This window comes from Bufo bufo, chromosome 5 (assembly GCF_905171765.1).
Source record: "Bufo bufo chromosome 5, aBufBuf1.1, whole genome shotgun sequence".
Classification (NCBI taxonomy): domain Eukaryota; kingdom Metazoa; phylum Chordata; class Amphibia; order Anura; family Bufonidae; genus Bufo; species Bufo bufo.
In genome coordinates this window covers 491,623,621-491,695,709 of record NC_053393.1, presented here as the reverse complement: position 1 = coordinate 491,695,709, position 72,089 = coordinate 491,623,621, and positions in this window count along the sequence as shown.

The following is a 72,089-nucleotide window of genomic DNA, read 5'->3' as shown; positions in this document are numbered from 1 at the left end:
ATGCAAGGGTCTCGATGGTAGACGATTGCATGCCCTCGTACCTAAGCCTGTGTGACACCTGAAAACCCTATAATAGTGAGGGGACACGACTACCGGCTCCCTGCACTTAATACAGACGGAGTCAGGGTCACCTAGAATCAAGCCAGCAAGGAAACACAATGAAGTAAAGGACTTATCTGAGCAAACAGCAGACGCAGCCTCCAGCAGTGAACACTTCAACCAGGAAGTAGTATAAACCGCAAAGTGAAGCAGTATGGGAGGGAATATAAAGGAAGACGATTAGTCTAAATAAGTGACACCTGGCAGAAGGAAAAGAGATGAGAAAGTGAAACCAAAACAAAGAACATCATACAAGAGGTGGAGAAAACGTCTGCCAGACCTTCTCACAGAACTGGCAGTGACATTAAGACATAATGGTGTATGTGTTGGCCTAGCAGGCCTACTTACAAGTAGGTGTCCTTTCCGCCCTGGTCATCGTGGATGGTGAACCCAGGCTCTGCTCTTTATTGTGGCCAGTAATTCGGGTCATATATAGGATCAATCCACAAAACTGTACTTGCAGGTAGTAAAACTGGAAAGGGGCCTACCCAGTGTGCTGGCTCTACAGGTTTTGGTGCAGATATCTTCTGCGTACAGGCCCGGGAGGCGGCATATGAAAGGTCCTTCATAGATGCAGCGATCTTGGGAACAGCGCTGGTAGATACTGGGACCACAGGAATAGTAGCAGTAGGCTCTGATATAGCAGAGTTAGTGGATGGGTCGCTTGTGTCTTGACAGTCTTCCTCTTTTTGTTGCGTCTCTTTGGTGGAGTCTGGGTGACAGCCATAGTGCTGGGGCTGAGTTGCTCAGAGTGCAGCGACCTGGCACAGGCCCTCCATCAGAGCAGGCCACAAAGAACTAGGCCTAGGAAAACTTCCACCCGGCTGCAGGCAGGGGTAGGGAAGCCTCTTTGATTCCGGAGAATAGGCAGGTGGCTCACCCATCTCTCGTCCTGTCCCGGGCTGTGGCTCTCTAAGCGCGGGAGTCTCTCTGGTTGCTCCGCTCCGCTGACATCTTCAGTAGCGCAGTCCCTTACAACATGTCCAAAGGCAGAAGATCGCATAGCAGGCCTTCCCGTTTGTTTGGGCAGGCTCCACCTTGTCTCTTGCACGCCCCCTAGGTACTCCAGTATAGGGGAGGCGGCTCACATATTGTAATCCATACAAATGAGGTTATGGCGCAGCAGAAATACTATTCCCGCTTTTCAACAAAATGACGCCAATATTTTCCCGCTTTGAGAGGGGGTGTGACTTAATTTTTCCCGCCAGGCTGCTCTGTGATGGCTCAGCAGACAAGTCCTTTAGGTGGCCATTTTAAGTGCAAAACAGTCCATTTAAACAGAGCAAGCAGCGCTATTTACTTTTTAAAAAAATCCACAATTTTGCCGTTTTAAAAATGCGGTTTTGTAGTAGAAGTGTAGCGCAATACATGCAGACAGTCTCTAAGCAGCCTAAGCAGACCTTTGGCCCAATAAAAGCAATAAAACAGTTGGGGCTCATTCACAATAGGCAGTCTATAGGCAGGGGCTTGCAAATCCTGTTCGTGACAGCAAGATTTATTTATGCAGTGAGCGAGACCGACAGGGGAATTATATGTGAGGTCACGGGGTGAGCATTAGGTGGGCCGAGGTAAATACAGTTCTGGTTACTCACGGTTATGTCGTCCCTGGGCAGGCCTGCACAAGTGATGAGGAGAACGGCACAGGAATTCTCTGGGGCACACTCTGATGTAAGGGACACAGGCCAGGTGGTGGTTCGAGGTGCCCTTTATGGTCTGTATTAATGTGCCTATGGCAAGGTCTCTTGTAGTCGTGACGCCAGTACCTTTTATGGTGGTACAACCATTTACTGTAGTGTTAACTGAGGAATTGGAGACTGAAACAATGATGGTGCAATCCAGCTTATAACTTTTACTGAACGTTGCTCCTGACAACGGTTATATAAAAGTATAAAACAGTCTCTAGTACATCCAGATATGAAATACAGTCTCTCATGCATACAAGGGTAGGATATTGTAAGTCCTCAGGTAAAACAGGCTCTTTGTCTTTTATATATATGAAAGCTACTGCTTCAGACTAGGCTTTTGAAGTATAAAAAGGCTGGTATTAACTCTCGCCTTATTCTAACCTAGATTAAAGGTGGTTTTCAGAATCCTTGAACCTCTATTTCCAGTGCTTTTCTGACAGTTGGCCTAACTGTCCTCAGGATTTAAACTGGAGGTGTGGATGCCGGAAGCTTTGTCCTACACCTAATTGCAAAGGTGCCTGGGAAGACTTTGACTTGAATAAAATATACTAGTCCCCTTGAATACTTGCTGTTTGCAGCTTATCACTGGTCACCCCTGAGGAGCGAGCTATAGCAGTAGATTTCTCACCTCTAGGCTGAATCTTGTAGGCTTTAACCCTGGACTGTGGAGCCAACAGGGAGAGAGCAGAGAGGCAGGAGTCCTCTCTCCAGCAGGCAGCTACAACATGGCTGCTCACTGACTAGACTTCAATGGGTCAATGGGTCCGCAGAAAATCACGGAAAACGGAACAATGGCCACGGATGCACACAACGGTCGTGTGCATGAGGCCTTACTGTGAGACATATAGGAGGCAATTTATTATCAGGGGAAAATTTTAAGTCAGTTTATAAACCTAAGTAAATACTGAACTGGTAGTTGTATGTAAGTAATCTGTCACAGAGGCCAACTACCTAAAATATAACTTTTAATCAAAAATAGCTTAACAATTTAACACATATTATCCCTCACATGGGGATTGATGGACAAACAGAAGACATACACAGACAATTAGAGCCAATTCAAGGACCAGGTCAGGGAGGGCCAATGTAGTGGTGAGACAGGCCAGACACAAATGGGTCACTAGATGTATCCCTGTGATGTCCCTGTGTTTCTCTTAGCCCGGAGATGAACCCTGATGGTGGGAACACTCCGTCCCCGTACCTAACCTACCTGTCCTTAAAAAGCCCTTATCTCAAAGCAAAACCCATATAGATGTCCGGGTCCTGAGATAACTCCTATACAAAAAATAGTGTCCTATAAGACAATCCAGGAAGATACCTGGATAAATGAAGACAGAGTCACAATTTATACCAATGGTTACAAAATGGTGCTCTGAAGACGGGTCTCGACGCGTTTCCCCTCAACAATATGGTTCATCAGGAGACCAATGACTATATACACAATGTATAGATGAAAAAGTTGCCTTGACGATTAAACGACAACATATCAATGGTTCTTCAAACAAGTGACCGCATCAGGATAAAACCGCAATCGCAGTCAAACAAGCAAAAACAAAGAAAAACCAAAATAACTGGAGCACCACCATGCAGCACCGCACTGTCTGAATTGAAGCGAAAAAGCTAACATCACATAGAATGAACACTGATAGTGATAGAGTACTTATCCGTTCTAGTAGATCTTCAGCAGGCAGTAGATAGCAGCATGGGGTGCTCCCTTGAATTGGCTCTAATTGTCTGTGTATGTCTTCTGTTTGTCCATCAATCCCCATGTGAGGGATAATATGTGTTAAATTTTTAAGCTATTTTTGATTAAAAGTTATATTTTAGGTAGTTGGCCTCTGTGACAGTTTAAGTCAGTTTAGCCTGAGTCTGAGTTGGAGTACTTTATGCCATATTTATCAAATGTCTCAAGTTACCTGATAAATTTGTCTTATCCTTAAATCTAACACTTTTGTGTAGAGAAACTACTCCAGTTTTCCTACTCCACCCTCTTCCTGGAGTGAGATTGTGATTTAAAAAAAAAAAAGTTTCAAAGATAAATCTGGAGTGAAACTCATTAACATAGCTAACCACCCACATTACAAAACTGGAGTGAGTGGTGTAAAAATACAAAAATTCGCAAAATGTTGCCCAAGCGAGTGCAAAAAGTCACAAAATGTGGCGCAATCGCTTAAATCTTGCACAAGTGAGTGAAAAAAGTCACGAAAGCCTTATTTTTGTAACTTTTTTCACCAGAATTCTGGAGTGAAGGTCTGATAAATCAGGGCCATAGTGTCATAAGTACTTAGTTCTTCACATTAACCTGCTCAGGACCGCCGTACGCAGGATTGCGTCTTTGCGGCGGTCCTGTTACTCTGGGTGGACGCGCCGGTGCGTCCTCTCGCGAGACGCGAGATTTCGGGCAAAGCGGGCCGGCAAAATTTAAAAGCCAAGTTCGTCATCAACCTGCCAGCCAATGATCGTCGCTGGCAGGTTGATGATTTTCAAAAAATCGAATCAGAAGCCATCTAACACATTATATTTATAAATATAATGTGTTAAATGGCTTCTGTGCTCCTCTGCTGGTCCTTTTCGTCGGTTGGTTCCAGCAGAGGAGCAGACATCACTGTGAGTACCCACCAACACCCAACTTAGCCCCCAGATCACCCTCCATCACCCTCCATCACCCCAATTAACCCCTTGATCGCCCCTGTCAATCACCTAGTGAAAGGGAAAAAAGTGATCAGTGTAAGGCTACTTTCACACTAGCGTTCGGAGCGGGTCCATCTGATGAAACATCAGACGGATCCGCTCCTATAACGCAGACGTTTGCATCCGTTCAGAACGGATCCGTCTGCATTATAACTTAGAAAAATTTCTAAGTGTGAAAGTAGCCTGAGCGGATCCGTTCAGACTTTACATTGAAAGTCAATGGGGGACGGATCCGCTTGAAGATTGAGCCATATGGTGTCATCTTCAAGCGGATCCGTCCCCATTGACTTCCATTATAAGTCTGGACGGATCCGCTCGCCTCCGCACGGCCAGGCGGACACCCGAACGCTGCAAGCAGCGTTCAGGTGTCCGCTCACTGAGCGGAGCGGAGGCGGAGCGCTGGCAGGCGGATGCATTCTCAGTGGATCCGCCTCCACTGAGAATGCATTAGGGCCGGACGGCTGCGTTCAGGGCCGCTCGTGAGGCCCTTCAAACGGAGCTCACGAGCGGACACCTGAACGCTAGTGTGAAAGTAGCCTAAACTGTCACTTTTTTTTTTTCACTGGTATTGATTTATAGTTTTAGGATAGTTTAGGTCCCTTGGTTAGGTAGTTAGCGTCGGTTAGCGCCCAGCCCACTGCACCGCAGTCACTGATTCGCTGATTAGCGTATCGCTAATCAGCATTTGTACTTTTATAGTACCTGTAAGTGATCAAAACTAATCACAGTCAGATCTATAATTGTATTAGTGTCACCTTAGCTCGCCCTCCACCCAAAACGCAGTGTTTGCCTGATCAGGCCTGATCGATCGCCCACACGTGCGTTCACCTACGCCCGCCCCGCCGCAGTGACAACATTTTTTTTGTTTTCTGATCACTGCACAATCACTTTACAAGCGCTGCGGTGATAAAAAATTCAGTTTTGATATTTTTTATCAACCGCAGCGGCCTCCGGTACTTCGCTAGCCTCCCCTTTGTAAGACAGGCTTGCTTTTTTTCTTGGGTAGTCTCAGGGAATACCCCTAAATTTAGTAGTCCAAATGGCAAACAGGGGGTATTCTTCTGAAGAGGCCTACAGGCTTCTGACCCAGTCGGATGAGGAATGGGAACCCTCATCTGACGAATCTAGCGGGTCAGAATATGAACCTGTAGAAAGCAGTGGCAGTCTGACCCAAAGTTCGGACGAGAAGGTTGAGGTCCCTGATAGCAGCAGGCGTACCCGGCCCCTTGTTGCTAGACCACAGGTTGCGCAGGATCCGTTTCAAGGGCAGCGGAGTGGGGCTGGCGCTGTCGGATTACGTGGTGAGGCATACACCAGCAGCGCAGCCCTCCCTGGACCTAGTATCAGCACTGCCGTACAACATGGTGACGTGGCGAGCACCAGAAGGGCAGTTGAAGCTGGTACGGTGGCACTTGCAGTAGTTACCCCGTCGCAGCCACCGCACAGACAGGCCCGTAAAGCCCCTAGAATCCCTGAGGTGCTGGCAAACCCTGATTGGCAGTCACCAACTTCAGCCACACCATTAGTTCCCCCTTTCACCACCCAGTCTGGAGTTCGGGTTGAGACAGCTCAGATCGGTTCGGCCCTGGGATTTTTTGAGCTGTTATTGACTGCAGAGCTCTTGGACTTAGTCGTGGCAGAAACAAATCGGTATGCCACTCAATTTATAGCCGCCAACCCGGGAAGCTCTTATGCCCAGTCTTTCCGGTGGAAACCAGTCCAAGTTTCCGAATTTAAAATTTTTCTGGGCCTTCTCCTGAACATGGGTCTAACCAAAAAGCATGAATTGCGGTCATATTGGTCCACGAACCCGATTCATCACATGCCCATGTTCTCTGCTGCTATGTCCAGGACACGTTTTGAGACCATCCTGCGTTTCCTGCACTTTAGCGACAACACAACCTCCCGTCCCAGATGCCACCCAGCTTTTGACCGGCTCGACAAAATTCGGCCCCTCATAGACCACTTCAACCAGAAATTTGCAGATTTGTATACCCCTGAGCAAAACATCTGCGTAGACGAGTCCCTAATACATTTTACCGGGCGCCTTGGCTTCAAACAATACATCCCAAGCAAGCGCGCCCGGTATGGGGTCAAATTGTATAAGCTCTGTGAAAGGGCGACAGGCTATACCCACAAATTTCAGATCTATGAGGGAAAAGATCAGACCCTGGAGCCGGTCGGTTGCCCTGACTACCTGGGGAGCAGTGGGAAGACAGTCTGGGACTTGGTGTCACCCTTATTTGGCAAGGGGTACCATCTTTATGCGGACAATTTCTACACAAGTGTGCCCCTCTTCAGGCATTTGTTCCTAGAACAGATTGGCTGCTGTGGCACCGTGCGACCTAGTCGCCGGGGCTTCCCCCAACGGCTCGTAAACCACCCGTCTTGCAAGGGGGGAGAGGGCTGCCTTGTGTAACGAAGAACTGCTCGCGCAGACACGACAATCCAAATTGAACGGGCAACCCGTGTCATTGAAAAGCCCCTCTGTGTCCACGACTATAATGCGCTCATGGGAGGGGTGGACTTCAATGACCAGATGTTGGCTCCCTATTTAGTTTCCCGACGCACCAGACGCTGGTATAAGAAGGTGTCTGTATATTTAATTCAATTGGCTGCATATAATAGTTTTGTTCTCTACAGTAAGGCTGGGAGAACAGGATCCTTCCTCAAATTTCAGGAAGAGATCATCGCGAGCCTCCTGTATCCAGGAGGTTCCGTGGCCCCAACCACCAGTGTAGTGAGCCGTCTACACGAGCGACATTTCCCCAGTGTCGTTGCTGGTACCTCAAACCGACCGCCACCCCGAAAAAAATGTCGTGTCTGTAGCAGGAGTGGAATAAGGCATGACACCCGCTATTTCTGTCCTGACTGCCCTGACCACCCTGCCCTATGCTTTGGAGAGTGATTCCGGAAGTACCACACACAGGTACACTTAGCATAGGGATTGCATCTCACAGGACAGGCACACAGGGCTATTAGGGCCCTTTTACTCACAGCTGCTGCAAACCTCTCCTTTCACCTGGGATAAAGTGCATAATGTACTTCGCCACATCTTTGGGCGATTTGCGCTTTGCACATTGTCCCATGGGGAAGGAGAGGTTTGTCCTATAAAGGTAAAAAAAAAACAAAAAAAAAAACACCAGTAAGCAAAAAAGTTAACTTTCAGTTCAAAAAGTTAAAAAAAAGTTCTGTTCAAAAGTTATTATAAAGTTAATAAAATTTATTGCGTTGCGGCCTGTTTTTTTCTTTTTTGTTTTGTTTTTTTTACCTTCCAGGTGGACCAACCGATAGAATGCACATCAGTGCTGCAGCTAGTCGGACAGAAGCATTGCGCTGCTGTCAGATTACACACAAGTCGGTGTATGCGACGCTGCAAGACGAGATTTCTCCTCTGCAGTAAAAGATACGTTTGCCGAGGCATATGAGCTGAGGAGGCGGCGGTGTTCATATGCTTTGGCAAACACTTTGTATATATAAAAAAATAAATAATAATCCAGGCAATGATTTATTCATCCACATCGATTGATGTGAATGGAGAAATCTGGTTTGCCAGGGCATACGGGCTAAGTGGGTATGGATGTTGGGCGGAGCTCCTATGTCCTGGCAGACGCCTTTCCCCTCCTTTTTTTTTTGGCAGAGATTTTTTCATCCACATTGATCGATGCGAATGAAGAAATCTGTGCCGTTCATTTTTTCTTTCAGCCCAGAGGCTGAACGGAAAAAAAATATATCTCATTACCCGTATGCTCAATATAAGGAGAATAGCAGAAACTCCTAATGCTGGCCATACATGTAATGATTGCGGAGACCCTCAAATGCCAGGGCAGTACAAACACCCCACAAATGACCCCATTTTGGAAAGAAGACACCCCAAGGTATTCACTGAGGGGCATATTGAGTCCATGAAAGATTGAAATTTTTGTCCGAAGTTAGCGGAAAGGGAGACTTTGTGCGAAAAAAATAAATAAAATAATTTCCGCTAACTTGTGCCAAAAAAAAAAAATATTCTATGAACTCGCCATTCCCCTCATTGAATACCTTGGGGTGTCTTCTTTCCAAAATGGGGTCACATGTGGGGTATTTATACTGCCCTGGCATTTTAGGGGCCCCAAAGCGTGAGAAGAAGTCTGGTATCCAAATGGGTATATGTAAAATGACACCCCAAAACACATTGCCCAACTTCTCCTGAGTACGGCAATACCAGATGTGTGACACTTTTTTGCAGCCTAAGTGGGCAAAGGGGCCCACATTCCAAAGAGCACCTTTCGGATTTCACCGGCCATTTTTTACAGATTTTGATTTCAAACTACTTACCACACATTAGGGCCCCTAGAATGCCAAGGCAGTATAACTACCCCACAAGTGACCCCATTTTGGAAAGAAAACACCCCAAGGTATTTCGTGATGGGCATAGTGAGTTCATGGAAGTTTTTATTTTTTGTCACAAGTTAGTGGAATATGAGACTTTGTAAGAAAAAAAAAAAATCATTTTCCGCTAACTTGTGACAAAAAATAAAAAGTTCTATGAACTCACTATGCCCATCAGCGAATGCCTTAGGGTGTCTACTTTCCGAAATGGGGTCATTTGTGGGGTGTTTGTACTGTCTGGCTATTGTAGAACCTTAGGAAACATGACAGGTTTTCAGAAAGTCAGAGCTGCTTCAAAAAGCGGAAATTCACATTTTTGTACCATAGTTTGTAAACGCTCTAACTTTTACCCAAACCATTTTTTTTTACCCAAACATTTTCTTTTTTATCAAAGACATGTAGAACAATAAATTTAGAGAAAAATTTATATATGGATGTTGTTTTTTTTTGCAAAATTTTACAACTGAAAGTGAAAAATGTCATTTTTTTGCAAATAAATTTGTTAAATTTCGATTAATAACAAAAAAAGTAAAAATGTCAGCAGCAATGAAATACCACCAAATGAAAGCTCTATTAGTGAGAAGAAAAGGAGGTAAAATTCATTTGGGTGGTAAGTTGCATGACCGAGCAATAAATGGGGAAAGTAGTGTAGGTCAGAAGTGTAAAAAGTGGCCTGGTCATTAAGAGGGTTTAACACTGGAGGCACAGTGACTCAGAGAGAGCAGCGTCTCCATCTCCTGCTGCTGCCTCGGCTGGCGGCTCCTCCGGCTCCGCCCCCTCCTCACACAGGATGGAATATCACACTGCAGAGAGGAGTGGGGAGCTGTCTGCTCATGTCGGGTCGGTGAAGTTTACTTTGGAGAAAGGAACAAGCGCTGCAAAGTATTGTGCTGTCCCTTTCACTAAAGTAAAATGATATGTGTGCCAGTGCTGCAGTCCAGCACCTGATAACAGCCAGGCGCCTGAAAGAATAGTAACTGCCCCTGCTGGTGGCTCTGGCTGTAGTATAAGCAGACAGGCAAGGGCCCACCGAGCCAGTCCGAGCCTGGTAGTTGTACTCACAGTTCTGAAGCTCCCTGGGCGCGTGTGCAGTGATTGGAAGGGCACACGTTTTCTTCTCCTCTGGACACCATCCGGTTCTGGGATCCTTGTGCCTGATGACAGTTGAAGTGCCATGATGGTGAATATTATTAGGTGCAAGGCAGGGTCCCAGCTGTCCTGACGCCACCACTTTTCAGTGCAATAGCAGAGGAGGAAGCAATCAGGAGACAGTTATGTAGTGTACGGGGACTGTAATGCCCGTCACTACAAAAGTGTCACTTGGTGTGCTGTCGTTCCCCCTTATTTATGGGGAAGTTGGTATATGTCATCTTTAAAAATTGTCATGTAATGTAAGGTTATGTATTTCCCTGTTACTGTGAAACTTGCATGTACAGGCCTGCTAGGGGTGTCATTCCAGCTTCTAGTCACTAGAGGGAGCTAGAGAGCCCTAGTTTATATAAGGCCCAGACAGGGAAGCAAAAGTTAGTCAGAAGTTTCTAGAGTGTGCTGAAGTTTCTAGAGGCTGAGGAAACTGAGGGAGAGACAGAGGCAAAAGCGCAGAAAAGCAAGAGGTACTCAAGATAACAGAGGAGGTACTTTATAAAGCTAAAACCAAGGATATACGCCAGAGTTAAGGTATTGGGCCTTGGAGAAGATTTGCTATGTTCCAGGATCAGTCAGAGATAGAGTGCAAGCTCCTGTACTGCAAGTCCTGTGTGTTTAACACTCTGTAGTCACCTTGCTCAATCTGTATTGCCTGCATCAACCGTATTGAAAAATCGACTGTATGCAAAGGAACTGCGCTTCCGTGAATGTCTCTATATTTAAAACTACTAAAGTTGGAGTTCTGTTTTAACATCACGGTGTTCCTCATTTATTCCTGCTATCAGCAAACGGCGTGCCACCGTTTAATTGGCACTGGCGTCACGAACATTTTCCTACCATCACCTGCCTATGCAGAGAGTCAGCCGTCTCAGGTTAGTGTCTATTGCACTACTACACCCAGGAACACATTTCTACACACAACTTGAGTACGCTGCACCTCTCTTTTGGCGTCACGAACAGGATACGCACGCTTTCTAGTGCAAGAAGCGTGAACTTTGTGCCTTATACAGTTGCCCTGTGACCAAAGTGACAAATTGCCTGTTTATTTAAAGTGGACTTTGTGAACTGAAAATCATACCAAAAGTGTTCCTAAAACCTCCAAAAAGCGCTGTGCAGTGTTGCGCTATCAAGAGGAAGGAAATCGCCACATCGGAGTGTGGTTTTGTGGACTTTTTACAATCCTGCTTGCTGTCAGTGAATAGACAGCGTTTCTTGCTAAAGATGGCCGCTGAGCTTGCTGAATTTACTGCTGCGTCATCTTCATCCCGAAATGGCGGGAAAAATTGGCGCCTTTCTGAGGAAATAGCGGGAAGGAGTTCAAGGTCAGGCGCCACTGCTTATCTGGACATTTGCATGTCTGCCAGCATGGACACCGCCTTCCATATACTGGAATACCTGGGGGGCGGCCTCCCAGTGCAAGGGGAGGAGCTGGCTGAGTTAATTGACGCGACCCTATCGCTCTCCAGAGAAGGATCGAGCATGTTGGAAAGTGAACAGAGCGTTGCTGCAACGTCCGCACCTGAGATTGCGAAGATGTCTGAGATTGGTGTAGAGCCAGAGGAGGCTCCACCGGCCTACTCTCCGGGACCGGAGAAACCCGCCTGCCGCCCAAGGGAGAAAGAACCAGAACCCTACTATGGCTCGTGGAGGGACTTCTTTCAGCCCTCTTTCAAATGGTCCTCACTAATGGCGGAGATCCGGGAGGCCGCTATAAAGCGGAATACCAAGACCAAAATCGTTTATGAAGAATTGACTAAAACAATCCATGAAAAGCACACTAACACCCAACCCCTCCTGGAAAGGAGAAAGGGAGTGGTGGTGTCCTTCGACAAAATCCGTGGCTACGGGTTCATCCAAGACTATCTGACTGGCAGAGACCTATATGTGAATAGAAGGTCTGTCAAGAGAGACTACCTCCCTTCTTATCAGCACAGCCTCCGTGAGGGAGAGGAAGTGGAGTACACCCCTGCCGAGAGCCTGCGAGGCCCTTATGCGACTGCTGTGACCCGTCCCAAGCGAGAACCTGAGGACTGGGAGGCAGAAGAAGGAGAAGACTACTCTGGCTGCGAGCGGGAACCTGAACGCTCTCCAGAGCCGGCCCATCACGCCTTTCAGGAGCGGAGCTCCTTCATTAGGCCTAACGTCTTCTGGCAGCCAACCGTGTTGGAGAAATGGGTGAGCCCCTATCCTTCCCCCGGGCTGCCTCGTCGGGAGAAGACCATGCAGGAGATGGAGAATTTAAAAGGACTTCAAAATACCTTTAAGGACATCCGGAGGGGTCGGAGACCAGACGCATCGCCAGAACCTGCAGAGGCCGAGTCCGCACCATCGGTGACTGTACCTGCGCCGGCGGTGCCAGCAGATGCCAGCGACTCCGACACAGAGAGCATCAGTGAGCAGATTATCCGGCTGGAGGAGAAGTTGCGGGAGCTGCGCAAGATCGCGACCGCCAGGATCCAGACGCCGCCAAAGAAGGACGAGGTAAGGGTGCCTGTCACCACCCGTAGACCACCTTCTGCTGCCACCGCTCCGTCAGTGCCCCAAAGGAGACCCCCGGTTGCTGTGAATAGCTGCGCAGAGCCCACCGGACCGCTTGCGGCGGCGGTAACCGCTCCAATCCATCCCACCATTATCATGCCGGGACCGGTACGGTCCACCCAAGGGTTTACCCCTAGGCCCATGGGGCCAATACCTATTAGGGGCCCCTTCACCTTGCAGCTGCCCCCTAATACAGTTATGTGGGCCCAACCTCCTGTAGAGGACTACTACAGGCCGTACTTGCCAGCAGAGCCAAGTGGTTATGATATGCCACTGTGAATCAGCCTGCTAGGCCTTTGATTTATTTCACCGAAGAAGTATGGTGTTAACCCTTTCAGGACAGGAGTCCTATGTTTTCCTGGTCCTTTGTTGCTGCTGCCAGTTTATCTACGGCTCAGTGGTGGGTGTTGACCACTGAAGTATTAAAGTCAACAAAGCCACGTTTGTTTCCAGGACCTCCTGCCTGCTTTTGCTACCCCACGCCAAGTTGTGCCTGTTCCTTAGTTGCACCTTTTACCCTTCACCCCCCTTTTCAGGTTGATCAGGGGTATTACAGCACTTGCCTTTGCTGTCCTTTTATTGTGCAACTTCATACTAAGGAACCGTGCCCGGAGACAGACTCAAAAGAACCTGAGCCTCTGAGATTTTTGCTCTTTTAAAAGGAAATGTGCCCAGAGATGGACTCCACCGCACGAGAGCCTCTGTGATTTATAGGAAAGTAACCTGGGTACGGACTCATGTTTGTTCTTTGAGCCTCCAAGAACTTTTATACTGTTTTATCTATTTTGCTGTTCTATTATGGACTTATTCATTGTCATGGACTATCCTGGTTATAATGTTACGCTGTGCCAGGTCAGCGCCCCAGTTCCATTCACTATCCTGAGAGAAGAGAACGACGCCCCTTGTCACCACACTTCATCTTTGCCAATTGGACCTGATATGAATGTAAATGCAGATGTATTACATGTATGTATGCCTGCATGTCTCTTTTTTCTGTTTCAGGTAGAGATTCCAGTTGGGCGAGCCCTGATGGAGTACGAGGTCGTACTCAGCTTAAAGCAGTGGGGTATGTAGTGTACGGGGACTGTAATGCCCGTCACTACAAAAGTGTCACTTGGTGTGCTGTCGTCCCCCCTTATTTATGGGGAAGTTGGTATATGTCATCTTTATAAATTGTCATGTAATGTAATGTTATGTATTTCCCTGTTACTGTGAAACTTGCATGTACAGGCCTGCTAGGGGTGTCATTCCAGCTTCTAGTCACTAGAGGGAGCTAGAGAGCCCTAGTTTATATAAGGCCCAGACAGGGAAGCAAAAGTTAGTCAGAAGTTTCTAGAGTGTGCTGAAGTTTCTAGAGGCTGAGGAAACTGAGGGAGAGACAGAGGCAAAAGCACAGAAAAGCAAGAGGTACTCAAGATAACAGAGGAGGTACTTTATAAAGCTAAAACCAAGGATATACGCCAGAGTTAAGGTATTGGGCCTTGGAGAAGATTTGCTATGTTCCAGGATCAGTCAGAGATAGAGTGCAAGCTCCTGTACTGCAAGTCCTGTGTGTTTAACACTCTGTAGTCACCTTGCTCAATCTGTATTGCCTGCATCAACCGTATTGAAAAATCGACTGTATGCAAAGGAACTGCGCTTCCGTGAATGTCTCTATATTTAAAACTACTAAAGTTGGAGTTCTGTTTTAACATCACGGTGTTCCTCATTTATTCCTGCTATCAGCAAACGGCGTGCCACCGTTTAATTGGCACTGGCGTCACGAACATTTTCCTACCATCACCTGCCTATGCAGAGAGTCAGCCGTCTCAGGTTAGTGTCTATTGCACTACTACACCCAGGAACACATTTCTACACACAACTTGAGTACGCTGCAGTTGTGCAGCAGAACAATTCTTTACTCAAATGCAAACAGATCAGAACAGCTCTTATCTAACTATGGACCAGCAGATGATACACAGAATGTGCTTTCATGGATGTTACAGGTTTCACAGCTGCACAAGTAATAACAGGCCAAAAGGTAGCTCTTTTAGGTCGCCTTTCTTACTCTACAAATCACTAACTGACTCTGACATAAGCATCCAGATGTGGGGTGTATATTTCAGACAATACGATGCAATCAGAGGGTGGTCCCCTCAATGGCAGGCAAACTCTTCTGTACAGGTTGCTGTACTTACAGGACACTTCCACAATCTCCGCCTTGGCATGTGGATTTTCTCTCAGGTGATCAAGCTGCTTAAATGTGTATCCAGGCATTGGGGGCTTATTCTGGACACACGTGCCATAGAGCTTATAAGTCCTTTTTAGACAGTTATTTACACCTTTTTTTCATTTTTTTTTGTTGTTGTTCAGGTTCTGTCATAGGTGGTACCGGGTCCAGGATGAGGTTGAGTGTCAGCATTACACATGTGCTTCCTTTTCCTTAGCCCTAACTAGGCTAGACTGCTAGACTAGACTGAACTGGAATGTTCAAACTCCTCTATTTATATAGAGGGTGACACCAGCCCCATCTACTGGTGGCTATACATATGGCTGGGAATTACCTTGTGCAAATACATATATAATATGTACTACAAGTATGTACCTACATTGTTAACCCATTATTTTGTGCTTTGCAGTGTACTGTGACACCGGAGCAGGATTCTACACATTGCATAAAATGAAATGGTTTTGAAGGACATTTTGGGCAGAAATAGCTTGATAACTTAAAATGTTGTTATTGCGTATGGTTCAGATAGATTTAAGGTGCATTATGCATTTTCCAATTGTTAGAAAGTATGTTGCTGACACATACACTGTAAGACTGTATGTGAAAAGCAGTGTCAAATATGTAGTTGACACTTTTGAGAGAGCATATGGCTTGCACTTTTTGGTGGGGCATATGGTTAGCAGTTTTGAGGGGTGTATGGAATACACTTTCGTGCGCGCATGTGGTTGGCAACAATGGATGAAAGGGTTATCGATTCATGGTGATGATGGGCCTTTCCACTGGTGAAATACAGCACCTTATATTGATCTCCTGGAAAGTGAGACCAAGACACAGGTCCTCCAGGCCCAACATGCAACAGAAGTTGTGGATTTGCCAGGTTGGAATACAGGGTTCTGTAGTGGCCTTTCCTGGACCACTGGGAGACAATGGGGTGAACCCAGTGCCTCCTCCTCCTCCGTTCTTCACCAAGCATAGCAGACTGCTGTCCATGGCGCTGAGAAGGAAGCCAGTACAGGAGGGCGACATAGAAACATAAACATAGAAACATAGAATGTGTCGGCAGATAAGAACCATTTGGCCCATCTAGTCTGCCCAATATACTGAATACTATGGATAGCCCCTGGCCCTATCTTATATGAAGGATAGCCTTATGCCTATCCCATGCATGCTTAAACTCCTTCACTGTATTTGCAGCTACCACTTCTGCAGGAAGGCTATTCCATGCGTCCACTACTCTCTCAGTAAAGTAATACTTCCTGATATTACTTTTAAACCTTTGTCCCTCTAATTTAAAACTATGTCCTCTTGTAGAAGTTTTTCTTCTTTTAAATATTCTCTCCATCAGCAGGGTTTTTCACCATGGTGATCAGCCAGAAACCAATGCCAGCCAAGCAGACAAATCTAACAGAGCTCTCTAATAACAGAGCTCTCTGTGCTGTGAAAGCAGTAATAAATGGCGTTGGAGCGATCGTGTAAGGCCCCTTTCACACGGGCGAGTATTCCGCGCGGGTGCAATGCGTGATGTGAACGCATTTCACCCGCACTGAATCCTGACCCATTAATTTCTATGGTGCTGTGCACACGAGTGTTTTTTTTTTCACGCATCACTTGTGCGTTGCGTGAAAATCGCAGCATGCTCTATATTGTGTGTTTTCCACGCAACGCAGGCCCCATAGAGGTGAATGGGGCTGCGTGAAAATCGCAAGCATCCGCAAGCAAGTGCGGATGCGGTGCGATTTTCACGCACGGTTGCTAGAAGACGATCGAGATGGAGACCCGATCATTATTATTTTCCCTTATAACATGGTTATAAGGGAAAATAATAGTATTCTGAATACAGAATGCATAGTACAATAGCGCTGGAGGGGTTAAAAAATAAAAATAAAAAATTTAACTCACCTTAATCCACTTGATCGCGCAGCCCGGCTTCTCTTCTGTCTTCTTCTTTGCTGTGTGCAGGAAAAGGACCTGTGGTGACGTCACTCCGGTCATCACATGGTCCGTCACATGATCTTTTACCATGGTGATGGATCATGTGATGACCGGAGTTACGTCACCACAGGTCCTTTTCCTGCACACAGCAAAGAAGAAGACAGAAGAGAAGCCGGGCTGCGCGATCAAGTGGATTAAGATGAGTTACATTTATTTTTAATTTTTTTTACCCCTCCAGCGCTATTGTACTATGCATTCTGTTTTCAGAATGCTATTATTTTCCCTTATAACCATGTTATAAGGGAAAATAATACAATCTACAGAACACCGATCCCAAGCACGAACTTCTGTGAAGAAGTTCGGGTTTGGGTACCAAACATGCCGATTTTTCTCACGCGCGTGCAAAACGCATTACAATGTTTTGCACTTGCGTGGAAAAATCGTGCATGTTCCCGCAACACACCCGCACCTTTTCCCGCAACGCCCCGTGTGAAAGAGGCCTAACCTTCCTATGGGTGTATTCATGGGGTTGGGGCTAAAATAGTGACAATTTTCTTCTCTGCCAAAAAAAATGGAAGACAAATGGAAACAACAAGGCTGTAATTTGCGGAATGGATGTAGGAGCACAATTGAAGCACAATGGACAAAAATGCACATTCACGGATCCGTGCTTTGTGGACTGCAAAATGGCAACAGTGGTGTGTATGTAGCCTTGGATTTTATATATGACTATGTAACACCCCAGAGTTCTGTTACGAAACTCTTTTACCCCACTACAACCTGTTAAGGGCATTAACATTGTCATCTTGTGTAATTTCATGTAATTTCCTCACAAATGTGCATTCTAAGCCTTGTAAATGTAAATTGCTGTAATTTCCATGTTCACCAGCAGGTAGCAGCAATGTGTTCAGCAAGGACTTAGCTATAGTTTAGTGTCTCTGAACTGGAATAGTTCATTCCAGTTCAGCTCCCCCTTCTATGAGCAGAAGTGGGCTGGCCCATGTCCTGCCTCATGGGAGGGAAGGAAGTTAGTGTTAGAGCTCTCAGATATAGGGAACCAAAGCCAGGATCTTGTCTCGGCTGAGACATTGATCATCATCCCCAGCCTGAGCCTTGCAGCCTCAGCTGGTACAAGCAAGCAGCCACCTCCAGTATTCCAGGAAGAAGCATACCCTGAGACAATAACTGTGAGTGACGTCCAGAAACCCAGGAGAAGCCAAATTCCTCCTCAGCTAGTCAGTCCCCAAGACAGCAGAAGATAGTCAGTGCAGAAGATAAATTCCTGCCACATTACAGAGCTACAAAGCAGACATCCTTTTCCTGCAAAAAGCTCCAGGCACATGATAGAGCAGAAGATAATTTCCTGCCACACATTGCCAATACCTGCTGGGACCAAAGACTAATGCTGTATCTCACTTGGATGAAAGCTGCATCTAGTAAAGACGAGTTTGAACTTTACTCAAAGTCTGGATCTCAATTACTGCTGCAAGTTCCTCAACTACTCCTACTAGCACCACACTCATTTTATTGCAAGTGAGCCAGGATCCATAAGTCTTGCCGTACCCAGGTAAGAGACACTGTTGACACCATACAGAGACATTACACCACTCTCGCATTCCTAACCTGGTACGTGAGTTACAACTGTTAGAGATGTGTGAATTTTATTCTATATTTTTTGTATCTCTAGGACTGTAACTGGTTAATCTTAAGTTGTTACAAACTTCTTATCTCAGGAGCCTCCCCCCTCCCCTTTCTGCTGTTAGTCGAGCTCTGTCTATGCAATGCTATGAGGAGAAGAAGGGGGGGCAGAGAACTGTGCTGTGGGCAGTGTGAAAGGATGCCAAATCCAATCCCTTGGGTGGATGAATATGATATACACATATTACTCACTGCCTATAGAACAACGCCTCTTTGAAGTGTCATATATGACGTGTGCAGTATTATTGTTAGGATAGACGCCATTACAATATGGCGACGATAACCAGATGTTTACATTAGTTCACATTCCAAAGTAGTGCACAGTGCGCAGATGCTAGAGTGTTATCTCCTCTTCTCTTATCTCTTCTCCCTTTTGAGCCAATGAAATAATGCCTGGGCCTCAGAAAGTACTGCCCTTTTCTGAAGATGTATATACCGCTTACTTTCTGTAATAAAGTAGAGATTGCATTGACCATCTATGTGTCAGCGTCTAGTCTCTCAGCCACGCGTGGATATTAACTCCTGGGGGTACTTTGATTCGGAGCACAAGAGTGTATCTTAAAGGCTTTAATTAAAAGCCGCTTTATCACAACACCTGTCACGGCCTATGGTGCATGCCGTGACACTTTTGCCACGCTTGCTGTTGCTATTTTGGCATATTGTGGCAGTGTCACGGTTTTGCTGTGTGCGGCGTGAATTGCTGGCCACGCATGCTGTTGTCTGCGGCAACCTGTTGCCTTTTGCTGGTGTGTGCTATTCCCCTTTAAGTAGTGTCTCCCTGCTGTGTGGTGTGTGTGTGGGGTTAATACTCTGGCTGGAGAGTGAGATCAGTTTGGTTTGTCTGCCTTGCATGTGAGATGCTTGATCTGTACTTGGAAGAGATCTGAGGGTCATCCAAGTTTGACATCAAGTTTAGTAGCGATGTCATCCTGAGTGTTTCCTCCTTGTCTTCCTTCCCCTCCTGGTGTGTCATTTACGGTGTGGGTTAAAGTTGGAGATTTGGTGTACGTCTTGTTTGTGGTTGCATGTCTGGGATGTTGTTGGTGTTTGTCCCTGCATGTGTGCAAGGCGTCTCCCTTGTGTGCGTTACCTCTGAAAGGGGGTCCCATTGGTTTCCCGGAGGGGTGAACCTAAAGACATTAGCAGCCTTACCTGGATCCACCTTGCTTCGGTGTCCGCATGGAGGTCCAGGTTGTTTTGGTGTGGTTATTCCATCTTTGCTGCGGCAGGTAAGTGTATGATGTTCCGTTGTTACATTGTGTTCTTACCTGCCGTGCAGTTGCTGCATTGTCTTTCTCCCTGTCAGCTACTGGGCCGCTGGAGACACCTTTCATCTGTGGTGATGGATGAACAGGAGGACTCTGACCTGTCACGATGTTGAGGGCGATGCAGGGATTCCTAAACTTCTAGGTTCGTGGGTATGAGCTCCCTTACCATTGAAGGCGGCTCATACAGCCAGGAGACCAGGGCTATTTTAGGGAAGCTTTAGGAGGTGACCATCTCCCTTTTCCCTGCCTATGGCTTAGTACATGGTGACATTTTACGGTGGGGAGTTTCCCCCTCTCCCCACCTGTCACGGCTGAGGATGGGGGAAACCCTCAGCTGTGCGATGCCAGGAGATGGTAGGTCGCTACTTGGCCAGGACCACAGAATTAGGGAGCAGGTCACCTCCTATCGCATCATTAATCTGACCCTGACTCCTATCTGCATGAGCCGACCTTGATGGTAGGTGGGCTCATGCTCCGGAACCTCGGATCCCTACTAACCCTCCGCAGATCCCTGAGCTGGGTAGACAGCCCGTTCCTCCTGGACGCGGAGAAACAGGAGTCTAAAGTGGCCAAGCTGTAAGGAGATGGGGCACATAAACAGACCTATGGATATGGCAGGAGAACAACTCTAGTTCAAACCTACCTGCCACAGCCTTGCTGACTGGATCCCGTGCTCACAAGCTGATGTCCAGACCATACATAAACGGACACAGCAAACACACATACACACACAGGAACCCAGATCCATAGCTGCATTAAACAAGAAAGGAAAGCAACATCAACTTAACATCACATATAAACATTTATGACCACAAGGGTGGCCCTCACTGGCAGATGGTAAAAGACCAGGAGGATGACTCCAGCTTACAAACAAGGCTGGAGTACCCCTCAGACTTCTGATCTTAACTGAGGTTTTATAGCCCATGTAGCCACACCCACACACAGACACACCCAGTGTTCACACAAAGAAGGGAGTTAACCCTTCCTACACCATGTCAGGGAAGACAGACACTTAAAGGGGAAGTGTACTCATAACATAAATCCTGTGCACACCAAAACAACAAAAGTGCACACATACAAAGACAGGTTGCCTGGTGCAACCGCATGCAATGACAGCGAGCAGCCTAGCAACCAGCTCCAACTGCTCTACTGCCACATACCTAATGTTGTCAGTGGCAACCACAGGTGAGGCAACATACTTCAGCCCTCACCTGTGCTTGACAACAACCCCAGATAACAGGCAACTGCATGCAGTTCAGGAGTCACGGCCATAACCATGGTCATGACACTCCCACCCCTCAAAGCAACCCTACAAAAAAAAAGGGAAAACTAGTGAGGGACCAAACAACGGGATTGGAGAAGGGGAAACAGCATCAAAACAACATGCGAGTCTCCCCAGGACTGCTGCCGTCAAGGTCGGCTCATGCAGCTAGGAGTCAGGGTCAGATTAGGGATGCGATAGGAGGTGACCTGCTCCCTAATTCTGTGGTCCTGGCCAAGTAGAGACCTGGCATCGCACGGCTGAGGGTTTCCCCCATCCTCAGCCGTGACACTGGGTTCCTGTGTGTGTGTATGTGTGTTTGCTGTGTCCATTTATTTATAGTGTGGACGTCAGCGTGTCAGCACAGGGATCCAGTCAGCAAGGCTGTGGCAGGTAGGTGGAACTAGTGCAGTTCACCTGCCATATCTATAGGTCTGTTTTTGTATCCCTTTTCCTTGCAGCCTGGCCAGTGAGACTCCTGTTCCTCCGTGTCCAGGAAGAACGGGCTGTTTACCCAGTTCCTAGCTCAGGGATCGGCGGAGGGTCAGTAGGGATCCGAGGTTCCTGAGCATGAGCCCTCCTACCTTCAAGGTCGGCTCATGCAGCTAGGAGTCAGGGTCAGATTAGGGAAGCTCTAAGAGGTGACCTGCTCCCTATTTCTGTCATCCTGGCCGAGCAGCCACTAACATCTTCTGTCATCGCATGGCTGAGGATTTCCCCCATCCTCAGCCGTGACACCACCGTGACAACACCTTAAAGGGCCCTGCGACAGTACCTTGCGAATGCTGCAATTGGCGTCACGAACAAACAATAGATTATTATACCCATATCCTGACCCACTGCATGATTTGGCGTCTGTGTAACCGTACCATGGTCCAGCTCATTGCAACTAACAGAAGGACCCGGCTTCACACGGGTATATTTCATGTATTTTATTTAATGTTTGTGTGTGAGGTTAAAAGATATTCACAGTGTTCTCCACAGTACACTGCTCCCTTAACAGTGACCTCCTCAGTACCCCGCTTCCTTAACAGTGACTTCACAGTACCCCTCTGCCTTAACAGTGACCTCCACAGCAGCTTCAGATTTAATAGTGGCCTCCACAGTCCACTGCCCACTTAACAGTGACCTCCACAGTGGTCTGCCCCCTTAACAGTAACATATACACCGCCCGCCCCTTTAACAATGACCTCCACAGCGGCTTCCCCTTTATTAGTGACCTGCACAGTCCCCCACACCCTTAACAGTAACCCCCACAGTGCCTGCCCCTTTATTAGTGACCTCCATAGTATCCCGTCTCCTTGACAGTGATTTCCACAATAACCCGCCCCCTTAACAGTGGCCTCCACATAGCTCCATTCCCTTAAAATGTGATCTCCACAACACCCCGCCTGCTTAACAGTGACCTCTACAGCACCCTGCTCCTTCACACTGACCTCCATAGTGGACCGTCCCCTTAACTGTGACCTCCACCGTTCCCTGACCCCTTAACAGAGACCTCCACAGAGCCCGCCCCTTTAACAGTGACTGCCACAGTACCCCGTTGCCTTAACAGTGACCACAGAGGAGCTGCCTCTTCAATAGTGACCTCCACAGTCCCCTAACAGTAACCTTTACAGTGCCTTCCCCTTTAACAGTGATCTCCACAGCGCCCTCCCCCTTAACAGTGACCTCTGCAGTGCCATGACTCCTTAACAGTGACCTTTACAGCGCCCACCCCTTTAACAGTGACCTCCACAGTGCCTGCCCCCCTAACAGTGACCTCTACAGCACTCTGACCCTTAACACTGACCGTCCTCTTAACTGTGACCTCCACAGCAGCCTGCCCCCTTAACTGTCACCTCCACAGCACTCCGCTCCCTTAACAGTGTCATCCATAGCGCCCTACCCCTTTAAAGGTGACCTATAGCAGTGAAGAAAAATGGCTGGGTTGTTATAGAAACCTGGTGTAAAATTGTATGTTGAGACTAAGGGCCTGCAAGCTTCTATTGGCTGATAAGGGTCATGTGACTGTGTACGGCAGTTGGGATATAAGTGAAAGACTTGCAGGCCTCTATTGGCTAATGCAGGTCATGTGATGGAGCCATATTTGCATTTTTTTGGGAACATCTCAGAAACGGTACATCCTAGAGAGCTGAGACCCGGTCTAAAATCTTCCCGGACACCTGATGTACCTGTGTGCCAAATTTGGTGCAGATCGATCCAGTCATTTGGTTGTGCATAAAGAACAGACAGACAGAAACTCATTTTTATATATATATAAGAGATATATAATTAAACACAATGTGGCAACATTATAAGAGCCATGGAGATCATCCAATGTAAACATTTGTGATCAATTTATAAACTGTAGGGGGAAAAAATCATTTATTTAAATGTTGATGTAAACAAGGCGATTTTGTGTTCCCCCAGGAGCAGGGGCGTAGCTAAGGGCTCATGGGCCCTGGTGCAGGAGTTCAGCTTGGGCCCCCACCACCACCTTCCCTCAGTGCTTTATGGCAAGAGGCAGGGGTGCACCTAGCCTTTCTGGTGCCTGAGGCAACAATTTAAACATTGCCCCCATATCAAATTCTCATCAGATAGGTCATTAATATCAGACCGGCAGGGGTGCGGGAGATCAGCTGTTTGAAGAGAGGGCAGTGCTGATATGAGAGCTGCTTTCTCTGCTCTGTTCACCTGCTCACCGACATACTTGGAACACATTACATACAGCGCTACAGAACATACAGGGTAATACAGCCCCACCAGGGGCGTACATAAAAATCACTGGGCCCCATACCAGGAATCAAAATTGGGCCCCCATTCCCCTTTTATAGCCCCTCCTTTTGTTCCATGAACTATTCTTGCTGCTGCGTTTTATAATTTATGCCATCAGGGCCGGATTGGGATTACAAAACAGGCCTGGCACACAAAAGAGGTATAATAGATGCAGTGTGTACAGGTATATAGTATATTCCCTAGTGTTCTGATATGTGAGGTACAGGGTATAATATATGCAGTGTGTACAGATATATAGTATATACAGCGGTGTACTAATATGTGAGGTACGGGGTATAATATATGCAGTGTATACAGGTATACAGTATATACAGTAGTGTAATATGTGAGGTACGAGGTATAATGCAGTGTACAGGTATATAGTAAATACAGCAGTGTATTGACACCTCGTACCACACATATCAGTACACTGCTGTATATACTATATATCTGTACACACTGCATCTATTATACCTTGTACCTCACATATCAGTACACTGCTGTATATACTATATATCTGTACACACTGCATCTATTATACCTCGTACCTCACATATTACACTACTGTATATACTGTATACCTGTATACACTGCATATATTATACCCCGTACCTCACATATCAGTGCATGTATAATACTGTGTAATATATGCAGTGTGTGTATATATGTGTGTGTGTGTATATATATATATATATATATATATATATATATATACACAGCAGTGTATTGATGTGAGACATAGAAGGTATAATACTGCAGATGCAGTGTTTACAGAAATATGTGGTCAGTTATACATTATGGTCACTGTGTGTGTGAGGTACATGAGGTAGTGGTCACTGTAACTGTCTGAAGTATTATACATGAGTGAGCAATGAGTAAAAACAGGGCATGGAGGGGGGGGGGGGTAAATGATGAAAAGTGGAGGACCTCCTCTTACCACTCCATTCCAGTCTGTCTGGATCAATGCAGAGCTGATTGTGAACTTCTAATACTTGCTGTTAGGGGTTGAAGGACCTGTGATGATGTCATCACAGGTCCTAGCAGATATACCTTTGAAACCTAGGAACTACACCATTTTTGGTGCAGTTCCTTTGCTAGATTCTGCAGGACCTGTGATGTTGAAGATGATGTCATCACAGGTCCTGGCAGATGCACTGTTCTAACCTGGGAACTACACTTTACACTGTGCAGTTCCCTTACAGGACCTCTGATGACATCATCAAAGGTCCTTTAGCTTTAGAAAGATTAAACGGGAGCAATTAGGGGGCGGGGCCTCTCCTCCACTTCGGGCCCCTCTTTCTCACGGGCCCCATAGCAGCTGCGTGGTCTGCCTATATGGTAGGTACGCCACTGAGCCCCACATATGTACCTCTTACATCCAGTGGTGTCTCCTCTGATGTAGATATTCTCTTTCCTCATCTTCTCCTTTAGACCAGACTGTCATGGTGACTTATTTCAGCTGCGTCGCGTCTCTTCAGAGTTTAACAAACAGACATCTTACTTTCCTACTTTTCCATCATCCTCCTCAACTTTTCAACACCCCATTCCCCCCCCCCCCCCAATCCTATACTGTAGAAACAGTCCCCCTGAAAATACTGGTACCACACAGACAGTGTGCCAGTACAAGAAAATACCCCCTTACCTTTCATATCAGACCCCCAAATCAAACCCCAGATGAGACCCCCCTATCTCAGACCAGACCCACTTTAGACCTCTGTCAGACCCCATATCAGACCCCAATTAGACCTCAATTTTAGATCCCGCCCCACTATCAGACCACATATAAGACTCCCATTAGACCTCCAGACCCCCATTAGACCTCAGACCAGACCTCCAGACCCCCATTTGATCTTCAAACTCCCATATATTACCCCTATTAGACCTCTAGACCCCCAATAAGACCCCCATTAGACCTCAAGACCCCCAATAAGACCCCCATTAGACTTCCAGACACCCATTCAGACCCCCATTAGACCTCCAGACCCCCAATAGAACTTCAGGCCCGCAATCAGACCCCCATTAGACCTCCAGACCCCCATTAGACTTCTCTAGACCCCCAGTCAGACCCTTCAGACGCCCAATCAGACCCTTCAGACCCCTAATCAGACCCCCAATCAGACCCTTTAGACCCCCAATCAGACCCTTTAGACCCCCAATCAGACCCTTTAGACCCCCAATCAGACCTTTTAGGCTCCTAATCAGACCCTTCAGACTCCTAATCAGACTCTTCAGACGCCTATTCAGGCCCCCAATCAGACCCTTTATACACCCAATCAGACCCTTTAGACACCCAATCAGATCCTTTAGACACCCAATCAGATCCTTTAGACACCCAATCAGGCCCTTTAGACACCCAATCAGACCCTTCAGACACCCAATCAGACCCCCAATCAGACTCTTCAGACCCCCAATCAGACCCTTCAGACCCCCATATCAGACCTCAGATCAGACTTTAAAATAAATAAACAAACCTACCTCTCCTGCTGTGCCGCTCCTCTTCCGGTCAGGCTGTCTCCTGGGCTCTCATCTTTTCACAGGTCCCGCGCTGCAGTCACCTGACCTCCTGCAGCATCAGGTCAGCGTGCGCTATGTACGTCCTGACGCTGCAGGCAGGCAGGACACAGCAGCACCGGCCCTGGGAAGAGCGAGCAGGAGGAGGGGTAAGTACTGTACAGCGCTCACAGCGCCTCTCTCCCCCTCATCCTGCAGACTAGTGAGAGCTTTCGTTATGGAAGCGCTCACTAGTATTCCTTTTATAAGATGCAGTGCATCTTATAAAGAGAAATATACAGCACCACTAGCAAGGGGCCAGGGGCCCGGTCGCAACTGCGACCCCTATAGTTACGCCAGTGCCTAGGAGATAAGCAGCTGCCAGAGGTTTCTGGTGCCAACTTGTCTCCTACACCCTATTGAAATAAACAAGTGTTGTCCTCCAATATCAGTTGAGTGTGCGTATGGAATGAATGTTTGGCTGCAGCGATCTTAGATCAGTGCCAATCATTTCAATTGTTCTGCTCTTTTATAGGTGCCAAACATGCAGCAATCCCCTTGAGGAGGCGAAACAGAGGATGGGAGCTGTACTGTAGCTGCGGCCCCGATGAGATGTTGTGTCATGGCGTACTCCCTTAGGCAACCCAAGGGATTGGAAAGATAGTTTGAATAATCAGGCCAGTATTGAACATATAACAGTCTCTCTTTACTTAGTGCAAAATATAACTTGTGGTACATCCAGCTGTAGAGAATACAAATTGCAGTTTCTGGCACCAGATGATGAGGTATGGTGGCTAGATGTGTGGCAATTTAATGGCACTTGCAGGTACATGTGGATATAGGTGTCCTTGAAGGCTTGAAGTTAGTATGGTCTGGTGGTTGTTCTAGATGATGGGTGTCTGACCTGTTTTTCCTCACCAGTAGCAGGGTCTGTGAAGCTCAATCTTGCTGATTACTCTGCTGTCTAGACTTCTTACTCATTTGGGAAACAGTGTTCTTGATTCTGTCAGTCTCCTGGAGTATTGCCTCATGCACACGACCGTTGTTTTATTCCGTGTCCGTTGCTCAGTTTTTCGTGATTTTCTGCGGACCCATTGACTTTCAATGGGTCTGTTGAAAACTCGGCTAATGCACCGTTTGCCATTCGCGTCCGTGATCCGTGGTTCCAGTCCGTCAAAAAAATACAACCTGTCCTATTTTTTTCACGGAAAACGGTTTGCGGACCCATTCAAGTCAATGGGACCGTGAAAAAACGCGGAGGCACACAAGATTGTCGTCCACGTCCGTTTTTTTCCTATCATTTGCATGGCAAACTGTCACGGATGGTGTACAGGAAACAAGACAATACCATATAAACAATGTCTCTCTGGATCCACAACTAAGGAACAAAGGGAGACCCCTGCAATAGACCTGCCGCTCTCCCTCACTGCTCAGCCTATGCGAACACTCCAAAGGTGGATGGCCGCATATCCACGTTCCTCGGCTATCTATTACCTGAAGACCCTACAATAGTGAAGGGACACGACCACCGGCTCCCTACACTGACACGGAGGGAGTCAGGGTCACCTGGATCCAGAAAAGACAAAATAATAAATACATAAACAGCACTTATCTTGCAGACGACTGACGACTGAGAACTGGGAACTGGGAACAGCAAGCACACATACTCCAGGAAGTTGTATCAGCCGCACACTACTGCATTATGGGGAGGAACTTAAAGGGTAGCAATTAGTCCAACTGCATGACAGCTGAGATAGACTAACGAGATGAGAAACTAAACCAAAACAAAGAAATTCAAGGAGGAGGATCTGAGAAGCTCCTGTGAGCGCTTCTCAGCTGTCTGGCTGTGACAGTACCCCTCCCTCTAGGAGTGGACTCCGGACACTCAGAGCCCACCTTCTCAGGATGGGACCTATGGAAAGCCCTGATGAGACGAGAGGCCTTAATGTCCGTCACTGGGACCCACATCCTCTCCTCAGGACCATAACCCTCCCAATGAACGAGGTACTGGAGGGAACCGCGGACAAGACGAGAATCCACAATCCTAGAGACCTGAAATTCAAGATTTCCATCAACCATAATCGGAGGAGGAGGCAAAGGCGAGGGTACAATAGGTTGAACATAAGGTTTCAATAAGGACTTATGAAAAACTTTATGGATCTTCCAAGTCTGAGGAAGATCAAGACGGTAGGCAACAGGATTGATGACAGACAGGATCTTGTAAGGCCCAATAAACCTAGGACCCAACTTCCAGGAGGGAACCTTCAATTTGATATTCTTGGTAGACAACCACACCAGATCACCAACATTCAGGTCCGGACCAGGCACAAGTCTCTTATCCGCCACACGCTTATATCTCTCACTCATGCTCTTTAGATTATCCTGAATCTTTTGCCAAATAAATGACAAAGACGAGGAGAATCTGTCCTCATCAGGCAAACCAGAAGAGCCCTCTCCCGAGAAAGTCCCAAACTGCGGATTGAACCCATATGCACCAAAAAATGGTGACTTATCAGAGGACTCCTGACGACGGTTATTTAAAGCAAACTCAGCAAGGGACAAAAAAGAACACCAATCCTCCTGATTCTCCGCCACAAAACAGCGCAGATATGTCTCCAGATTCTGATTGACGCGCTCTGTCTGGCCATTCGACTGCGGATGGAAAGCAGAAGAGAATGACAACCGAACCCCCAAGCGAGAACAGAAAGCCTTCCAGAATCTGGAAACAAACTGCGTGCCCCTATCAGAGACTATGTCTGAAGAAATCCCATGCAATTTGACAATGTGGTCAATAAATGCCTGCGCCAGCGTCTTAGCATTGGGCAAACCAGGAAAAGGGATAAAATGCACCATTTTGCTAAAACGGTCCACCACCACCAGAATCACAGACTTCCCCGAGGAACGAGGCAAGTCCGTTATGAAGTCCATGGACAGATGTGTCCAAGGACGGGAAGGAATGGGCAAAGGAAGGAGAGGACCAGATGGCCGTGAATGAGGGACCTTGGCACGAGCGCAAGTCTCGCAAGCTGCCACAAAACCCTCAACCGACTTACGAAGCGCAGGCCACCAGAATCTCAGAGCGATGAGATCCAGTGTGGCTCTTGCCCCCGGGTGCCCAGCAAGGACCGTGTCGTGGTGTTCTTTAAAAATCTTGTGTCTCAAAGCGAGAGGCACAAACAACCTCCCAGGAGGACAAAGATCAGGAGCTTCTGACTGGGCTGCCTGCACCTCTGCCTCCAATTCAGGAAAAAGAGCAGAGACCACCACACCTTCAGCCAAAATGGGACCCGGGTCTTCAAAATTCCCACCTCCCGGAAAACAACGTGACAGGGCATCTGCCTTCACATTCTTAACCCCAGGGCGGAACGTGACAACAAAATTAAACCTTGAAAAGAACAAAGACCATCTGGCCTGTCTCGGGTTCAGACGCTTGGCTGACTCCAAGTAGGCCAGATTTTTATGGTCAGTAAACACGGTAATAGGGTGTCTGGCTCCCTCTAGCCAATGGCGCCATTCCTCAAAAGCCAACTTGATGGCCAACAATTCCCTATCTCCCACATCATAATTTCTCTCTGCGGAGGAGAGTTTCTTTGAGAAAAAGGCACACGGTTGCCATTTTGCAGGAGAGGAACCCTGAGACAAGACCGCACCCACCCCTACCTCAGAAGCATCAACCTCAACTATGAAGGGTAACAAAATATCAGGTTGTACTAGGATGGGAGCGGAAGCAAAACTCTCCTTGATATTAGTAAAGGCCTTACGCGCCTCTACCGACCAGGAAGAAAAATCTACCCCCTTTCTGGTCATATCAGTGAGTGGTTTAACAACAGAGGAATAATTCAAAATAAATTTCCTGTAATAATTGGCAAAGCCCAAAAAACGCATCAGCGCCTTCTGATTCTCAGGAAGCTCCCACTCAAGCACAGCGCGGACCTTCTCGGGGTCCATGCGAAAACCAGAAGCGGAGACAAGAAACCCCAGAAATTGGATTTCTGGAACCGCAAACACACATTTTTCCAGTTTCGCGTATAATTTATTCTCCCGCAGGATGAGCAAGACCTGACGTAAGTGTTCCTTATGAGTCTTGAAATCAGGAGAAAAAATCAAAATGTCATCCAAATACACTAATACAAATTTTCCCATTGAATGATAAAAAATGCTGTTGACGAAATGCTGAAAAACGGCTGGGGCATTCATCAAACCAAAAGGCATAACCAAATTCTCAAAATGGCCCTCAGGGGTATTGAAAGCCGTCTTCCATTCGTCTCCTTCTCTGACCCTAACCAGGTTGTATGCCCCTCTTAGGTCTAATTTGGAAAAGACTTTAGCCCCAACAACCTGGTTAAACAGGTCCGGGATCAGAGGAAGCGGATAAGGATCACGAATAGTGATACTGTTCAGCTCCCTGAAATCCAGACAAGGTCTTAAAGGGTTTCTGTCACCCCATTAAACCGTTTTTTTTTTTTTCTTTACTAATAATCCCTACACTGCGATCTCCTCATACATAATCTAATTAATGATTTTGGTTCAGTAGAATTTCTTAAAAATCGATTTTTATAATATGTAAATTACCTTGCTACCAGCAAGTAGGGCGGCTACTTGCTGGTAGCAGCCGCATCCTCCGATGGTAATGACGCCCCCTCTGCTTGTTGATTGACAGGGCCAGCGGACGGGATCTTTCTCCGCTGGCCCTGCCTGTTTTGATTCAATATCTTGCGCCTGCGCCGCGGCCGTACCTATATTCAATCTGCGCAGGCGCACTGAGAGGCGGCCACTCACTCGGCCGCTCCATCCTCAATGCGCCTGCGCCGATGACGTCACATCTACACCCGGCGCAGGCGCATTGAGGATGGAGCGGCCGAGTGAGTGGCCGCCTCTCAGTGCGCCTGCGCAGATTGAATATAGGTACGGCCGCGGCGCAGGCGCAAGATATTGAATCAAAACAGGCAGGGCCAGCGGAGAAAGATTCCGTCCGCTGGCCCTGTCAATCAACAAGCAGAGGGGGCGTCATTACCATCGGAGGATGCGGCTGCTACCAGCAAGTAGCCGCCCTACTTGCTGGTAGCAAGGTAATTTACATATTATAAAAATCGATTTTTAAGAAATTCTACTGAACCAAAATCATTAATTAGATTATGTATGAGGAGATCGCAGTGTAGGGATTATTAGTAAAGAAAAAAAAAAAAAACGGTTTAATGGGGTGACAGAACCATCTTTTTTCTTAACAAAGAAAAAACCAGTGGCAACAGGTGACTTCGAGGGTCGTATGTGTCCTTTTCTCAGACTCTCAGAGATATAAGCCCGCATAGCGACCCTCTCAGGTTGGGAGAGATTGTATAAACGAGATTTAGGCAGCTTGGCGCCTGAGATGAGATTAATAGGGCAATCATACTCCCTGTGCGGAGGTAAACCCTGAACTCCACTCTCAGAGAAGACATCCAAAAATTCAGAGAGGAAAGGTGGTACAGTCTTAGTAGAAACCTCAGAAACAGATGTTATGAGGCAATTCTCTCTGCAAAAGTTACTCCAACCATTTATTTGCCTCGCTTGCCAATCAATGGTGGGGCTATGTTTAGTGAGCCAGGGTAGCCCCAACACTAGAGGAGTAGGCAAACCGCTAAGGACGAAACATGACACATCCTCAACATGAGCATCACTCACAATTAAACGGATATTGTGAACTATGCCCTTTAATGATTTCTGAGAAAGTGGAGCTGAATCAATAGCAAAAACAGGAATATCCTTTCCCAAAGTGCATACCTAGAAACCATGAGTTATTGCAAATTGATTATCAATGAGGTTGACAGCTGCTCCACTATCCACAAAAATCTCACAAAAAATGCTCTTGCTCTCTAGCGCCACCCTAGCAGGCAGGACAAAACGGGAACTACAAGCAAACGGAAAACCTTCAATTTCCGCCTCAACCCTGCCAATAGTAACAGACGGAACATTTTTAAAAGATTTTTTCCTTTTTGTCTCTTTATTACTCCCAGAAAACTGCCTGAATCTCCTAGAGGGACAAACATTTGCCAGATGATTTATACCTCCACAACAAAAACAAACCCTCCCCTGCGGGCTGAATCTTCTATTGTCAGAGGCAATCAACCCCAGCTGCATGGACTCCTGCTCAGAAGGGGCTGACAGCGACTGAGACCCCTGTGCACAGAATGAGACCGCTGCACTGTCCCGGGACTGAGTATGACAGGAAGGAGAGATCTCTCCTCTCTCTCTAAGACGCCTGTCAATACGAACGGCCTGAGACATAGCAGAATCCAAGGAGGTAGGTCTCTCATGAAAGGCAAATGCATCTTTCAATCCCTCTGAAAGACCATAGCAAAATTGACTTCGGAGTGCAGCATCATCCAACCCGTATCTGCTGCCCATCTCCGAAATTCTGAACAGTATATCTCTGCGGATTGTTTACCCTGGCATAACAGACGTAGTCTAGACTCAGCCAGAGCAATACGATCCGGATCATCATATATCTGACCCAGGGCTAAAAAGAATTCATCCACTGAACGAAGGGGCCGTGCCCCCTCCGGCAGCGAAAAGGCCCAGGACTGAGCGTTACCCCTGAGCAGCGATATAATGATCCCCACCCTCCGTTTTTCATCACCAGAAGAATGGGGAAGAAGGCGAAAATGGAGTTTGCAAGCCTCTCTAAAACGCACAAAATTCTCACTACCCCGGAGAACGTATCCGGGAGCGAGATCTTAGGCTCAGCACAAACTCCATGAACGCAAACTGAACCGGTCACTTGAAACTGAGAAAAAGTCTTACGGAGATCAGCTACCTCCAAAGAAAGACCCTGAAAGCGTTCAGCCAAAAGTGAAACCGGATCCATGCTTGAGACGGTTTTGGCAGGTGATAATGTCACGGATGGTGTACAGGAAACAAGACAATACCATATAAACAATGTTTCTCTGGATCCACAACTAAGGAACAAAGGGAGACCCCTGCAATAGACCTGCCGCTCTCCCTCACTGCTCAGCCTATGCGAACACCCCAAAGGTGGATGGCCGCATATCCACGTTCCTCGGCTATCTATTACCTGAAGACCCTACAATAGTGAAGGGACACGACCACCGACTCCCTACACTGACACGGAGGGAGTCAGGGTCACCTGGATCCAGAAAAGACAAAATAATAAATACATAAACAGCACTTATCTTGCAGACGACAGACAACTGGGAACTGGGAACTGGGAACAGCAAGCACACACACTCCAGGAAGTTGTATCAGCCGCACACTACTGCATTATGGGGAGGAACTTAAAGGGTAGCAATTAGTCCAACTGCATGACAGCTGAGATAGACTAACGAGATGAGAAACTAAACCAAAACAAAGAAATTCAAGGAGGAGGATCTGAGAAGCTCCTGTGAGCGCTTCTCAGCTGCCTGGCTGTGACACAAACTTGACTTAGATTTTTTTTTACTTTCCTTCATGTCTGGTGATCCTCCAAAAATAAAGGAAGACACACGGAAACAAAAACGGAAACGGATCACGGAACAACGGAACCCCATTTTGCGGAACGGAACACAACGGTCGTGTGCATGAGGCCTAAAGGTCTCACAGGAGAACTGGATACAGTCCCTTGGAGAATAAGCTCTCACATGTTTATCCTATCTCCTTGCTATCTGGACTTGAAATCTTCCTCCTAGCAGGAAGTACGACCAGCCCACTCCTACCAAGAGGGTGGCTAGCCCTGTTCCTGCCAACCATTGTCAACCATACCGCATCTACTGGAATACACAGCCTAAACATAACAATACAATAATACATAACAATTGCAGATACCCCCAGGTCTGGGGTACTGCAGACACACCCTATTGAATATTATGGGGTACACTAGTTTTCCGTTAGGCAGTCCGGTATTTTTGACTGAATGCGGAGCCTTTAATGCAGATTTAAAAACAGACATTTTTACATTTTGGATTTTTCCTCCCCACGTTCCAATAGCCATAACTTCTTTTTTTTTTTTCGTTCACATAGTTATATGAGGGGTTATTTTTTGCGGGACAAAATGCATCTTTTAATGCCACCATTTAATTTACCATGTCTTGTATTAGAAAACGGGAAAAAATTCTGTGTGTGGAAACATTGGGAAAAAAAACTGAATTCCGCCAAGGTTTTGGGGGGTTTTGACATCACAACGTTCACTATGCAGTAAAAAATTTACTACTTTAAAAAAAATTAAAACATTTAGAAAAATCAAAATTTTCTTTGCATCTATATATTCTGACAGCCATAATTTTTTAATATTTCAGTCTACAGAGCTGTATGAGGGCTTGTTTTTTTGCGTAACAAACTGAAGATTTTATTGATACCATTTTTGTAGTATGTACGACTTTTTGACCATTGTTATTCAATTTTGGGGGGGACAAGATGAAAAAATAAAAATGTTTTAATTTTTTTTTTCGTTAAAGCGTTCACCACACAGGAATTTTTTTTATTTTTTAATAGTTCAGACATTTTCAGACGCGGGAATACCTAATGGGTTTGTTTTTTTATTGTTTATTTATTTTTATATGTAAAATTGGGAAACGGGGGTGATTTAAACTTTTAATGTTTTTTTTTTTTACTTTTTTCACTTTTTTTTTTATAACTATTAGACCCCTTAGGGGCATAGTGCATGGGATCTTTTGATCTCCTCTCCTATTCATCCATAGGCCTCTTTCACACGACGTTTTTTTGTTTTTTTTCCGTTTACGGGCTTTTTTTGTGTTCCGTATATGGTCCATATACAGAACCATTCATGTCAATGGTTCCGCAAAAAAAACGGAATGTACTCCGTATGCATTCCGTTTCCGTATTCCGTTTCCGTGGCTCCATTAAAGTCAATGGGTCCGCAAAAAAATGGAACACATACGGAAATGCATCCGTATGTCTTCCGTATCCGTTCCATTTTTGCGGAACCATCTATTGAAAATTTTATGCCCAGCCCAATTTTTTCCATGTAATTACTGTATACTGTATATGCCATACAGAAAAATGGAACGGAAAAACGAAACAGAAACACAACGGAAACAAAAAAAGGAACAATGGATCCGTGAAAAACGGACCGCAAAACACTGAAAAAGCCATAAGGTCATGTGAAAGAGGCCTAATAGAGATCTATTAGGGTGAATAGGATTTTTACACTTTCCATTCTGGAGAAAGCCATGGCAGGCCTGAATCGCTTCAGCAGTAGTTTCACTGCTGGGGCTCCGATCAGAAGGCAGAGGGAGCCGCATCCCTCTGCCTTCACTCACAGGTGCCGCGATCAGCGTTGATCACGCCATCTGAGGGGTTAAATGACAGGGGCAGCTCGATCGCCGCTCCCTGTCAATGCAGGCTGGTGCCGGCGGTATGATACAGCCGGCACCCACCGTGTATGGAGAGGCCCGCTCCATACACCTGCAGACCCGTAACGCCGTACATGTACGGCATTATGGGTTAAGGAGCTACTAGTAACATGTACATTTGTCTGGCAGTTAATGCACGTCATGACAAACGCTTTTAATTTTCTATTCTTTGTAACCTGAAGCACAGATTCAAAGCATCTTTGTACACTGCTCAAAAAAATAAAGGGAACACTTAAACAACACAATGAAACTCCAAGTCAATCACACTTCTGTGAAATCAAACTGTCCACTTAGGAAGCAACACTGAGTGACAATCAATTTCACATGCTGTTGTGCAAATGGGATAGACAACAGGTGGAAATTATAGGCAATTAGCAAGACACCCCCAATAAAGGAGTGGTTCTGCAGGTGGTGACCACAGACCAGTTCTCAGTTCCTATGCTTCCTGGCTGATGTTTTGGTCACTTTTGAATGCTGGCGGTGCTTTCACTCTAGTGGTAGCATGAGACTGAGTCTACAACCCACACAAGAGGCTCAGGTAGTGCAGCTTATCCAGGATGGCACATCAATGCGAGCTGTGGCAAGAAGGTTTGCTATGTCTGTCAGCGTAGTGTCCAGAGCATGGAGGCGCTACCAGGAGACAGGCCAATACATCAGGAGACGTGGAGGAGGCCGTAGGAGGGCAACAACCCAGCAGCAGGACCGCTACCTCCGCCTTTGTGCAAGGAGGAACAGGAGGAGCACTGCCAGAGCCCTGCAAAATGACCTCCAGCAGGCCACAAATGTGCATGTCTGCTCAAACGGTGAGAAGCAGACTCCATGAGGGTGATATGAGGGCCCGACGTCCAGAGGTGGGGGTTGTGCTTACAGCCCAACACCGTGCAGGACGTTTGGCATTTGCCAGAGAACACCAAGATTGGCAAATTCGCCACTGGTGCCCTGTGCTCTTCACAGATGAAAGCAGGTTCACACTGAGCACATGTGACAGACGTGACAGAGTCTGGAGACGCCGTGGAGAACGTTCTGCTGCCTGCAACATCCTCCAGCATGACCGGTTTGGCATTGGGTCAGTAATGGTGTGGGGTGGCATTTCTTTGGAGGGCCGCACAGCCCTCCATGTGCTCGCCAGAGGTAGCCTGACTGCCATTAGTTACCGAGATGAGATCCTCAGACCCCTTGTGAGACCATATGCTGGTGCGGTTGGCCTTGGGTTCCTCCTAATGCAAGACAATGCTAGACCTCATGTGGCTGGAGTGTGTCAGCAGTTCCTGCAAGACGAAGGCATTGATGCTATGGACTGGCCCGCCCGTTCCCCAGACCTGAATCCAATTGAGCACATCTGGGACATCATGTCTCGCTCTATCCACCAACGTCACGTTGCACCACAGACTGTCCAGGAGTTGGCAGATGCTTTAGTCCAGGTCTGGGAGGAGATCCCTCAGGAGACCGTCCGCCACCTCATCAGGAGCATGCACAGGCGTTGTAGGGAGGTCATACAGGCACGTGGAGGCCACACACACTACTGAGCCTCATTTTGACTTGTTTTAAGGACATTACATCAAAGTTGGATCAGCCTGTAGTGTGTTTTTCCACTTAAATTTTTAGTGTGACTCCAAATCCAGACCTCCATGGGTTGAAAAATTTGATTTCCATTTTTTAATTTTTGTGTGATTTTGTTGTCAGCACATTCAACTATGTAAAGAACAAAGTATTTCAGAAGAATATTTCATTAACTCAGATCTAGGATGTGTTATTTTTGTGTTCCCTTTATTTTTTTGAGCAGTGTATATTAATGCCAATATTAGTGGGAAATTAGTGAGAAAGGAGACAGGAAACATCATGAAGGTAGAAACCCCCCCTATGAGCCAGGAAACTGCAATTTAGAGATGGGACTGATCCATTGGGAATCTCAGAGGTTTGTATCTAAATACCAAGCTGATAATTACATTCTGTTCTTATGAATCCTTGCGGTCTAAATGTTCCCGTAAAATCCAGATGTTTCCTAGAAATGGAACACATGCCTTCACGTAACTTGACATAACTTCACTGAGACATCGTGGTAGGATTCGTTTTCATTGTTCTTTATTTTTTGGCGATAAATAATAGGAAAACAATAGTTGTTATCAGATAGGAAGTGAGGCGCGCTCTATGTCCCCAAGCCTAGACTCAACAATCTAGGACAATTCCTTAAATAAAACGTATAATCTCCTTTCTGGAAAGTTCAACCTGAAAATCAAAACCACCTCTGCATTATTTGGTATTTTATTTAACGGCCACCACATTATTGAACAGCTTTAGTCTGCCTACTACTCTCCTAGTTTGTCCAGGAGTTGAATCTCCAGCAAAACACTGCAGACTGCTGCCACTAGAGGGAGATAATTGCATAAGATTTAGTGGAGCTATAGAAATATGTATGTAGTGAGCTCCTTCTAGTGGTGGCTGGAAAGACACAGATTCTTATTGAATTCTATGGCTATGTGAAGGGAAGTACACTGCTGGCAATCATGGACCTATCTAGCAGAATAGCAGGCAAAGCAGCTGCTATAGGGTCCAGCAACTAAGATGGCCCATTTTCAGTATAAGTATAAGTATAAGATGCAATTGATGACTTAGACAAAGGAAGGGGGTATGAAAAACTGAGTGTTACTAAGTGTTACTATGGGGGCCCATGTTTCTACCGTCTGTGTCTTGTAAGGGATCACTGTACTTGGGGGAGTCATTCTCACAAGAATCATCGTCTACTGCAGCTTTCGAGGCCAAACATTGCATTTATTGGGACATTTTTCATACACGGAACAGTCCAGTTAATAATCACTGGGGTGGTGAGGTTCCCACATACATCAAACAAAACAAATACCTGCCCGGCTGGGCTCTCACTACACCTGTTAACATGGCCCTGACTCAGCTACAGAACCCTGTTCACACACGGAACCCATATGCGGCTTTTTCTCAGCCATATGCGGCTTTTTCACATCGTGAAAACTCAGATCCGACAGTATATTCTCACACAGAGGCGTTCCCATGGTGATGGGGACGCTTCAAGTTAGAATATACTAAGAACTGTGTACATAACTGCCCCCTGCTGCCTGGCAGCACCCGATCTCTTACAGGGGGCTATGATCCGCACAATTAACCCCTCAGGTGCCGCACTTGAGGGGTTAATTGTGCGTATCATAGCCCCCTGTAAGAGATCAGGTGCTGCCAGGCAGCAGGGGGCCAGACCCCCCCTCCCCAGTTTTAATTTCATTGGTGGCCAGTGCGGCCCCCCCCTCCCTCCCCAGTATTAAATTCATTGGTGGCCAGTGCGGCCCCCCCTCCCTCCCCAGTATTAAATTCATTGGTGACCAGTGCGGCCCCCGCCTCCCTCCCCAGTATTAAATTCACTGGTGGCCAGTGTGGCCTCCCCCCCATCATTGGCCACCAATGAATTTAATACTGGGGAGGGAGGGGGGGCCGCACTGGCCACCAATGAATTTAAAACTGGGGAGGGAGGGGGGGTCTGGCCCCTGCTGCCTGGCAGCACCTGATCTCTTACAGGGGGCTATGATACGCACAATTAACCCCTCAGGTGCGGCACCTGAGGGGTTAATTGTGCGGATCACAGCCCCCTGTAAGATATCGGGTGCTGCCAGGCAGCAGGGGGCAGTTATGTACACAGTTCTTAGTCTATTCTAACTTGAAGCGTCCCCATCACTATGGGAACGCCTCTGTGTTAGAATATACTGTCGGATCTGAGTTTTCATTATCTAACTCAAATCCGATGGTATATTCTAACATAGAGGTGTTCCCATGGTGATGGGGACGCTTCAAGTTAAAATATACCATCGGATTGGGGAAAACTCAGATCCGATGGTATATTAATAGGGACTCCTGACTTTACATTGAAAGTCAATGGGGGACGGATCCGTTTGCAATTGCACCATATTGTGTCAACGTCAAACGGATCCGTCCCCATTGACTTGCATTGTAAGTCAGGACGTATCCGTTTGGCTCCGCACGGCCAGGCGGACACCAAAACGCTGCAAGCTGCGTTTTGGTGTCCGCCTCCAGAGCGGAATGGAGGCGGAACGCAGCCAAACTGATGCATTCTGAACGGATCCTTATCCATTCAGAATGCATTGGGGATGAACGGATCAGTTCGGGGCCGCTTGTGAGAGCCCTCAAACGAATCTCACAAGCGGAACCCCAAACACAAGTGTGAAAGGAGCCTTAAAACACAAGAAAAAAACTATACAAATTGGTATTGATGTACAGTCGTGGCCAAAAGTTTTGAGAATTAGATAAATATTGGAAATTGGAAAAGTTGCTGCTTAAGTTTTTATAATAGCAATTTGCATATACTCCAGAATGTTATGAAGAGTGATCAGATGAATTGCATAGTCCTTCTTTGCCATGAAAATTAACTTAATCCCAAAAAAAACTTTCCACTGCATTTCATTGCTGTCATTAAAGGACCTGCTGAGATCATTTCAGTAATCGTCTTGTTAACTCAGGTGAGAATGTTGACGAGCACAAGGCTGTAGATCATTATGTCAGGCTGATTGGGTTAAAATGGCAGACTTGACATGTTAAAAGGAGGGTGATTCTTGAAATCATTGTTCTTCCATTGTTAACCATGGTGACCTGCAAAGAAACGCGTGCAGCCATCATTGCGTTGCATAAAAATGGCTTCACAGGCAAGGATATTGTGGCTACTAAGATTGCACCTCAATCAACAATTTATAGGATCATCAAGAACTTCAAGGAAAGAGGTTCAATTCTTGTTAAGAAGGCTTCAGGGCGTCCAAGAAAGTCCAGCAAGCGCCAGGATCGTCTCCTAAAGAGGATTCAGCTGCGGGATCGGAGTGCTACCAGTGCAGAGCTTGCTCAGGAATGGCAGCAGGCAGGTGTGAGCACATCTGCACGCACAGTGAGGCGAAGACTTTTGGAAGATGGCCTGGTGTCAAGAAGGCGAGCAAAGAAGCCACTTCTCTCCAAAAAAAACATCAGGGACAGATTGATCTTCTGCAGAAAGTATGGTGAATGGACTGCTGAGGACTGGGGCAAAGTCATATTCTCCGATGAAGCCTCTTTCCGATTGTTTGGGGCATCTGGAGAAAGGCTTGTCCGGAGAAGAAAAGGTGAGCGCTACCATCAGTCCTGTGTCATGCCAACAGTAAAGCATCCTGAGACCATTCATGTGTGGGGTTGCTTCTCATCCAAGGGAGTGAGCTCATTCACAATTTTGCCCAAAAACACAGCCATGAATAAAGAATGGTACCAAAACACCCTCCAACAGCAACTTCTTCCAACAATCCAACAACAGTTTGGTGAAGAACAATGCATTTTCCAGCACGATGGAGCACCGTGCCATAAGGCAAAAGTGATAACTAAGTGGCTCGGGGACCAAAACGTTGACATTTTGGGTCCATGGCCTGGAAACTCCCCAGATCTTAATCCCATTGAGAACTTGTGGTCAATCCTCAAGAGGCGGGTGGACAAACAAAAACCCACTAATTCTGACAAACTCCAAGAAGTGATTATGAAAGAATGGTTTGCTATCAGTCAGGAATTGGCCCAGAAGTTGATTGAGAGCATGCCCAGTCGAATTGCAGAGGTCCTGAAAAAGAAGGGCCAACACTGCAAATACTGACTCTTTGCATAAATGTCATGTAATTGTCGATAAAAGCCTTTGAAACGTATGAAGTGCGTGTAATTATATTTCACTACATCACAGAAACAACTGAAACAAAGATCTAAAAGCAGTTTAGCAGCAAACTTTGTGAAAACTAATATTTGTGTCATTCTCAAAACTTTTGGCCACGACTGTACAGTAACTGTACTGACCCAGAAAATGAAGGGTACAGGTCAGTTTTATATAGGGAACACTGTAAAAACAAAACCCATAAAACCGCATTTCAAATTTTTTCCAGCTTCACACCACATTGTATGCAATACTAAATGATGACATTAGAAAATCCAACTTTTCCTGCTAAAAGAAGCCCAGGAAGGCAGGGAGTTAAATTTATTTATTTTTTTAAATAACAACAACCTAAAATCGCCCTAAAAGAGGTAATTTATGATGAGGCCTGCTTCTTGTAGTAACTTTAAATGCCTCCTCGGGCAGCGCAGGCCCTATCAAGTCCTGCGTAACAAACGCTAGTCTAAATAAATCTGAAACTATAAGTTTTCCTTATGCTGTGATGTCACAGTGTACATGATGCCCTTTTTGTATTCGTTATTCCTGTGCTACGATACTATAGTGTACATTATCTCTGTACTGTGACATTATTATGAGTATTATATTTGCACTGTGACATCACTGGGAGCATTATCCTTGTAGTGTAACATCAATGTAACCATTAACTTTATGCTGTGACATCAATGTGAGCATTATCTCTTTACTGTGACATCACTGTGAGCAGTATCTTTGTACTTTGACATTACTGTGTGCATTCTTTGTACTATAATATCCCTGTGAGCATTATCACTGTACAGTCACATCACTGCGAGTACTATCTTTGTACTGTGGCATCACTGTGAGCATTATATTTGTACTGTGACATCACTGTGCACGTTATCTTTGTACTATGACATCACTGTAAGTATTATCTTTGTACTGTGACATTACTGCACACATTGGGGGTCATTTAGAAAACTAGTGTAAAGTAGAACTAGCTTAGTTGCTTATAGCAACCAATCACATTCCACCTTTCATTTTGCACAGCTCCTTTAGAAAATGCAAGGTGGAATCTGATTGGTTGCTATGGGCAGCTAAGTCAGTTCTACTTTACCATACCTCCCAATCGTCCCGGATCTGGCGGGACAGTCCCAGATTTCAGTGGCTGTCCCGCGGTCCTGGTACGGAGGAGGTATGTCATGCTTTCTGGCAGCTGTCCCTGCTTCCATAGGAAGCGGAGTCAGCTGCCTGTAATAATGAAACAGAGAGCCACCGGCTCCCTGCTTTATCATTCCTCCCCCCTGCCTGTGCTCCACACTGTAGGTCTGGGTAGGGGGCGGGGGCGGCCGGAAGTCAGCCTCTACTCCTCCTCCTACACAGACCAGAGCAGCCGATGTGGATCCTGCTGCTTCTGCTGCTAAAGGAGGTGAGTATGCAAAGTTTTTTTTTTTTTACTTTCTGTGAAGGGGGCACAATCCTGGGCATATTTCTGAGGGGGCACAGTCTTGGGCATATTTTTGAGGGGACGCAGTCCTGGGCATATTTCTGAGGGGGCGCAGTCCTGGGCATATTTCTGAGGGGGCGCAGTCCTGGGCATATTTCTGAGGGGGCGCAGTCCTGGGAATATTTCTGAGGGGGCGCAGTCCTGGACATATTTCTGAGGGGGCGCAGTCCTGGGCATATTTCTGAGGGGGCACAGCTGGGCACATTTCTGAGGGGGCACAGCTGGGCATATTTCTGAGGGGGCACAGCTGGGCATATTTCTGTGAGGGGGCACAGCTGGGCATATTTCTGTGAGGGGGCACAGCTGGGCATATTTCTGTGAGGGGGCACAGCTGGGCATATTTCTGTAAGGGGGCACATAATTGGGTATATTACTGTGAGGTAGGCACATAACCGGGCATAAATACTGTGAGGGGGCACAATGCTCACATAAATACTGTGTGGTGGCATAAAGGGGGAATAATTACTATGTGGGGGCATTTAGGGGACTGGGTGGGATTAGGTGTTTGGAGTTATGTTTTGGGTGGAGTTAGAGGCGTGGCCTAGTGCCAAAAAAATTTGCGTACCGCACATAGTGTCCCTCTTCCTTCTTTTCAAAAGTTGGGAGGTATGCGTTACACCAGTTTGATAAATCTCTGACATCACTGTGAGCCTTATCTTTGTATTGTATCATCACTCTGAACATTATCTTTGCAGTGTGACATCATTATGTGCCTTATGCCTGTGCATTAGCAAGACCAAAATAATCAGACATGTTTTCTGAATTCACTGCTGAAGCTGGTCATAGTGGAGTGGGGCCCACTTACAAGTTTTGGTGCAGGGCCCCATGGTTATGTGATACTCCCCCGCTGCAAATTTCCAGTACTGTTTATGGGGGTCAGACTGCTGACATTGTTTATTGGGGTTCACACTGACAGCTCTGTTATTAGTAATGCTGTAAAGTTTTAATACACTTCCTATACTACCCAGAGTTTCCCTTTATGTAGCATTTGTAGTTATAGTTTATATTTAACAATAATTCTTGCCAAATCTATGCACATTTGCTCAATAAATCCTGTATGTATGTGCCCCAATACATTTATCATGATCTAACACAATAATTCTCTGTTCAGATCTGTAATAGGAGTCCCCACCTACAGTACCATGCACAATTTATAATACCACTTCTTATGTGGCAGCAAGGCCTTTGGTCCACTTTAGGGTACTTTCACACTTGCGTTGCTGGATTCCGGCTGGCAGTTCCGTCGCCAGATCCGGCAATCTGTATGCAAACGGAAACCATTTGCGGATCCGTTTCACAAAGGCATTGCAATACCGTATCTGTCTCTCCAGTGTCATCCAGAAAAACGGGTCCGGTATTTATTTATTTTTTACATTTTTAAAGGTCTGCGCATGGGCAGACCAGAAGACCGGATCCGTCAATGCGGCACTAATACATTCCAACGGGAAAAAATGCCGTATCCTGATTAGTTTTTTTCCGGTATTGAGCCACTAGGATGGAACTCAATACCGGAAAAGTTTGACGCAAGTGTGAAAGTACCCTTAGTCATCAGGGCCCCGGACAGCTGCTACCTTTGCCCCTGTATTTGATATTTGCATTGTGATATTGCATTTTATGGCTCCATTTAGGCACTGCTTGGATCTGTTAATGGGACACTGTTGGGGCACTATTATGTGCACTGTATGCAGGTTTTATTTGGAAAATGTAGAGACTGTTTTTTTTACCCCAGGGAAGACCACAGACCTTGATTTGGGACCTGAAATGTCTGAAAAATGTGCCACTACAAAACCTTCCGTGTCACCTTAACTATATAGGGAATGGTTTTCTCACGATGCTGTCAAATTAGTTAAACATACTTTTCCTCTGATAAGTTGGTCTTTGAACGATAGAGCCACAGTGGTCCCCCTTATGCCGCCCAGTATACTTTATACATCAATAATGTCATTTTTCATAGTCTTTACTGTTTTTTTTTTGCATGTGTAGTTATTTTAGGGAAAATGACATAAATATATTTCCCTGAAATTTCTACCAAAGAAAGGCAAAAAATCTAGACATGTGAACATACCCTAAAAAGGAGAGAGGCAGCTATATGCCACCAGGTCTGAAATGTAATTATTTTACTGATGGAAATGTGGGGGCTGTTGAGATGTCCTGAAGAGTTTTTGTTGCATTTGCCTTCCACATTCACAGACAAAACTTCCATAACTCTTTATTGTTATTTTTATGTCAACATCATCTTTTTTGTATTTTTTAGGCACCGTTTTGCAAGGCACAAAAGCAAGCATTTAATTTACTGTTTATTAGATTTTACTATTGGATAAATGTAGTAAAAAGTACTGTATTTTTCGCTTGATAAGACGCACATTTTCCCCAAAAGTGGGGGGAAAATGGCTGTGCATTTTATAAAGTGAATACTAGTGAGAGCTTCCATTATGGAAGCGCTCACTAGTATGCATTAGGTGCGGGGACAGAAGCTCTGTGAGTGCTGCCGGTACTTACCCTCCCTTGTCCTATTCCCTGGAGCCGCGCTGCACTGCAGGTCCTGACCGCGTACAGTGTCAGGACGTATTGCGCACACTATGAACTGACACTGCACGCAATCAGATGACAGTGCAGCCCGAGTCGGAGATGACAAGGTAGCGTGACTGCTGCAGAGAAGGTAAGTGAATGTATTTAAAGGTCTGATATGGGTCTAGCATTGAAGTCTGATCTGAGGTCTGATGGGGTTCTGGCATTGCGGTCTAATGGGGACCTGATATGAGGTCTGATGGGAGTCTGATGTGAGGTCCTGATATGGGGATCTGAAGTGAGATCCTCATATGGGGGTCTGGTGTGAAGCCCTGATATGAAGGTCTGAACAGATGTTCTGATATGAGGTCTGATCTGAGTTCCTGATATGGGGGTCTAATCTGAGGATCTGATATGGGGGTCTTATCTGAGGATCCGATATGAGGTCTGATGAAAAATATTTTTTTCTTATTTTCCTCCTCTAAAACCTGGGGTTCGTCTTATCATCAGGTGCATCTTATGAAGCAAAATAAGGTAATTACACCATTTTTATTTATTATCTCTTATTTATCTCCATATGTTGAACCCACCCCCGACCCCACCCCTATTCATATATATCTGTTATGAAGTGGATGTGGATCCATTGGATCACCTCAACAGATCTGTCTTGGGACTACTTCCAAAGTTGTTATCTAAGTGGCCCCCTTGTATTCCCCATTGTCTACTTGGATCTCGACTTGGCTGCATGTGAACCACCCGGATTCTATCTCTTGGAATAGTGTCTATTCAAGTGAGAGCTCACAAGGGTCAAGAGACACTGGACAAAGTTCGCATGATCCAATAAACAGTCAGGGCAGGACAGAACAGGGCAGGCAGCTCAGGATCAAAACAGCGATCAGGCAGAGTTCAGGTCAGGTAGTGAAGGGTCAAACCTGGAAAAGAGGCAGAAGTCAGTACACAGGCAGAAAAATTTAGAACAGCACACCTTTGCAGGTCACTAGTGGTTCAGAACCTATTGCTCAGGCACCCTCCCATAGGGAAAGATGCCCTAAGTACCCCAAGGTGGCCAGCCATTGGCTGGTGCAGATTAGCTTGTGTGCTGGCCCTTTAGGAGGAAGAGGAGCCTAGCCGAGAAGAAGCACGCCGTGGCCTGCATGGAGGGACAGAGCTACTTTGGCGGCTAGACCCACTGGAAGGAGGAGAGAGACCTGCAGGTCCACGCTGCTAAGAGAGCTGGAGCGGGCAGGAGATGTGGTGGCCGTCCCCAACAAAAGGAGAGAAGTGACGGTGGGCACGGACCACCAACATAATAATATCTAGCATACTGACAGCAGTATTGAAAACATTCATTCATTTCATTGGCTCATATATTAAAACACAGGTTTAAATTTAATTAGGACATTTTTTCGTTGTGTGATCATGACCTGAGGGTTTGCTCTTTCAAAATATGAAATGAAAAGTCGTTGTAATAACTATTGACCGGGCCTTGTGGCTGACATTCTGGTAACATTTCATTTGAGAAGGATCTCATGCTTACTTCTTACAGACAGTGGTAAATGTCAGTGAACAGACTGTTCATCACATGCACCAAATGTTTCTACTTATTGTATTTGCCGAGGAGAACTACACTGTAGAATTGCCGAGTATTAATCAAATTTTTTGTGAGCCATTTAAATGTCGACAAGTATGCATTGTTCCTTCATTTCATTCCATGACGTTGACTTCAGTAGCAAAAGGTCATAAAACGCTTTGAAAATTACTCATCACAGTTACGTGACGGGACTTCATTAAAACAAGGAATTTTTTATTTTCAAAAAGCACTTTTGACTTTGACCTTATATTTGTATCCATTTTTTTGTAGAGCAATTTTGCATACAGAATATAAATATTTTAGACTAAATGACTAACAGAATCATCCACACCAGGGATGCCCAACCTGCGGCCCTCCAGCTGTTGCAAAACTACAACTCTCAGCATGTCTGGACAGCCTACAGCTATCAGCCTACAACAGGGCATGGTGGGAGTTGTAATTTTACAACAGCTGTGGGGCTGCAGGTTGAGCATCCCTGATCCACACAATTTTAAAGTACTGCTTTCTGACCAAGAAAAAATGATTGTGGGAGATTATGAGTGGAATTTTTGAAACCTGTAAATTTGCACCAAATTTGCCAAATGTTAAAAGAACTCTTTTGTCAAAAGATGTTACTTGGGTTTCTTTATGCCAAACCCTACTGGAGTGAGATTGTGACATTTATCAAGGCTTTTTTAAAAGTCAGCAGTGTGGGGTGTGGCAAAATTTCCTACTTTTGTAAGCCGCAAAACCGGCATGCAAAGTTTCATAAATTACCTCCATTAACAGTTATGCAGAATGGGGGGAATCTATCAAAGGATGTACTCCAGTTATCTACAGTTGCAAGAAAAAGTATGTGAACCCTTTGGAATGATAGGGATTTCTGCACAAATTGGTCATAAAATGTGATCTGATCTTTATCTAAGTCACAACAATAGACAATCACAGTCTGCTTAAACTAATATCACACAAATAATTAAATGTTACCATGTTTTTTTTGAACACACCATGTAAACATTCACAGTGCAGGTGGAAAAAGTATGTGAACCCCTAGACTAATGACATCTCCAAGAGCTAATTGGAGTGAGGTGTCAGCCAACTGGAGTCCAATCAATGAGATGAGATTGGAGGTGTTGCTTACAGCTGCCCTGCCCTATAAAAAACACACACCAGTTCTGGGTTTGCTTTTCAGAAGAAGCATTGCCTGATGTGAATGATGCCTCGCACAAAAGTGCTCTCAGTAGACCTACGATTAAGAATTGTTGACTTGCATAAAGCTGTAAAGGGTTATAAAAGTATCTCCAAAAGCCTTGCTGTTCATCAGTCCTATAAGACAAATTGTCTATAAATGGAGAAAATTCAGCACTGCTGCTGCTCTCCCTAGGAGTGCCCGTCCTGTAAAGATGACTGCAAGAGCACAGCGCAGACTGCTCAATGAGGTGAAGAAGAATCCTAGAGTGTCAGCTAAAGACTTACAAAAGTCTCTGGCATATGCTAACATCCCTGTTAGCGAACCTACGATACGTAAAACACTAAACAAGAATGGATTTCATGGGAGGATATCACAAAGGAAGCCACTGCTGTCCAAAAAAAACATTGCTGCACGTTTACAGTTTGCACAAGAGCACCTGGATGTTCCACAGCAGTACTGGCAAAATATTCTGTGGACAGATGAAACCAAAATTGAGTTGTTTGGAAGAAACACACAACAGTATGTGTGGAGAAAAAGAGGCACAGCACACCAACATCAAAACCTCATCCCAACTGTGATGTATGGTGATGGGGGCATCATGGTTTGGGGCTGCTTTGCTGCGTCAGGGCCTGGACGGATTGCTATCATCGAAGGAAAAAGAAATTCCCAAGTTTATCAAGACATTTTGAAGGAGAACTTAAGGCCATCTGTCCACCAGCTGAAGCTCAACAGAAGATGGGTGTTGCAACAGGACAATGACCCAAAGCATAGAAGTAAATCAACAACAGAATGGCTTACACAGAAGAAAATACGCCTTCTGGAGTGGCCCAGTCAGAGTCCTGACCTCAACCCAATTGAGATGCTGTGGCATGACCTCAAGAAAGGGATTCACACCAGACATCCAAGAATATTGCTGAACTGAAACAGTTCTGTAAAGAGGAATGGTCAAGAATTACTCCTGACCGTTGTGCACGTCTGATCTGCAACTACAGGAAACGTTTCGTTGAAGTTATTGCTGCCACAGGAGGTTCAACCAGTTATTAAATCCAAGGGTTCACATACTTTTTCCACCTGCACTGTGAATGTTTACATGGTGTGTTCAATAAAAACATGGTAACATTTAATTCTTTGTGTGTTTTTAGTTTAAGCAGACTGTGATTGTCTATTGTTGTGACTTAGATGAAGATCAGATCACATTTTATAACCAATTTGTGCAGAAATCCATATCATTCCAAAGGGTTCACATACTTTTTATTGCAACTGTATTTCGATAAACTGGCATAAATTATATTTCAAGTGTACACCAGCTCATAGTTGGCTTAGATTTGTGATGTGCAACACGCTTCTCCCCAGGGCCCTATGGCATCCCAGGTTTAGTTGGAAATGCCGAGTGGTGTGGTACGGCCTATATGTGTCACGGTGCTCCTACCTGGATACAGCGGGACCCCAGGCTTAGGCTCCGAAGCAAATAAAGGGGAGTTGTTGAGTTAGGGGATGAAGAATAACAAGAGTCCAGACCTTGATAAAATTTAACAGCAGCTTTACTTGGGTAAATTTGATTCCAGACAATATTCAGGCTTTTCTTAGATTCAGGCTTTCTCTTGGTTCCAGCAGGCTTTGGCATAAACTGGCAGGCAAAGTTGATAACTCTGCTTTTTTTCTTTCTCTGTTGGGCTGACAGGCTTGCTTAATAACTCTGGATTTCTTTCTCTATGCTGTGCTAAACTCTGCTTGGGTCTGGTTACTGCACTTTCGGTCGGTTCTGGTATCCCTGGTTTGGGGTGTCTTGAGCTGTTATCCCCCTCCTGACTCTAAGCAAATTAAATTAGCATGGAGTCCGTGGGGTTTACAAGCTACTTTCCTTTGGTGGCTCCTGCTCCAGCCGAAAAACACTTTCCTCTGGCTACTATATCTTTCAGGTCTTCTCAGCTCCAATATGGAGACTAAACTGGAATAAACTAGAACTGTAACTCCTCCCTTCTGGTAGGAAGCAGGACTAGTCTACTTCTGCCCAAAGGGGGAAAGAATGGAAGGGTGAGTTCTAAGGATAGCTCTGCCATTTACGCTGCCACCTGCTGGTGAACCAGCCACAGTAGGTGAACATAACAGTTGCATAACAATAATAGAAATGCACAATGTAGAGGACCTGGACAGAAATACATAAGATGACATTTATGTTAGCCCATTAGAGACAGTACCAGGGTGCAGGAATGGGACCACCACTCTGGGGTGTTACAGATGCACCAAATATGATATGATGAATATGCACCTAATCACTGGCTACAGCGGTGACTTACTTCAAGAAGTGATTGGTTGAGCGGATATTTCCATCCATTTCCTGCATGTCAAGGCGGGTTCAGAAAGTGGAGAACGATGGGGGATCAGTGAGGTAATACTTTTTTATTTTTTTATTCTCCCCCGGAAAACCCCTTTAGGATTTTTAAACTTTTATATAACTTATTATTAGGAAAACATGTTTAGAGCTCTCTTTTAGTACATAATGAAAAGTGTCCCCTGCAAGAACTTATTTTGGAGACAGTTTTTTTTTATTAAAAGTGCGCTAAATGAAAATAAAAAGCAATAATTGGTGGCTACACACCCTGCAGACCCCCCCCCCCCTTCCCCCTCTATAACCAAATTAGCATTTTCGTTTTTCACTCCTGGCCTTTCCTGAGCCATGGATTTTGTTTTTACGGTGTTCACTATGCAGTAAAACTGACCTGTGCCTTTTATTCCTTGGGTCAGTACGATTGCAACAATGCCACATTTATATAGTTTTTCTTGTGTTTTAATACTGAAAAAAATAAAAACTTTGGAATTTTCTTTTTCTTTTCATCACCATATTCTGATCCCCATTACTTTTTTATAGTTACATCTACAAAGCTGTGCGAGGGCTCATTTTTTATAAAAGAATCTGTAGTTTTTTTTATCAATACCATTTTTGGGTGTGTACCACTTTTTAAAAAATTTTTTGGGGAAGTGAAGCAACATAAATGACGAATCGGCAAAAAAATTTTTGGGGGGGGATTCATTATGCCATTTGCAGTATGGGATAAATATTTTCAGATTTTATTAGCATGGACATTTTCTGACACAGTAATGCCTAGGATGTTCATTTTTTTGTTTGTTATTTATTTTTTATTTTGGGGAAAGGGGGGTGGTTTGAATTTGTATATTTGTATTAAAGCTTTTTTTTATTTAAATTTATCTATTTTTTACTTTTTTTAGGCCTCGAAGGGGACTCCTTGCTCCTTGCCACTTGCAGGTTTGCATTTAAATATATCTGTAATAGGCATGGGAGCCTTGTACAGGCTCTGGCCTATTTCTACTAAGAAACAGCTTACCCAATCTCAGCAAGACGAAGGTGTTCCTGCCTGGGAACCACATTCTTCTGGGTTTTTTACCTTTCAGATGCCATGGTCACCTTTGACCACTGCATCTGAGGGGTTGAATGTCTGCGATCAACATTATTGCTGATCGCAGACATTATTCCCTGGTGTCTGCAGCAGCAGGCACTCAGCATCTATGGCGCCCAGTCCACTTTGGAGTAAGCCCCATCTTACCTTATCACTGATGTATAAAGTCGTACGGAGGTAGGGAAGAAGTTAATTGAATTAACACAAAATTCTGTTACTACATATGTGGTAATTACTAATCATAAATGAATGAAAGAAATTAATGAAACCATTCATTAGTAACTTACTGTTGGTTGGCCTATAGTAAAATAGTCAAATGACATAAGCAGATGGCAACCCATCAATTAAGTTTGAAAAAATGTTTTTCTTAGCTCCCACACTGATTTTACTGTGGAATGTGGCAGACAGCCAACACACTACGATTATGCTGGGGAGGTATTAAAGGATATTACAGGTTATACTGAATGATATGTTCAGAATTGACTCTTACATAGTACTAACATGATTACAATGCCCAATTATTAGTGCATCACAATCATCAGAAAACACTGCTATTGGTAAAGACATGTTTGGCAGTAATCTGGTGTTAATTCATTTAGAAATATGGTTTTTAGCTTAAATAGCTATAAAAAGAGTTTTCCGGGATTCTTATATTGACAACCTATCCTCAGGATAGGTCAATATCTGATCGGTCCAGGCCCGATCAGCCGTTTGAGGAGGCTGCAGCACTCCACTCATGTTCATTGGTCACATGGCCTAGGAACAGCTTGGTCCATTCAGGTGAATGGGACTGCAATACCAAGCACAGTCGCTATACGGGGCTGTGCTTGCTTGTATAGAAAGGCAGAAACAGTCCAGCCCACCAGCTAGGAGGCACGGAAGCATAGTGGAAACAAGTGGCGGAAATGCTGAAGAACCAAAGGGGAATACAGCATCCAATAAGAAAGAGAAATTAGTTAAAGCATCTAAAATCAGAAAATCAGTACAGCACAGCGTCTACGCTTTTCGAGTCTTTACATACTGATCCTTACTCATGTTGTGCTTGGTATGCGGTGATGAGGCCGCAGCACTCACCGGAGCACCGCAGCCTCTTCAAGTTACTGACGGGTGGCGGTGCCAGGAGTCGAACCCCCCCCTCTTCCATGATCAGTTATTAGTGTGCAATCCTGAGGATAGTTCTATTTTCCTCCAGGAAAACCTCTTCAATAAAATTGGCCATACACATTATATGCATATTGGCCATACTCAGCGAGTTTGGCAAGACCATCTAATGTGTATCAGGGACATCAGCAGATGTTGGGTGAGATCCTCTTGTTCTTAGGGAGATAAGATACCAACAGAAGCATTTGTCAGCAGCTGACTTCCCGTTCAGAACACATGCATGCTCAGCCGAGCCATATAAGCATGTTTAGGGAGCTGTTAGGTATCCCATGTCTATGGCAGGTCTTAAGGACCCTTCCTCATCATTTCCAACACATGCATAATTTCTACCAAGGGAGCAAGGGAGTTAAGAGACCAAATTGGTCCTGAAACATGTAGTCTGACTATTCAACCAATAAAAATTCATTGAACTCAAGAAAGAAGTCCCTAATGACTGCGCCATTGGAACGGACTCTTTTTTCTCCTTTGCATAAGCATTTTTGTCCCTAAAAAGGTGGCCAGACCTATGTCAAGAGTGACCTTTTGGCATATGTTTGGGTGGTATACATTGACATGCTTTTTTTTTAGTTGACTATGTTTTCCCACACAGAGGACTCCAATACGAAGGAAACTTTGGCCTATTTTGCCGTTCATAATATAGCAGGAAGGTATATATTAAGCATGTCCTTTAGGGATGAGTTTAAGTAGACAGTGTTGTGTTGCATACATCATTCTTACTTAATCTTATAATAGCCTGTGTGGGAGGATAGGATTTTTAATCCTCTTAATACCTGCAAACAAGAATGTAATTGTTACAACCGCTGACTACACGGACAAGCTGAGAGGTGACGTTTTTTTCCACCTTCCACTGTGTTTCTTGATAAAGAACAATAGTTTAATCTGGCGCCAAATAGCCTTGTGCTGCAGGAATTACAGACCTAGAGAGACAATGATACAATTGAAGGCAAGGAAGTGTGTCAAGTAAACAGAGACAGTCATTCCTCTGACAACTACATTTCTTTATTACAGTTCATAGGTAGCAATGGCTGGGATCAATCGTGAATGACTTTCTCATCAGTGGAAATATGCAAAATGGAGATGAACGCAAAAGGTCAAACGAATGCAAATGATATGCTGGTCAGTTTTATGCCTCAGGCCTTACACACAGGGCCGTTGCCTGGCTGCAAACAGTGGGTCCGCAATGTGTGGGCACCGGCTGTGTGCTCCCCGCATCACAGATGCGGACCCATTCACTTGAATGGGTCCGCAATCCGGAGCTGCGGTGCGGAACGGAGGCACAGAACTCCACGGAAGCACTACAGAGTCCCTCCTTGGTGTTTCTGTTCTTGCCTCAACAGAATAGAACATGTTCTATTTTTTTGCGGTGAGGACGGATCACGGGCCCATTAAACTTGAATGGGTCTCGATCCGTCCCGGCCGCCGCACGGGCGTTACCCGTGTACATGAACATAACCAGTTACACAGAAATAAATATTCACATTATTCAGAGATGGCATAAAATACATTTTGATGACATAAGTTAGGCTAGTTTAACACTAATGGAAGCGTTCTCCGGCAGGCTGTTCCGGCGGGTGAACAGCCTGCCGGATCCGTGCTGACGCTAGTGCACGCGTGCCGCCGGAGGTCCGCTCCGGACACATTTACAATAATGGGGGCGGGCTGAAGTTCTAGCAGCAGCACGATAAACATGCCGAGAGGCGGCCGGAATCAAATTATAACATGTCGTAGTTTTATTCCGGCAGCCTCTCAGCATGTTTGCATTGCTGCCGCCGGACGTCCATCGGCACACGTGCACTAGCGGCAGCACAGATCCAGCAGGCTGCCGTTAGTGTGAAACTAGCCTAACTTATGTCATCAAAATGTATTTTATGCCATCTCTGAATAATGTGCATATTTATTCCTGTGTAGCTGGTTATGTTCATGTAATTGCCTGGTTTACCACAAGATGGTGGCATTTCTGGCAGAGCTGTATCAGATAGAGTGGAACCTTTCTTCCACTCTATTCCCCTCTCTGGAGAGGGAGGAGTTTTAGATTAGTAGGGGAGTTCCAGCCTATCCCTCCTGGGGAGAGTTTGTTTGGCTAGCTTGTCCCCTGCTGGGGAAGGAAGCAGGCCTCATCCCTGCCGGACAGGCCCTGCCCATGTGTTCTAAATGGTTGCATGTCCTTTCCTGGGCTTGCATTGCCTAAAAGCCAAGATAAAGAAGCTTGAAGCCAGGAAGAAGTTTTCCTAGGATTACAGTAAGAGTGAGACTACAGAAAGCTAAGTTGCAGCCTACAGCAGAAAGCTAAAGGAAAAGTTCCTATTTAAGCCAACCAACATAGCAGAGCTGGGGAGTTCAGTTGTAGCAGAGCTGAGAGCGATTGCCTTCCATTTTTATGCCAAAGCTTGCTGGAAACCAAGATCAAGTCTGTAAAGCTGTTTGGATTACCGTTTACTCAAGTAAAGCTGTGTTCAACATCAGTGATGGCCAGTGGGAATAAGGATGGCAGATCGCATGTGTTCGTCGGCCATCACTGTTCAACGTTACTACAAGTCTGGACTCCATTTATTCAATTTCCTTCATCATCCAAGTTATTCATCCCTTTTTGCACTGCTTCATCCGACCACGTCTGGGATCCAAGGATATCCAGGTAGGAGCACCGTGACACGTGCATACAACACATTCAGGGAGATTGTAGGTCACCCTACACCACTCTGGCAATCCTACATCTGGGTACCAACACCATTATACTTAAAAGGGGACTCCATGTCCTTGTTGCTTCAATGCAACTTGCGTCACGACAACTTCCTCTATCAGAGGGACATATATCGTAAAAACCTCTTAAGGGGCAAGGGATACCCCAGACGCCAGCTACCGTACGTTGCAGTGGCAGCAGAAACCAAATAGTATGGAACATGATGGTAGGCAGGCAGATAGTGGCAGTGGCATTATGGGGTTGGCAATCAATTGCCACTGTCAGCAATGACTGATCTATTCATCAGCCTCAGCCAGAGTTGTGTGAACATCCTCACGGATCCAAGCCTGATTCATTTTGACAGAAGTGATGTTTTGTACACTGCTGCAGAACAAGTTTGTCCATGTGGGTGTGAACACACCACCTGCTGCACTGAAAACCCTTTCTGAGATGACACTAGAGGCTACTAGAATACACTATATGATGACGCTGGAGGCTGGACAAGATAGTACAGAGCGAGCAAACTGGGCCAGTTTCAGCCACTGTTCCAGTCTGCTTGCCCAGAAGTCCATGGGGTAAGGGAATGCAGTACTGTATGTGCTGGGGAAAGGTCACAGTCATTTAGAAAATAAGACAATTTAAACATTTTTTTAATGTACAGCTGGGCAGAAGTACAAATATCATACAGCAGAATTAAATTTTGTTGAAGGCATGCAACTATGCCACATTTCCATAATGACAAGACAATTTTAACGGATGCCTGCCTGGCAAAAAGTCCAACGGATGGTGTACAGAAGAATTCAACTTTGGAGGAGGTGCAGAACTGTGCCACTACAAACACCTGGCCAAAAGTCTGGTTGCATATGGCAAAAACAGAGGTTAAAGGCATCAGGAATTCAATTTTAGAGAAGAATTCAATTTCGCAGTGAGCACAGAACTGCTCCACTATGGAAATCTGGCCAAGTCTGACTGATGGGATATGGCAAAAACTGCTGCTGATGGCATAGAGAATTTAGTTTTAGAGAAGAATTACATTTTGGAAAAGGTGCAGAACTGTGCCACATTTGCCCCAACTTAGGGCTCTTTCACACTTGCGTTGTCCGGATCCGGCGTGTACTCCACTTGCCGGAATTACACTCCGGATCCGGAAAAACGCAAGTGTACTGAAAGCATTTGAAGACGGAACCGTCTTCCAAATGCTTTCAGTGTTACTGTGGCACCCAGGACGCTATTAAAGTCCTGGTTGCCATAGTAGGAGCGGGGAGCGGTATACTTACAGTCCGTGTGGCTCCCGGGGCTCTCCAAAATGACGTCAGAGCGCCCCAAGCGCATGGATGGCGTGTCCAATGCGATCACATGATCCATGCGCTTGGGGCGCCCTGACGTCACTCTGGAGCGCCCCGGGAGCCGCACGGACGGTAAGTATGCTGCTCCCCCGCTCCCCGCTACACTTTACCATGGCTGTCAGGACTTTAGCGTCCCGGCAGCCATGGTAACCATTCAGAAAAAGCTAAAAGTCGGCTCCGGCAATGCGCCGAAACAACGTTTAGCTTAAGGCCGGAATCGGATCAATGCCTTTCAATGGGCATTAATTCCGGATCCGGCATTGCGGCAAGTGTTCCGGATTTTTGGCCGGAGCAAAAAGTGCAGCATGCTGCGGTATTTTCTCCGGCCAAAAAACGTTCCGTTCCGGAACTGAAGACATCCTGATGCATCCTGAACGGATTTCACTCCATTCAGAATGCATGGGGATAATCCTGATCAGGATTCTTCCGGCATAGAGCCCCGACGACGGAACTCTATGCCGGAAGAAAAGAACGCAGGTGTGAAAGAGCCCTAAGTGGTTTGGAAGCAACTACAACGCCAGCAACTTGGTCAGATGGGAGTTCAAATTGCACACAAGCTAATTGTTAGTCGCGAATGGCCACACAATGGTTAAGGATGTCTCATGATGGAGCAGAGGACAAGGAGGAGGAGCAGTTTGAGCAGGAAAAGAAGAAGCTGATGATGATGATGTCAAGGACACTGTACTGCTTGGGGACGCAGGCTGGTTGCCACAAAGAAGACCAGGGTAAGGACAGACTTTTTCTGATACTGAATGCTGGCCAGTAATATTTTCCCACAGAATCCTGTGACGCTGCCTCAAGTGCTGCAATAGAGCCCTGCTACCTACAGCCAGGTCCATAAATATTGGGACATCAATACAATTCTAACATGTTTGGCTCTATACGCCACCACAAGAAATGAAACGAACAAGATGTGCTTTAACTGCAGACTGTCAGCTTTAATTTGAGGGTATTTACATCCAAATCAGGTGAACGGTGTAGGAATTACAACAGTTTGCATATGTGCCTCCCACTTGTTGAGGAACCAAAAGTAATGGGACAGAATAATAATCATAAATCAAACTTTCACTTTTTAATACTTGCGTGCAAATCCTTTGCAGTCAATTACAGCCTGAAGTCTGGAACACATAGACATCACCAGACGCTGGGTTTTATCCCTGGTGATGCTCTGCCAGGCCTCTACTGTAACTGTCTTCAGTTCCTGCTTGTTATTGGGGCTTTTTCCCTTCAGTTTTGTCTTCAGCCAGTGAAATGCATGCTCAATCGGATTCAGGTCAGGTGATTGACTTGGCCATTGCATAATATTCCACTTCTTTCCCTTAAAAAACTCTTTGGTTGCTTGTGCAGTATGCTTTAGGTCATTGTCCATCTGCACTGTGAAGCGTCGTCCAATAAGTTCTGAAGCATTTGGCTGTATATGAGCAGATAATATTGCCCGAAACACTTCAGAATTCATCCTGCTGCTTTTGTCAGCAGTCACATCATCAATAATTACAAGAGAACCAGTTCCATTGGCAGCCATACATGCCCACGCCATGACACTACCACCACCATGCTTTACTGATGAGGTGGTATGCTTAGGATCATGAGCAGTTCCTTTCCTTCTCCATACTCTTCTCTTCCCATCACTCTGGTACAAGTTGATCTTGGTCTCATCTGTCCATAGGATGTTGTTCCAGAACTGTGAAGGATTTTTTAGATGTCGTTTAGCAAACTCTAATCTGGCCTTCCTGTTTTTGAGACTCACCAATGGTTTCCATCTTGTGGTGAACCCTCTGTATTCACTCTAGTGAAGTCTTCTCTTGATTGTTGACTTTGACACACATACACCTACCTCCTGGAGAGTGTTTTTGACCTGGCCAACTGTTGTGAAGGGTGTTTTCTTCACCAGGGAAAGAATTCTTCGGTCATCCACCACAGTTGTTTTCCGTGGTCTTCCAGGTCTTTTGGTGTTGCTGAGCTCACTGGTGCGTTCCTTCTTTTTAAGAATGTTCCAAACAGTTGTTTTGGCCACGCCTAATGTTTTTGCTATCTCTCTGATGGGTTTGTTGTGTTTTTTCAGCCTAATGATGGCTTGCTTCACTGATAGTGACAACTCTTTGGATCTCATCTTGAGAGCTGACAGCAACAGATTCCAAATGCAAATAGCACACTTGAACTCTGAACCTTTTATCAGCTCATTGTAATTGGGATCATGAGGGAATAACACACACCTGGCCATTGAAGAGCCGAAAAGCCAATTGTCCCATTACTTTTGGTCCCTTAACAAGTGGGAGGCACATATGCAAACTGTTGTAATTCCTACACCGTTCACCTGATTTGGATGTAAATACCCTCAAATTAAAGCTGACAGTCTGCAGTTAAAGCACATCATGTTTGTTTCATTTCAAATCCATTGTGGTGGTGTATAGAGCCAAAAATGTTAGAATTGTGTCGATGTCCCAATATTTATGGACCTGACTGTATGTTTCTGTTTGAACACCCATAGCTTATTTGCACGCAGCTGTGGTTTTGTGTGCTAGCCTTGATAAGAAAAAAAGCCATACAGGAGATGCTCGCACAGAGCTAGCGGCAGCTGACCTTGGCCTAGGTTCGTGTCACGGCTGAGGATGGGGGAAATCCTCAGCCGTGTGCAGCCAGGTGATGGTATGGCTGCTTGACCAAGAAGACAGGATTAGGGAGCAGGTCACCTCCTAAACGCATCCCTAACCTGACCCTGGCTCCTAGCTACATGAGCCAACCTTGATGGTAGGAGGGCTCATGCTCTGGAACCTAGAAGTCCCTGCTAGCCCTCAAGATGGCCCTAAGCTAGGAGCTGAGTAAGACAACCCACTCCTCCTAGGCACGGAGGAGCAGGAGTCTCAACGGCCAAGCTGTTGGGAAAAAGGGGAAACATAAACAGACTAACGGAAATGGCAGGTGAACTCAGTAGCTCAACCAACCTGCCACAGCCTTGCTGACTGGATCCCTGACACAGAGAATCCAGAACCATTAGCTGCACAAACCAACATAGGAAAATCCCAACAGACCATCACCCAGACATGACACATACAGGTAAGCATAAACTTAATAAGACATAAAACCTGAACTTAAACCTATGACCACAGTGGTGGCTCTCACAGAGGAATGGAAAGCACAGGAGGCTGCCTCAGCTAGCAAGACTGAAGCAACCTACTGAGCCCTGCTAGAGAGAGGGTATATATAGGCCAAAGTGGCCACACCCAAAGGTTGGACACACCCAGTGACATCACACACACACTGGGAAGGAAGTTAACCCTTCCAATGCCACAGAAGGGAAAACACACATACATAAAGGGAAAGTGCACACAATAACATACCACACAACACACACACCTAACAAAAGGTTGCTAGGTGTGACCGCATGCCAGGGCAGCAAGCTACCTAGCGACGCACAGGCTGCTCTGCTGCTAAAAACAACACTGGTTGCCCGTGGCAACCACAAGTGAGGCCACAGACAAGCGGCCCTCACCCGTGGTTGAACGCCCATACAAAACCGCAGGCAACCGCATGCGGTAAAGGAGTCACGGTCATGGGCATGGCCGTGACAGTTCGGCACTTTTTGTGCCTGTGCCCACAGTATCAGCGGCATCTCCAGTTCCTGAGCTGACCACAATAAAAGCAGATATTGTCCCGGGAGTTATTTTGGAGGACTTGGTCATATGTTGCCTTTGTTCTGGGCCACGGCCACCACCCTTCCCCTCTGATGTCACCACATCCTCAGCACCCTGATCGGGCTCCTAGATCTTGTCCAACACACAATCATCTTTGTAATCCTCAGCCCCCCGCCGCCACTTTTATCAGACTGTGATATGTCATTGTGGCTCCTTGGACCCCTTCCTCATTCTCAGCTCTGTATTTTCCCTAAGTGCCAATGCCTCTACCACTGCCGCTACTCCCACCACCGTGGCTACAAGTGCCACTGCCACTAAAACCACCACCACCAACACAGCTATGCATGAGGTCCCCTGCCTCCAAATGAACCTCCTACTCATCTTGAGTATCTTCCATAGGAGGTGTTTTTTTTTTTTGCTTCTTCTCATGGAAAAAGAAGACGGTGGCCCACTAGGAGGGGTAGTGAAGACAGAAATGATGCAGCTGAAAGGCTTTTAAGGGGCCCAAAGATGAGGAGCAGGAGGAATGCTGTGACTCTTGGCTCCAAACATTGTGTCAGACTCAGAGGTGACATCCACATCATCCTGCTGTGACTGAGAGGAACAGTGAGCCATCTAGTCCACAATCTCATCCTCTTTGTCCTCAATAATAATGTGGCACCGTTCAGAAACCAGGGAGAACAGTGGCCTACTAGCATTACTATTGGCTGGATGGCTGGTGCTGCTACTGCTGTTTAAACTATTAACCCTATTATGAATCTCAGATGATGAGGCATGGGTCTTTTGTTTAGCACAGTTCCAGTTACCAGCCATTTTATTATGAGGCTTATGAATGAAAAGTTTTGGTACACAGATTTTTAAAGTACACTAGCAAAATTGCAAGTGTTTTTCTGTAATTTAAAAACAAAGGTGGAATTAAATGTTTCTCACCTTCTACAAACACACTGCACACTGGTATTGCCAATTTACAATGGTAATAATTACCATATTGCTTGTGCTATAACAGTGCACAATTTCTTGAAGTAATTAATATACAACGCGTTCACTAAGATGGGTATAATAATGGAGTTATTGGCATTAGGGTTGTCACAAAACTAGAATGTGGACTTCAATTTTAATACCAAATAAGGTATCATGATACTCGATACCATATTGATAATTAGCAAAAATAAATAAAAAATACCCACACATTAATCCCATATTGCCCATTATGTAAGGAGGTACTTGATGGGGATGCTTACTATTAATGTGATGTCTTTATGAATGGATTACCGCACTCAATTTAAAATGGTGCTAGCAAGGACTAAGGGTATTTTCGCACTTGCGGCAGAGGATACCGGCAGGCAGTTCCATTGCCGGAACTGCCTGCCGGATGCGTCAAAACGTATGCAAACTGATGGCATTTGTCAGACAGATCAGGATCCTGATAGTATGACAAATGCATTTAAAATGCCGGATCCGTCTCTCCGGTGTTATCTGGAAAAACGGATCCGGCATTCATTTTTTTTTTCACATTTTTTGCGGTCTGAGCATGCGCAGACCGCAATGCCAGATCCGTTTTGCCGGAAAACTTGGGCAATTAATGCATTTCAATGGGAAAAAATGTCGGATCCGGCATTCCGCCAAGTGTTCCGGAATTTTGGACGGAGATAAAACCGCAGCATGCTGCGGTATTATCTTCGTCCTGAAAAGTCAGAAAGACTGAACTGAAGACATCCTGATGCATCCTGAACGGATTTCTCTCCATTCAGAATGCATTAGGATAAAACTGATCAGTTCTTTTCCAGTATTGAGCCCCTAGGACGGAACTCAATGCCGTAAAAGCAGGGCTTTTTTTCTCAGAGAAAAGGTGGTGGAACTCACCCCCCCTCCCCTGGCCACGCCCCTACCCAACCCTAGGACCTCCCCCTACCCGCCCCCTACCCACCCCTAGGACCGCCCCCTCTACCCAACCCTAGGACCGCAAGTAAAATTTGGGGGGGCGGGGCTATAAAAGTCCAGCCCAGCAAAGAAACCCCCCAGATGGGGATGGCACTGGATCTGGGGATGGCACTGTTAATGGGGGGATCTGAGGATGGCACTGTTATGGGGTGGAGGATCTGGGGATGGCATCCACAGATCCCCCATCCTATAACAGTGCCATCCACAGACCCCCCCCCATCCTATAACAGTGCCATCCACAGACCCTCCACCCCATAACAGTGCCATCCACAGACCCTCCACCCCATAACAGTGCCATCCAGAGACCCCCCCACCCCATAACAGTGCCATCCACACCCCCCCCACCCCATAACAGTGCCATCCACAAACCCCCCCACCCCATAACAGTGCCATCCAGAGACCCCCCACCCCATAACAGTGCAATCCACAAACCCCCCCCACCCCATAACAGTGCCATCCACAGACACCCCCACCCCATAACAGTGCCATCCATAGACCCCCCCACCCCATAACAGTGCCATTCACAGACCCCCCCACCCCATAACAGTGCCATCCATAGACCCCCCCCACCCCATAACAGTGCCATCCATAGACCCCCCCACCCCATAACAGTGCCATCCACAGTCCCCCCCCCACCCCATAACAGTGCCATTCACAGACCCCCCCACCCCATAACAGTGCCATCCATATACCCCCCCCACCCCATATCAGTGTCATCCACAGACCCCCCATTGCCGCTCCAGTACAGTTATACAATGTGTAATTAAATGAATAATGATTCCTGCTGCCCCTCAGTAGTATAACATTCAATGTATTGTACTCACAGCCGGCTACTGACATCGTAATCCAGGCCGGCCGGGCAGACGAGCGGCAGCGTCACTGACTGACGTCACGTGAGTGCGCCGCCTGCTTTATGAATGAAGCAGGCGGCCCAGGCAGGTGACGTCAGTCAGTGACGCTGCCGCTCGTCTGCCCGGCCGGCCTGGATTACGATGTCAGTAGCCGGCTGTGAGTACAATACATTGAATGTTATACTACTGAGGGGCAGCAGGAATCATTATTCATTTAATTAAACATTTTATAAGTCTCTACTGGAGCTGCGGGGCCGGAGCACAGTGAACGTACCGGCCCCCAGCTCCTCCTCCCAGTCCCTCCCCGCTGATACATCGCAGGCTGCGATATCAAAAGGTGGCGGAACGCCGTTCCGGTGCGTTCCGCCAGAAAAAAAGCCCTGCGTAAAAGCATAACGCTAATGTGAAAGTACCCTTAGCAGTCAATAATGAGTATCATGAATTTGCGGCACTCAGAATGTTCTTATGCAATTAGGATAATTTATTGTTATACCAAATAAAGTAAGTTCATGATCCAGTTACAGAATTTAGACAACGGATAATCAAACAACCACTCCTTCTATCAACACTTGACCAGACGTTTCAGTCCTTGCGGACCTTCCTCAGCGGTCTATTGATCTTTGGTTAGGTGGGGTGGAGCATGGAAGCTCGATATTAATGTGAGGCACATCGAAGTCCAAATTGAAAAAATCATGTGCTTCACATTAATAGTAACTAGGGATGAGCGAATCGACTTCGGATGAAACATCCGAAGTCGATTTGCATAAAACTTCGTTCTAATACTGTACAGGGCAGGAGCTCCATACAGTATTAGAATGTATTGGCTCAGATGAGCCAAAGTTATTGCTTCGCAAAGTCTTGCAAGACTTCACGCAATAACTTCATAAAATGTTTCATCCGAAGTCGATGCGCTCATTCCTAATAGTAACCCCATCAAGTACCTTCTCACATGATGGACATAATGGGCAACATTGGGTTAATGTGTGAGGTACATGATGGAATTATTTGCTATTAATGTGAGGCACTTGGTTTTATCAATTTGGACCTCCTTGTGCCTCAGATTAATAATAAGTGACCCCACCATGTACCTCACATTAACCCCATGTTGTCCATTATGTGAGAAGGTACAGGATGAGGTCACGCACTATTAACCACCTCAGTCCCCCTAGCTTAAACTACTACAGTACCCATCTGGCTACACACTCACACGTGCCCCTGCGGCCTGGTAGCTGCAAATGGTGTAAAAGGGGTGAGGCTGCATCATTTGCCATATGGCTAAACAGTTTTATATAAGGATGAAAACTATAGTTAGCAAAGTGAGTGGTGAAGGTCCCAAGTAGAAGAGGAGTTCATGTAATTGTTACAATGAAAAACACATTGAACGGTGTCTTAAAGATGGAAAGTCCAGGGTGACTGGAGGAATAATGCTAAACAATCAATTTTGCTGTTCAGCTCCAGGAAATCAGTGTATTCAGATCAGTTTACTCTCAGAATTTCAAGCCGCTGTCTACGGAAAGCGTTGGCATTACAAATGACCCACCAGCTAACACACTTACCATATGAGACTATTAGAAACTCTAATGTACTTTTAACCTTTATCCAGAGTCTGGACAGAAGATTTACTATACCCATTAAGCAATCAAATACCATTGATGGTAGGAGCCCATCCATCTGAAAGTATCCATCTTATTTTAATTAGTGTGAGTATAAAGCTTAGCCTGCTCTTAGCCATTTGGCACCAGGAGAGGTATAGGGTGGACTCTCATTGCATTCGTTGGTGGCCATTTAACACCAGGAGAGGTGTGGAGTGGGCTCAGCATGCATGTTGGTACCTGCATTCCCTGGATTTAATGGAGGCCATTTTGGCACCAAAAATTAAGGTGGGCCCAGCATGCATGTGGAACCTGCACTCTCTGAATTGTATGGTAGCTGTCATGGCACATAACAGGTAGAATTTAGTGTTAGGTTTCCGTGTTACAGAGATCGCCTTGACGTGTGGCAGACGGGCCCAAATAATTTTGTACTAAATGTATTTGCCAATCATCTCTAATTTACATAATAAGCAAAGCATTAGCATTAGAATACTTTTTTGTACTTTATTTGGTTTGCAGAATGCTGTTGCATTGTATTTTTTACCATCTGAAAGCTCTTGCTCAGTAGGATGTGGCATGTAAGTTCAAAGCTGTCTTATTTAGACAAAATGAAGTCCTTAGCTGAAATCTTGAAGGTTGTCTTCTACAATGAAAATGTTTTAACTATTGGATCCATGATATGTCACATGTACTTATACCGGCTTTGTCGTCTGAGCTTTTCCAGTACATAAGACTTCAGGAACAAACATAAATGCAACAAAAATCAATACTGATCAGGTATATCATGGTCAAATACACCTGAGTGTACTAGAAAAACTGGTACATAGTCATAGGTAGCACAATCATAATATACATACAATGAGGGGAATTTACTAAGACAGGCATTTTATGTGCCAGATTGCGCAGAGTAAGGTGTTACAAAGTGGCACAGGCCTGCTAAGAAATGTTTTATGTCTTTTTTATTCACAAGAAAGGTACTGTAAATATAATTTACTGTAAATAAGTTTCTGGTGTAATTTATATTAAACCTGTCGGGCTACAGGATGTTAAACCCTCTCTTGTTAAGTCCAGCCAACTTACTGGAAAGAAGTGGTGACAATGGTGTAAAATCACAAAAAGTTCTGCATTTTCGCACTAAAAGATGTGTGCCAAATTCTGCAACTTTTTCTCACTTGTTTTTCGGGCACAAAGGCAATGATAAATTTCCCTCAGTGTGTATAGAATATAAGCACTTACAGGAGTTAAATAAGACAGTAAACCACTTAAAAACCAGCAGTAGGTTCTCTGTCTGTCTCTCTGCTTCTGCCTATCTCCAGCAGCCCCTTCCTTCTCTCTCCTCTCCATAGATTTCTATATCATTTGATCCTTCAGTGAGCAGGCATCCTGTCTTCACTGAAGATTGATCTGAGCAGTGAATGGAGAGTTTGTGGAGAGGAGAGGGAGCAGGAGAAGAGCCTGACAAGAAGAGAAGAACACATCTTTCTCTGATAAGATATATTACACAATTTATTTTTAAGCTGTCTTACACTAGAAATTTAGTTATCTTTTTCTTGCCAATCTTTACTTAACGCGTTAACCATCAAGTTAAGCTTGTCTGTATCTGCAGAAGATGAAGAGAGAACATTTTCATCAGTGATTCTCCATATTGCCTCCTTTGCTGGCTTGATACATTTTTCCATCACATTATACACTGCTCGTTTCCAGGGGTTACAACTACTCTGCAATCCAGCAGCGGTGGCCGTGCTTACACACTATAGGAAAAAGCACTAGCCTATGTGCGCTCCCACTGTCTACACCAGACAAGACATCTCTTTTTCCTATATTCTGCAAGCACAGCCACCACTGGTGGATTTCAGGGTAGTCGTAACCATGGAAACAATCAGTGTATAATGTAATGGAAAAATGAATCTAGCCAGCAAAGGAAGCAATATGGATAATAACAATACATTGGTAAGTGGCTTGTATTAACCTTCTCTACATGATAAATGCTGTTTGCTGAAGTGGGAGAACCCCTTTAATTAGAGATAAATACAGAGTAGTGAAGAAACACAGTGAAAAATATATACAGGTGGGTGCAAGCTCCAAGGAATCCAACTCCAGATCCCACAATTCCAACTAGAAAAACAGGCTAATGGCCTGCACCAATATACTGCAGAGCGGAGTGGAGTGACCCCAGGAGCTTGCATAGCACATTGCTTCTAGTATCTGTGCCCGCTATGCTAAAGGCCTCTTGCACACGACCATGTGTCCCCCGTGGCCGAATTGCGGCCCGCATACGGCGGGTCCACAATACACGGGACACCGGCCATGTGCATTCCGCATCACTGATGCGGACCCATTCACTTGAATGGGTCCGCAAATCCGGATATTCGGTGCGGAATGGAACCACGGAACGGAAGCACTACAGAGTGCTTCTGTGGTGTTCCGTTCCGTGCTTCCGTTCCGCAAAAAGATAGAACTTGTCCTATCTTTTTGCGGAACGGACGGATCGCGGACCCCATTCAAGTGAATGGGGTCGCGATCTGTATGCGGCTGGCCCACGGTCGGTGCCCGAGCATTGCAGACTGCAATTTGCAGTCCACAGCACGGACACGGGCAGCACACGTTCGTGTGCAAGAGGCCAAAGCCTGATATACGTAGCCCATCTATGCCAGGCTTTAGCAGCTCTGGTCCAGGCAGGAGATCCGTAAATCTCAGATCTGCAAAATTCGGATGCGGTCCATGTGCACTTTTTGCAGGCATTGAAAAATGCCTATTCTTGTATCCAAAACGGAGAAGAATAGGACATGTACTACAATTTGTGGCTAGACCGAACGGATGCGGACAGCACATGCATGACATGTGCTGTCTGCATTTTTTGCGGCCCCATAAAAATGAATGGGTCCATGTGCAATCTGCAAAAAATGCTCATCAGACGTAGACTGAAAATACGACTGTGTAAATGCTCCCTAAATCTGGTAATAATTCTGGTATCTGGAGAAACTATGGTGAGTAGAAAAGAGGCCTGAAAAAATGACAGACTACATTGGTACTTACATTTGTTGCTCAAGGCTAAAATTATAATCTGATTAGGACATTGCAGCAGTGCTGTGTTCTCACTTAATCTTTTGGAATAGACATGGACCGCGATCTCGGCAAGAGCTGTTATTTATATTGATGTCATGTTGTTCAGCAAAGACTCATATGAACGCTGATAATTCTTGTGAAAATTCATTATTCTACCAGGAATCGAGGCCAACATGTTGTCTTTTTTCCCCACGATCACATTTCATTTTGTTTTTCCAACTAAATGTCTTTGTTTTCATAGTGCACATACAATTGCCTTATAAAGTAAGTAAAGATCACCGCATGCGCTAAATAATCTTATAAAATAATTTTGTTTCATTTAATATAGTTTACTAGGGTTCATACTGCTTGTGAAGGCAGGAATAGTAGGCTCACTGCAAGCCTTGGCCTGTGTGGAGTGGACAAAACCACGTTGCTCCCTCGGCCATGGTCGCCGGGTGGAAGCACTAGCATGGACATCCAGATCACAGGAAGGAAGATGAGAGCTCCAGTGGCCTTACCCCCCAGGAGAAGAGGCAGCAGGCACTGACTGCTGGCCTAGTAGTGGCAATACCACTGTTGAAGAGGTATTATATTATTTATGCATATTTTTCCATTTCTACATGGTTAAAGCGTACCTGATAATGGCCGTGCTTCTTTATACCGTACACTCATAACTGTGAAGGAACTGGTCTTTTGTGGGCTTCCCTAAAGTCTTTTTAAGCCATATTATTCCCTGTTTCAGCTGCACAGCTTGATGCATTTCACTCAGAAGCAGAGGAGAGGTCTCCTTTCTGTGCAATCTGCCACAATTGTACTGCTGTGACATCCTTTTTCTTACTTTCCATTACTTAGTTTTCAAGTAATGGAGGGGGGAGGTCAGATTCACAGAGACACAGGAGGACCCTGTGATGCTCAGAAGCGGTGTAGAAGCAGGATCTCAGCAAACTTTGACACGCCCCCATTTCTCGTGAGCCATATTCTGAGTCTTTGTTGCTAGAGACAGATCTTGCCTGAGAACAGGCAGTAGACTGCAAATCAGGTGGATGTGAAACCCCTAGTGGCTATGACCTTAGAGCTTTTTTTCAGGTGGACACAGACTGATTTAGAAATTTGCGATTTATACAGTTTTCTATTCTAGTCTAATGAAATTGTGTGAAAGTACAGTGACTCATTAAGGCTCTGTGAGTATTTTGTTCACACTTTGTCCAGGGTCTCCGCCGGCATTTCGATCACGTTTGACAGGAAGCATGCTTAGATATTATTGCCGTCCAAACGATGAAAACCTTTTTATTAAAGGTGTAGGCCACCCAGGAACTTGGAACCCTCAGAACAGCTGTTGTAAAGTTTCTTTCTTACTGGACAGTTCTGAGGAGGAGTAGTATACATGGTTGCTTTGAAATGCGCTGTGTTAATACAGTACCACATGTTGCATAGAAAATGCGGGCATGTAAGTGTCATGCCCCGCTCTGACGTTGTGCGGAGGTCGGCCAGGATAGCAGCACGAGTTTAGTTTTTGTTTTGGAGCCGTGCTGGATCCGCCTCTCATCAGGTGCACTGGGTGGGGTCATTAGTTTAAATAGCACACCATCCCAGTGCTCTGAGCGGATTATAGGAATCATTGTGGTCTTGGAAGCTAGGAAGGAAGGTTGTCTGTTCCAGCTCAGAAAGATAAGTGTGATTTCTAGTTTGGTTGTTTTGTGTCATCTCTTCCATCCAGGTTCTGTGCGAGCAGGTTGCTCCTATTTCCCCTCTTCACTATCTTAGGGAATTTAGGGTGTTTCAGCCCAGGCACGGGGACACATCATACCTACCATAAAGGTCTGCATGTGGGCTAAACAGTGCAGGGAAAGAGGTCAGGGATTAGCTAGGAGGTGACCCTTCCCCTGTATCTCGCCCAGAGCCTGGTTGGTGGGTTATCTGTGAGTCTGAGTGCACGCCCGCCGTGATATTATAATCCGCCATACTGTGACTGCCATTACTCAGCGGTTTTTTGATGGCGTCAATTGAAGCACTGGTTGACCGCTTGCAGGGGCTATCCCTAGAGGTTGTGGAGCTACGGGGTTCGGTCACACGGTGTCAGAATGCTCTGGCAGCTGGTGCAGGTCAAATTTGTGTGGAGCCTAAAGTGGCTCTTCCTGATCGATTTTCAGGAGGTATGGATGACTTTATCCGTTTCAGAGAATCCTGCAAATTGTACTTTCGGCTGCGTCCATCGTCGTCAGGTGATGAGAGTCAGAGGATAGGTATAGTTATTTCTCTGCTTAAAGGGGACGCGCAATCCTGGGCCTTTTCTCTGCCACCTGGTTCTCGGGCCCTCCGGTCGGTGGAGGAATTTTTTAAGGCTCTGGGATTAATCTACGATGACCCAGATTGGGTCTCGATGGCAGAGTCGAGATTACGTAATTTGTTTCAGGGGGAACTTACTGCAGAGGCTTACTGTGTTGCGTTTAGGAGGTGGGCTACTGAATCAGAGTGGAATGATCCTGCGTTACGTAGTCAGTTTTGTCAGGGGTTATCTGAAAGATTGAAGGAGGCCCTTGCTTTTCATGAATACCCAGACTCTTTGGAGAACGCCATGTCTTTAGCAGTACGGCTAGATAGACGTATCAGAGAGAGGTATAGGGCTCCCTCCGCGCAAGGTACCCCTTCTGTGAGTGGTTTTGTCTCTACTGCCTCCCCGGGTGATGTTACAGGTAACTCTGGGGTAGCGGAGGAACCCATGCAGTTGGGTCAGGTTTCTTGCTATTCTGATAGTAGAGACTTTAGGAAAGTGCACAAACTATGTTAATATTGTGAAATTGCATGGTATTCCTTTGGATGTGATCTCTGATAGGGGCACGCAGTTTGTCTCCAGGTTTTGGAGGGCGTTCTGCTCTCGGCTTGGCATTCAACTTTCATTCTCTTCGGCTTTTCATCCGCAGTCGAATGGTCAGACGGAGCGTACTAATCAAAACCTGGAGACCTACTTGAGGTACTTTGTGGCTGAGAATCAGGAGGACTGGTCCTCATTCTATTCCTTAGCAGAGTTTGCGTTGAATAACCGTAGGCAGGAGTCCACGGGTAAGTCGCCATTTTTTGGTGCATACGGTTTCCATCCTCAGTTTGGTACCTTCTCTGGGACTAGTTCCTCTGGGATGCCAGAGTAGGAGAGATTCTCTTCTGCCTTATCCTCTATCTGGCGGAGGATTCAAGGGAATTTGGAGAAGATGGGTGAGAGGTATAGGCGAATGGCTGACAAGAGACGTGTGACTAGTCCGGACCTGTGTGTGGGTGATCTGGTGTGGTTGTCCACTAAGAATATCAAATTGAGAGTGCCATCTTGGAAACTGGGTCCAAGATTTATTGGTCCGTATAAAATTTCTGCGGTGATCAATCCTGTAGCGTTTTGGCTGGATCTTCCGCAGACTTGGAGGATCCATGATGTGTTCCACAGGTCTTTACTAAAAAAATACGTGAGACCGGTGGAACCATCGCCATTGCCTCCTCCTCCTGTTCTAGTCGAGGGAAACTTGGAGTTTGAGATCTCCAGGATTCTCGACTCTAGAGTTCTTCGGGGTTCCCTTCAGTACCTGGTGCACTGGAGGGGATACGGCCCTGAGGAGAGGATGTGGGTTCCGGCGTTGGATGTCAACGCCAGCCGACTGGTGAGGGCTTTTCATAGGTCCCATTCGGATAAGGTTGGTCCGGGGTGTCCGGAGGTCACCCGTAGAAGGGGGGGGGGGTACTGTCATGCCCTGCTCTGACGATGTGCGGAGGTCGGCCAGGATAGCAGCACGAGTTTAGTGTTTATTTTGGGGCCATGCTGGATCCGCCTCTCATCAGGTTCACTGGGTGGGGTCATTAGTTTAAATAGCACACCATCCCAGTGCTCTGAGCGGATTATAGGAATCATTGTGGTCTTGGAAGCTAGGAAGGAAGGTTGTCTGTTCCAGCTCAGAAAGATAAGTGTGATTTCTAGTTTGGTTGTTTTGTGTCATCTCTCCCATCCAGGTTCTGTGCGAGCAGGTTGCTCCATTTCCCCTCTTCACCATCTTAGGGAATTTAGGGTGTTTCAGCCCAGGCACAGGGACACATCATACCTACCATAAAGGTCTGCATGTGGGCTAAGCAGTGCAGGGAAAGAGGTCAGGGATTAGCTAGGAGGTGACCCTTCCCCTGTCTCTCGCCCAGAGCCTGGTTGGTGGGTGAGTCTGAGTGCACGCCCGCCGTGACAGTAAGATGGTAGAAAAGCACACCAACCTTAAAAGTGCCACTCCTTTCTGGAATATGCATGTCATGGCTGCTTCAGGCTGCGTTACCAGGAGTGGGAGCAGTTTGCTCTGCTGATTATAATGTTCGTGGACTGCAGCAGTGGAAGCCAGCCACTAGATGGTAGTGTTGCATAACAAAAGCACTGCAGTGTACCGGACATTATGCCTGTCCCAGGATGATGTCACTGGGGGGGGGGGGGGGGGAACCATAGGGAACCATCTTGGAGGTCCATTTCCTTGAAAAGATTGCATT